The sequence below is a fragment of the Panthera uncia genome, chromosome D4, assembly GCF_023721935.1.
Source record: "Panthera uncia isolate 11264 chromosome D4, Puncia_PCG_1.0, whole genome shotgun sequence".
Taxonomy (NCBI): domain Eukaryota; kingdom Metazoa; phylum Chordata; class Mammalia; order Carnivora; family Felidae; genus Panthera; species Panthera uncia.
The window spans coordinates 30179712-30251800 of record NC_064807.1 but is presented as its reverse complement, the minus strand read 5'-3'; the positions used below and the strand labels follow the sequence as shown (position 1 = coordinate 30251800).

At 39.5% G+C, this 72089-nt stretch overlaps 1 protein-coding gene and 2 pseudogenes across 2 annotated transcripts; 1 reads left to right on the top strand and 2 right to left on the bottom strand.

Annotated features, from left to right (window-relative positions):
• The first annotated feature begins 27300 nt into the window (after positions 1 to 27300).
• LOC125911719 (procathepsin L) lies at positions 27301 to 32262 on the top strand. 2 transcript variants are annotated; one of them, XM_049615915.1, is made up of 8 exons: positions 27301 to 27384; positions 28513 to 28649; positions 28950 to 29072; positions 29177 to 29323; positions 29505 to 29729; positions 30177 to 30342; positions 30997 to 31111; positions 31868 to 32262. In XM_049615915.1, the coding sequence occupies exons 2-8, from the start codon at positions 28524 to 28526 to the stop codon at positions 31965 to 31967; spliced, it is 1002 nt and encodes a 333-aa protein (XP_049471872.1). In that variant the 5' UTR covers positions 27301 to 27384; positions 28513 to 28523; the 3' UTR covers positions 31968 to 32262. The 2 variants fall into 2 exon arrangements, with proteins under 2 accessions (XP_049471872.1, XP_049471797.1); XM_049615840.1 differs by having other exon boundaries at positions 27314 to 27524.
• Positions 32263 to 36161: 3899 nt separating this feature from the next.
• Positions 36162 to 42354, bottom strand: LOC125919367 (uncharacterized; annotated as a pseudogene).
• A 28657-nt stretch (positions 42355 to 71011) lies between these two features.
• Positions 71012 to 71111, bottom strand: LOC125928376 (uncharacterized; annotated as a pseudogene).
• Between the last annotated feature and the right edge of the window lie 978 nt (positions 71112 to 72089).

Here is a 72089-nt window from a genome sequence, read left to right as displayed (position 1 = left end):
TGAAACTGGACCACTTTCCTACCCCATACACAAAAATACATTCAAAATGGGTGAAAGACCTAAATGTGAGACAGGAAATCATCAAAAGACTAGAGGAGAAGACAGGCAGCAACCTCTTCGACACAGGCCACAGCAAATTCTTACTAGACATATCTCTGGAGACAAAAAAAAAAATAAAAGCAAAAACGAACTATTGAGAACTTATCAAGATATAAAGCTTCTGCACAGCAAAGGAGAAATAATCAGCCAAACTAAAACCAACCAACAGAATGAAGGAAGATATTTGCAAATGACATATAGGATAAAGGGTTAGTAACCAAAAGCAATAAAGAACTTATCAAACTCAACACCCAAAAAAACAAGTAATCCAGTGAAGAAATGGGCAGAAGGCATGAATAGACACTTTTCCAAAAAAGACATCCAGATAGCTAACAGACACATGAAAAGATGCTCAACAGGAGCACTTGGGTGGCTCAGTCTGTTAAGTGTCTGACTTTGGTTCAGGTCATGATCTCACGATTTGTGGGTTTGAGCCCCGTCGGGCTCTGTGCTGAGAGCTCAGAGCCTGCAGCCTGCTTCAGATTCTGTCTCTGGCTCTCTCTGCCCCTTCCCCGCTTGTGTTCTCTCTGTCTCTAAAATAAATAAACATTGAAAATTAAAAAAAAAAAAAAAGATGCTCAACATCACTTATCATCAGAGAAATACAAATCAAAGCCACAATTACATGCCACCTCACACCTGTCAGAATGGCTAAAATTAGCAATGCAGGAAGCAACATATGCTGGTGAGGATGTGGAGAAAGGGAACCCTTTTGCAGTGCTGGTGGGAATGGAGACTGGTGTAGCCACTCTGGAAAACAGTAGGGTAGTTCTTCAAAAAATTAGAAATAGAACTACCCTACGGCCCAGCAATTACACTGCTAGGCATTTATCCAAAGGATACAAAAATGCTGATTCGAAGGGGCACATGCACCCCAATGTTTATAGCAGCGCTATCAACAATAGCAAAAGTATGGAAAAAGCCCAAATGTCCATCAACTGATGAATAGATAAGGAAGATGTGGTTTATATATATACAATGGAATACTACTTGGCAATCAAAAGAATGAAATTTTGCCATTTGCAACAGCGTGGATGGAACTAGAGTGTATTATGCTCAGCACAATAAGTCAGAGAAAGACAAATGTCATATGGTTTCACTCATATGTGGAATTTGAGAAACACAACAGATGAATATAGGGGAAGGGAAGGAAAAATAAGGTAAAAACAGAGGGGGAGGCAAACCATAAGAAGATAAGGAAAAAGATAGAAAAGAATAAAAAAAGTCTTATCCAAAAGAAAAAGAGAGAGAGAGAGAGAAGAAGAAGAAATAAAAAAGACAAACAAGAAACTATGAGCCTGATTCCAAGAGAAAAAAAAGAAGAAAGAAGAAGAAGAAGAAGAAACAGAAGAAGAAGAAGAAAAAGGAGGAGGAGGAGGAGGAGGAGGAGGAGGAGGAGGAGGAGGAGGAGGAAAGTAAGCTTGGTCCTATTTCCACCAGAACTGCATGTGGCACTTGAAAGCATTCAATTTTCAATATACATGGTTCATGTGGGGTGGTTGCCATGATGGTTTTCTGGAGTAGAGGTTCGCTGTGCTGGCTCAGAGGAGTCTTGCCCTAGTAAATAAGCAGTTGCCAGGCACAGGGGGGTGGGGCTTGGTGTCAGTGGGTCTTGCCTGTATGGAGGGCCACTATACTGCTCTCTAAAGTCTCACTGTATTGGTGTTTAGGGGAAAACACCCAATCTGTCCTCCCCAGAGTGGGGATCTCGCACCCTCCTCTGTCCACGACTCCTGAACTTAGTGGGGGCAAGTAAGCTCACCCTGCGCCACAACTCTCCTGCATTTTTCTTTGGCGCTCAGCTGGGATTCAAAATCCAAAGTGTTAAAGGAGCCTGCACTGCATGGATCCACCCCCCTCCTCCACAGTAGAGCCTCTCCATGCTGTATGAAGTCCTCTGTCCCCGAGAAACAGTCTCACGCCTGCACAGTGCACGGAATCTATGATGTAGCACTGCTAAAAGCATCAAAGGTTATATGCCTCCTTCCTCTGCTGATGAAAGGCCTTTTGCTGGCACCTGCAGGGTCTTTTGACCTTGGGAGGCAATAAACCCTCTTCCAAAAGTACTCTAGGAAGAGGACTGTTTCCCAGTGCACCCCGGAGATCACTACACCAGGCTATGCACTCAGGGGCCAGCTCCCTCCTTCTCAGGAGATCATACCACAGCCCCCTCCAGAGAAAGTTGCACACTTCCAAAAACTCAGAGTTTGAGCACCAAATACTGCTTGCAAAAAAAAGTCTGTGACACTCAGTACTTTTCACTCCCCAGTCCATGGTCCAGAGAGGTTTTCCTCTGGTGCGAATTCGATGCCACACTCTCTCAACCTCTCTCTCTCCCTTTCATCTCTCCACAGAAAGGGTTCTCTCTCCTCCATGGCACTACAGTTATTCTCTCACACAATTCACTTCCTTGCACCTTACACCTGCCACACTGTCTCCCTCCAACCGTGGAGATCCTTCTGCCACTCCACAGATAGATTTCCTGGGCATTCCAAGTGATATGACCTCAATATAGCTGTGTTTGAGGGACAAGAAAAGCCCAGGGTCCCCTACTTCTCCACCATCTTAACTCCTCCCCCCAAAACTTTTCAATGATCTGTGAACATTACAGAATTTCATATATTTCTCAAAAAAAAAAAAAAAAAAAAAAAAACAGGTTTAGAGCAAGACCTCTGTTTCAGATTTCCAGATCACCCCCAGGCTTGATGATTCACTTGAAGGACTCACAGGACCCAGAAATTGTTATACCACATAATTAATGTTTATTATAGCAAAAGACACAGAGGAAAATCAGCAAAGGGAAAAGGCACATGGAAAAAAGTCCAGAGGAATCTAGTCACAAGCTTCTGAACATTCTCTCCAAGTGGACTTGCATAGAACAGGCTTAATTCCTCCTGCACTGATATATGACAACAGGTGCAGAGTGTTGCCAACCAGCGTAGCTCATTCACGACAGAGCTCAGGTGAGGGGCCGGTCACATATATACCCTCTGCCTACTATATACTAAAATTCCAGATCCCCAGCAAGAAAGGACGTGTTTAGCATATACCACATTGTTTGTACAAAGTTTAGGCAAAATGAGCCACACTTATCAGTTAGAGTTTATGAGAGCTGATGCAAAATCCAAGTTCTAAGATACCAATCAAGGGCCGTCCTTGCGAGCAGGCCTTTCTAAGGATGATATCCCAGGCCTGCTATGGTAATTCTTTTCAGTAAAGTCCATCCCTTGGCCCTTGGCCAAACCGTCTTTATAGCAAAATAATTATCAGTAGGACTCCGTGCAGCAGGGTGAGATCACTTATTATTATTGATCTCAGTTATGCCCCTTGAGGTTTAACACAAATCCCATTAGTTATAAAGCTCTATCTTAGAAAGGCATGTGGCTTCCTCCACAAGTTTCTGTATGAATCTTTTTTATGTGACCTAAGGCACGAGTTCAGGCACAGAATCATCCTGGCTATAGGTTGAAGCTAATCTAAATGGCTGCCAGCTGAGGCAGTGTCATAAATGCCTCTCAGGGCGTACTTTAACTGTTAGTGCAACCCAAGCAGGCCACATGTGGGCCCCCAGGTTAACAGAACACTCAGTGGGTCCCCACTGAGGCCTCCAGCCCCAGGATTTCCAGTTCAGTTGGAAAAATTTAGTCGAGTCCTTGGTTTTAGAGGGACTGCAAGAAGGCACTCAGTTACAGTTTTGTTTAGCTGTGACACCAGCTCACCCACCCCCTGAGTGTGTTTTGCACTAAAAGTCCAAGAGCTGGGGCCACCCAAGCTGTCCCATAGCCAGCACTGTTGGATGTGATCTAGCTTCCTCAGTCTGAATCAGAACTTTCTCAGCAGTTTGGAAAGGCAGCACAACTAGTTTCCTTGTTTCCTTCCGGAGAAGGGGAAAGCTTCCAGAACAGTTTTGAAAAACAAAGGTCATTAATGCTGCCCCCAGCTCCACTGACATCCAGATTTTGGTTTTGGTTTTTCTCACTGTTGCAAAATCAATGTGTCCTTTTCAGCAATCATAAATTTATGTTTTTTAATCATCCCTTACTCTTATCCAGACATTTCATCAAGAAGAGTTGTATGCAAAAGTAATAAATGTATTTTCACAGGAAAAAATATTTTTATACAACTCGAATAGAAAGACAGGTCGTGTCCAGGAATCCATCAGGAGAAAATCTTGAATTTTTAAAAATTTCAAAGTGGGTTTTCATAACCTCCCACCCCTTCCATCCTGATGATATATCCAGTAAACACCTCGAAAAAATTGATCCTTTTTGAGGGATTGCTGCACTTAATGATCTGTTTGCTGTACTAAAGTGTGTGTACTAGGAGAAAAACAAGGAAAATTGGGTCAGCTTAACAGTACTGCTGCTGATCCACAAAGCCAAATATAATCATCAACAGGGAGCTGCCCCTGAGAGGGGGTCAAGAGTCCACTCCACCAGGAGTAGGCAGAAAGTTCACAGTCCCTGCAATGCATCCTCCACAAACTTATACGTAGTTCTTGGAAGAAATCAAAGGTTGGAATGCAATTCATTTTGTGTCAGAAATATAAAGCCGATCAGCAGCCTGATTCCAAATGGTCCAAGTAGGGAACAAGCCCTTTCCTGTAGACACTTGCATGTGACCCAGGCAGTCCAGACAGCGTCCATGGTGTTTTCCGTTTGTGGCCCCACACAGGGTGTTCTGAATCTGCAACGATCCCTCAGCCTGAGAGATGTCTGCTTTTCATCCAGCACACTTTGTGCTGAGGCTGAAATAGCCCACAGCGGATGGTTTCAAGTTTCAGTTTACAGTCAGGCTCAGGCAATTAGAATCTGTGAGTTAGAATTCCAGGAAAAACCCATCAGCTTTTGTTCTGCAGCAGCAAAAAAAAACCCTGCACAGATAGCAGCTGGGTTCTAAATCCAAGTGACAACTAAGGCTTTCCTAAACCCTGTTAATCTTGTTTTCTTAGAATCCAAACTGATCCATTCCAAGATATGCACAAAGGCCAGAAAATTATCAGCCTCTATCAGAGGTCTGATTTTGTAAGAGCTCCTTAGCAAGTAAAAACTGCTTTTTTTTTTTTTAATTCTAAAAATACATCTCCATTTAGAGACTCTCTCTCTCTTTTTTTTTTTTTAATGTTTATTTATTTTTGAGAGACAGAGCATGAGCAGGAGGGACAAAGAAAGAGAGGGCAACACAGAATCCGAAGCAGGCTCCAGGCTCTGAGCTATCAGCACAGAGCCCGAAGTGGGGCTCGAACTCACAAGCCATGAGATCATGACCTGAGCCAAAGTCAGGTGCTTAACGGACTGAGCCACCCAGGTGCCCCAAGACTACCTCTCTTTTCAGGTTACTTTCCCTCTTTTCTTTATAGCACATACCACACATGGTACACAAAAATTAAACCAAAATGGATCATAAAAACATTATCCTAAGTGAAAGAACCCAGAGACAAAGGGCCAAATTTATATTTAATTTGTATAAAATATCCAGAGTAGGCAAATTCTATGTAGACAGAAAGTAGATTAGTGGTTATCACTAGGTGGGATGAGGTGTGGCAGCTAACAGGTACTGCGTTTCTTTGGGGAAGAATAAAAATGTTCTTGATGGTCCCACAACTTTTTTGCATATAATAAAAACTGAATTGCACACTATGGTATGTGAATACTCAATTTTTAAATACTTAGTACTTTAAAAAAGTTCTCAAGGCAGTGTTTTTAAGTAGAGAAAATTAGGAAGTAATCTCCAGATAGGAAACTTGTAATAAATTTTGCCAGGTTAACATGACAGCATATTTTTCAGATGTTAAAATTACGTTTAAAAAGACCTTTTGTACAACACTAAAGGTGCAATTCATTTTTTAAAAAAGGACTTGATAAGCCGGACTTCATTAATTAAATATGTCTTCTCTATATCAAGAGAATGAGAAGACAAGCCACAGACTGGGAGAAAATATTTGTAAAAGACATACCTGATAGAGGACAGTTTTCCAAAATATACAAAGAACTTAACAATAAGGAAACTAACAACTCAATTAAAAAATGGGCCAGGGCGCTTGGGTGGCTCAGTCCATTAAGCACCCGACTTCGGCTCAGGTCACGATCTCGCAGTTCGTGAGTTCAAGCCCCATGTCAGGCCTGGAGCCTGCCTCGGATTCTGTTTCCCTCTTTCTCCGCCCCTCCCCTGCTCACTCGCTCTCTCTCTCTCTCTGTCAAAAATAAATAAACATTAAAAAAAAAAAAAAATGGGCCACTAAGACCTTAACAGAGACCTCAACAAAGAAGATATACAGATGGCAAGTAAGCATATCAAAAGACACTCTACATCATATGTCACGGAAACGCAATTAAAGCAACAATGAGATACCACTGTACATCCATTAGAATGGCCAAAATTCATAATATTGACACCATCAAAAACTAGTGAAGATGCGGAGCAATAGGAACTCTCATTCATTGTGATGTCACCAGCTAGAACCCAAGATCTGACCTTTATTGCCCACCTGCTTATACTCACCCACCCTTGTTCCACATTTTTCCCTAAGCTCTTTCCAGTTTATCTCTCAACTCAGGCAGATGCAAAGTGAAACCACCCCTCCAGCGATAGCCACTGCTCTGACAAGACCTCCAGCCAGACCAGACCACCGAGACCAGTTTGAGCTTAACCCCTGACTCACATCTGCACAGATGGATGATGGAGTGACTTCTAGAATGAGTGACAACTACTTTTACTTCCTTATAATACTAAAATCTCCACCTAAGGAGGAGCACAAGCCTCATATACATAACATACAATGTGTGTATAGGAATGTTTCCTTAAAATGTATGCACAACCTTATGCCCACCTCTACACACAACAAGACTTCTCTATCTAAATATTCATCCCATCCCTGAATAAAAAGAACGTATCCATCCTTGCTTGAGCCGTTATGGCTTTGGAAGCCATTCCTGTGATCTCCTTATTTGCTGCAAATTAAGTTTTCTTTGTGTAACAACTCAGCCTAGTGCAGTTTCTGACTCACCAAGGAGCGAACTCATGTTGGCTCAGTTACACTGGTAGGAATACAAACTGGTACAGACACTTTGAAAGATAATTTGGCAGTTTTTGACAAAACTAAATATATTCTTACCATAGAATCTGGCAATTGAGTTGTTTGGCATTTACACAATAATTTGAAAACTTATGTCCACACAAAAACCTGCACATGGACACTTATGGCAGTTTTATTCATAATGCCAAAACTTGGAAGCAACCAAGATGTTATTTAGTAGGCAAATGAATAAGTTGTGGTACATCTAGACAATGGAATATTATTCAGCACTAAAAATAAATGAGCTATCAAGCCATGGAAAGACATGGAGGAATCTTAAATTCCTATTACTAAGTGAAAAAAAAAAAAAATCTAAAAAGGCTCTGGAAGTATATGATCTCAACTATGTGACATTCTGGAAAAGACAAAACTATGGAGACAGTAAAAAAGATCAGTGGTTGCCAGGGGGTTGGAGGAAGAGAGGGATGAATAAATAGAGCACAGAGGAATTTTAAGTCAGTGAAACTATTCTGTATGATACTACAATGGTAAATACATGTCATTACCTTTTTTTCAAAACCCATAGAATATACAACACCAAGAATGAACCTTAAGGTAAACTATGGACTTTGGCTGATAATGATGTATCAATGTAGGGCCATGGATTGTAACAAAAGTACCACACTGGTGCAGGATGTTGATAGCGGGGAAGGCTTACATGTGTGGGGGTGGGGTTATATGGGAACTCTCTATAACTTCCGCTCAACTTTGTGGTAAACCTAAAACTGCTCTAAAAAATAAAGTGTGATCAGCATATATTGTCCTTTTTATGTATTTCTGGATTCCACTTACTAATATCTCACTGAGGATTCCTGTATATATTCGCAAGGAATTTTGGTGAATTAATGAATTGATGATTTAATGATTTGGTGATTTTAGTTTTATTTTCTTGAAATATCTTTGTCTGGGTTTGTTATTAGGATAATGCTGGCCTCCTAAGTGAATAAAATATACAACCATATAAAGGAGTAGCATGTAGCAATGAAAAGGAGCTACTAATACACATAACGGTATTGATAAATCTTAAAAGATTATGTTGAGTGAAAAAGGCCAGACACAAGTGAGTACAACTCTGTAAGTCTGATTATACAAAAATTCTAGTAAAGATGAATCTAATCTAGAAGGATAGAAAACAGATTAGCAGTTGCCTGGGGGTAGAGGTGGGAATTGACTAGGTAGGGAAACAGGGGACATTTTAGGATGATGGAAAGGTCTAAATATAGATCGTGGTGGTGATTACACAGCTGTATAAATTTTCAAAACTCATCCAAGTATATGGAAAATTATACACATTATGGTATGTAAATTATACATTGACTGATTTAAAAAATGATATAGGCGAGTCATTTTGTGGGGAGATATTCAATTCTGAACTAACCAATGAACTAACCAAATTGCTTGGTTATTATTCCCTGCCCCCTTCCAGATGGCTACTTGATCTTGGGCAAGTCATGTTTCATCCAAAAAACTCAGTTTCTTCCTCTGTGAAATGGTAATGATTACTATTAACCACATTCTTTTAAGGAATATGTTCTGAGGTCATCTACACCAATCACTGAAAACAATGCCTGACATAGAGTAAGTGATCAGAAAGTAAGAATTCTCACTGTTACCTATTTTATTAGTGTTATTAAAAATCAGAGTAATGATCTGTCTTCTTTAAAGGAGTTTGACATAACATCATAGCTCATATAAAAGAAGAGGGTAAAGTTAGGGCTAAAAAAAGATACTCTCGAAGGTGACAACTGTGCAGGAGGTCCTCATGCCATGGGAACATCAGTTTTTTTAGAGTACTCTTTACCTGATGATACTCATTCCTGAAATCTTGAAACATTAGGCTTTATGTATTTCTGTCAACAGGCTGACATGATTCACCTCAAAATACTTTCAACAGATATAGTTCTCTGGAAACTTATTTTCCATAAAGGTAAGAAAAGCTCCCTCTCTATAGGGCACTGTTCCCCTGGAAACTTTTAGACACCACAGGGAGCCGGGTGGGCCATAAGTCAGTCCTGGGTTCTCTGTGATAGTCTGTGGTAACAACTACAAACCAGATTAAAAGATTTTAGAGGGAAAATGCACTTGAGGGTAGTGCTTATATCAATCACACACATACCTCTTAAATGCCCTAACCTGTAATGGAGGTGATTTTGTTTCCTGTGGTTCCATTTAACCCATGAATTTTGTCCAGCATTCTCTTGGGCTAGTGGAATGACAGTACAGTGCCCTCTCTGTTGAAAGAAAATTCAGTGACTGGTCACTGCTTTGGCTCTGACTCACTGTCAAAAGTTGTAAAACTTCATGACTTTAGTAGTTACCTATTGCTACATAACAAATTACCACAAACCTAGCGGCTCAAAACAACACACATTCCTTATCTCACAGTTTTTCCCGGAAGGAGTCTAGACACAGCTAAGCAGTTCCTCTGCTCCAGGGTCCCCCCTAAGGCTGTAATTCTGTTGTCTGACAGGCTTGGCCAGGAAAGAATTCGCTTTCATGCTCACATGGTTGTTGGCAGAATCTCAGTTCCACAAGGGCTGAGGGGACTTGGGGCTTCTGTTCCTGGTGACTGTTGACCTGAGGCTGCCCTTAGCTCCCTGCCAAATGGGGGTGTGAAATTTCTCAGTCCTGTGCAGTGTAGGAGAGGGCATGTGCACAGATAGCACCTGAGAGCTTTATAGAGGTAATCCTGGGGAAGGAAGCACTGGCTGTCTAAGTGTGAAACTATCTATCTAAATGGAACAAAATCGGTACTGAGAGGGCAAACTCATTATCTACTGATAAATACTTCTTTGCCTAAAATAACTATTTTGCCTTAATTTTTTAATTATTGCTTATTTCCCCAACTGTTGGATGTGGACCGCCCATCTATGTGAATGAAAATGTGTAAGGCCTTCCTATAACTGTAATTCTGTCCCAGCTAAGGCCCTGCATTTCTCATTTGTTTTAATTTCAAAGGAATACATTGAAAAAAATATATAATACATCAAAATACCAAATAATATAAAAAGAATCTCCTAATCCTCCTATCATTACTAGAGATAGTTTGCTACCTATTTTCATGGACCAGAGTTTCTCAACCTCACTATTCACTTTTTGAGTCAGTTAATTCTTTGTTGTAGGAACCGCCCTATGCACTGTAAGGTGTTTAGTAGCATCCTGGCCTCTACCTACTAGATGCCAGTAGCACCCTTCCTCAGTCATGAAATTCAAAAACATTTGCAGACATTGTCAAATGTCCCCTGGGAGGGCAGGGCAAATCTCTTCAGGATGAGTACCACTGTTCCAGATTTTATGCATATACCTACATCTACATGTCAAAGTACACACACACACACACACACACACACACACACACAGTTATCTTATTTTGTTTTTTTAATAGAATCATATTGTGAAGTGTTCTAAAGTTTGTTTTTTGCACTTAGAGTTATATCATATCCTTGATACATTTCTATTACACACAGATATAGTTCTTTCTTTTATTTATTTTTTTAAAGTTTATTATTTATTTTTGAGAGAGAGAGAGAGAGAGAGAGAGAGAGAGAGAGAGACAGAGCAGGAGTGGGGAGGGACAGAGAAAGAGGGAGATACAGAATCTGAAGCAGGCTCCAGGCTCTGAGCTGTCAGCACAGAGTCCAATGTGAGGCTCAAACTCACAAACTGTGAGATCGTGATCTGAGCAAAAGTCAGATACTTAACTGAGCCACCCGGGCATCCCCCGTTCCTTCTTTTAAACCATCATTTGTAGGGGCACCTGGGTGGCTCAGTCAGTTAAGCGTCTGACTTCGGCTCAAGTCATAATCTCATGGTACATGAGTTCAAGCCCCACTGCACTGACAACGTGGAGCCTGCTTGGGATTCTCTCTCTCTCTCTCTCTCTCTCTCTCTCTCTCTCTTCTCCCCCACTCTCTCTCTCTCAAGATAAATAAATAAAACCTTTAAAAAATTTTTTAAATAAACCATCATATGTAACCATAATTAAATACTTCCCTACTGATGAACATTTAGTTTATTTGCAGGTTTTTTGTGTTTTGTTGTTTTCGTTTTGGGGGGGGGGGCTTTTTTGCTATTACAAACTGTGCTACAATTAAAGTCTTTGAAAATGTTAAATATGTAATCTCCATATTTATGTGACTATTTTGTAGGATAAAAGTGGATTTGCTAAGGCAAATAGTATGTACATTTTTAAAATTATAAACATTTCCATTTTTTTGGTGAAAAATTGCATCAATTACCAGCAAATTTCCATTTCTCCACACTCTCCCCAACCCTAAATATCATCAATCTTTTTACTTTTGCAAAACCGAAAGGTTAAAAATAGAAAGATAGTTTATTTCAATTTGCCCTTCTTTGATTATGAGAGGGTAATCATCCTCTGCTATTTTTGTCTCCTTTTGCTCATACTCAGAACAAGACAGGCCATGATGTGGAATCCATGGTGGGAACAGGGTTTACCCTCTAATTCCTTGACTCAGAATGTTTTCATCAGAGTAGCAAAAGCAAGGAGACATCAATGTCATCTAAGATAGCTGCAAATTGAAATGTTTTGGAGGACCCTGCAGGAAAATGCAAATAAATGCTGAAGGGGAATCAGTAGAGTTTGGTGAGGGTTTTGATAACTGGAGAGTGGTGACGTTTTCACATTTGTAAAGTGTTAATGATTATTCAAACTGAATAACACCTGTCTATGAGCCAGATTCGGCCAGGAATTTGCAACCCCTGATCTAAAATGATGAGCCTGATTGTCCAAAGAAATACATCTAAGTACTAGATTTTGGCTTCTGTAGGAAAAAAAAAAAAAAAATCCCTTATGTTCAAAATTCTAATATTTAACTACACTTTTTGTTTTACATTTTAAGTTAAGGTTATGACTTAATTTTTGTTCAAAAATTAAGAAAAAACTTAATTTTTTAGAAAACATATGAGTACTTTTTTTTTTGGCCTCACCTACACACATAAAAGATTAACTGAAACTAATTATGAATTTGCCAGGAAGCAAGTATTAGGAATTTGCTTCTTTAGTATTTATCTATGTTTTTATAGATACATTCCAATTAAAAGAATTCTTGGGGCACCTAGGTGGCTCAGTTGGTTAAGCTTTCAACTTAAGCTCAGGTCATGATCTCACGGTCTGTGAGTTTGAGGTCCACATCGGGCTCTGTGCTGACAGCTCAGAGCCTGGAGCCTGCTTCGGGTTCTGTATCTCCCTCTCTCTCTCTGTCCCTCCCTGACTCATGCTCTGTCTGTCTCTCTCTCACACAAATAAATAAACATTAAAAACTTTTTTTAAAATACACTGGATGGAATGAATGGTAGACTAGAGACTGAAGTGCTAATACTCATATGAATTAGTTTATTTATTTTTATTAGCTGATTCAAACTTCTTGCTTCATCTTTTTGTTTGATTGCCAACTCATGCGGGAGCCAGGTTTTGGTCGACCCTGCACCAAAGGAAACAGCAGTATCTCTTTAAGGTTTGCTTACAGAGTCAATGTCATTCAAAAGTTCTTCTCTCTCCCAAGATGCCTTTTTGGCTCTGACTAGAAATAGTAACACTGGCAGGCAAAATGTTTTGTGTTGCTCTGAGGTATGAAACATTACCTGTTCGGTGAAGCAACATTACATAACTGCTGTGCCAGGCCTCTTCCACCAAATGATTCATCAGTTTCATGGAGTCATTTGTCAACATCATTATCCTGATCACTACCAATTAGCATTTGTAGAGCATCCACACAGAGATGACACTATACTTGGTGCTTGACAGATTACAAGGAAGACAAAGAGTACAATTTATAAAGTATACTGTTGGAACTGTGCATCTGAATATGAAACATAACACAAACATACCTATAAGTCCAAGCCTACCTGGGTCACAGATAGTGGAATAAACTCATTGAAACTCACCACTGAGCTTCACAGTAGCTATTTGTGTGACGGAGCATATGGTCCTTTCACAGGAAAGATCTGGAGAAAGGTTCCCAGTCTCCTTGGGGATCCCAGAATCAGACTAAAGATTTGGGAGGGCTTTTGCTGAAAAGTTGAAATCTCCAGAATCCTTTTACAATGCCTCTGGCCAGTGAGTGACCACCAAGTCTCTAAAGATTTGGGGAATTTGAAGATTCCAAAGAAGATTCAGTAGGTAAGCCATGGGAATTTCAAAGAGCTCTACAAAAAACTCTGGAACACAAACACACTTGAAATTATCAGAGGAGAACTGTTGTACAAACGTTTTCAGTTAATAGCTTTAATTAGAGACAAAGTAGGCACTAGAGTTGAACCAAGACTATTTTTCACCATTGTCACCATTCTCATTTTAAATTATCCTTGCTGCTTGTATATCCTCTTGTGCTAGATAGAGACAAAAAAAAAAAAAGCCGAAGAACAAAATCTAGTAGTGCCTATCTGAGAAGCTCACTGAAAGCTTACTAGGGGAGTAAACAGGGTAACCCCAATTGACAAGCAGGTTGTATGCCCTTAGTGGGTGTCCAATGGGATGTTTGGCAAACAAGATGCATTTTCCCCAGGGACTGAGTGCTTGGTGCTTAGGCACCGAGGCTGGTACAGGATAGCCCACTTGCCAGGAAGTGTATCTGAAGTCACCCAACAGAAGTCACCCACACAATGTCACCCAACAGACCCTAACCCCTATGGGCTACATGATCTCTCTGGGAAGCTGGGCACACAACCGTCCCAGTGCAGTTGGTCAAGGCTTGCCCTTCTTCTAGCTGCCCAGAGTGGGACCGTGGGAGATGTGGGTTCTTCCCAGCACCCCAACAAGATGGGGCAACCTGGGAAAGAGGAGAGATAGGGGTGGCATCCAGGTGGCCTCTGGGGCTGGAGTGACCTTGTCTATCCCAGTGGATTTCCCATCACCCTTTGCTCTCCCAGCCCCACAGAACTGCACAGGGTTCCCTTTACACTAAGGATTTCGAAGTGGCCACTTGGGAGAATGCCCTGCCCTGTGAAGGTTTCCTGAGTGTTTGTGGTGGGTAATGAAGCAGAAGGGGATAAGAGGACAGTCCCTCTCCCACTCCTTGGTACATCCTAGTGCACAGGACTAAAAGGAGGCTTGGCTGCAAGTTCAAACAAATCCAGGTTTTGGTCATGCAGGGTCTCTGGTCCTAGGGCTGGGAGCACAGGTTCAGGGACCACAAGCAGGGCTGGGCTGTCCCTCTGCAGCCAGGAACCACCCACTCCAAGATGGATGCCAAGGAGCAGGGGTATAAGCAGGTGCTCTGTGCTCTCCTTTTCCTCCCAAGACCCCGCTTCCCCACTGGGCACTGTGAGAAACAGGCCAGCCTTTGCATGTCCTCAGCAAGCTGGCAGGTGGAAAGGAGACAGCGCCTCCAGGGGGCAGACAGAGAAAGAATGGCAAGCATCAGTGGCCATCAGTTTCAAGTGGGCCATTTGGTAGGAGAAAACACTCAAGCAGTTTTAGAAAAAATAAACTTCCAAATTATTCACTGAGTTTTTAAAAATATACTTCTATACATTTATAAGGAAAAGATCAATGACCCAATAGAAAATGGGCAAAGGACATAAACAGTTTTTTCAGAAAAAATACAAATAACAATATGAAATTATAACAAAATTCACTGATAATCAAAGATATAAATCTCAAAAGCATTGTGCTAAGTGAAAAAAGCCAGACACAAAAGAATACAGACTGTATGAGTCCATTTATATGAAATTCCAATAAAGGCAAAGCTATAGTGGCAGAAAGCAGTGAATGCCAAGCACTGAGCTTGGGGGAGGGGATGGATGGCAAGGGCAGGAAAGGAACTTTGTGGGATGATGTGGTGGTTATACTACTGGGTTCATTTGTTAAAAGTCGTCCATCTGTTCACTTAAAATTGACAAAATCTGGGGTGCCTGGATGGCTCAGTCAGTTGAGTGTCTAACTCTCAGTTTCAGCTCAGGTCATGATCTCACAATTTCAAGGTTCAAGCCCCACATCAGGCTATGTGCTGACAGTGCAGAGCCTGCTTGGGATTCTCTCTCTCTCCCTCTCTCTCTGCCCTTCCCCCACTCACACATTTCTGTCTCTCTCAAAATAAAAAAATAAACTTTAAAAAATGTTTTTAATTAACAAATTTTACTGTTTATAAATGATATCTTAAAGCCGACATTAAAAAAAATATTTTAAAGCCTAATTATGGATATAAAGCAAACTCATAATTCTAGACTTTTTTGCCTTGAAATAGTCTTTAGAGACCATCTGGTATAACTTCTTCCCTTTATGTCAAATAAGTGAGGAAATGAAGGTCCGCAGAGAGATTATGTCGCTTATTCAAAATGATACATCCTGCTGGTTGTGGAACCACATCCCACCACCCAGTCTTTTCAGATTTATCTCTATCCTGCCATCCTCCCCCAGCACATTTAAACTGTAATTGTATCATGACATCACACAATTCATAGGTACCCATAAAATACCTTTCAGCTATATAGTACTTTTCATTTTTAACACACCATCATTGTGTCCAACCAGAGAGGCAGAACCAGTAAGAGGTAAATATAGTAAGTTTTATTGGAAGGAATTAGTTCATGTGATTACGGGGCTGGTTAGGCAAGTCCAAAATCTGTGGGGCAGACCATCAGGGAAAACATGCTAGAACTCTCAGGCACAACTAAGTCCACAGATGGGATATCTTTTTTCTTAAGAAGGACTCAGCTCTGCTCTTAAGATCTTGCATCTGGACCAACCAGACTATCTAGGGTAATCTCCCTCACTTAAAGTCAACTGATATGAACTTTCTTCAGCATAGCAATATCTAGATTAGTGTTCAGTTGAATAGCTGGGGACTAGAGCCTAAACTGGCACATAAAACTGACCATCACATTCATGTAATAGATAAAAACAATATTACCACCTCCATTTTTCAACTATGGGAATGGAAGCACAGAATGTTTGAATCATTTGCCTAAGGGCACACAGCTATCTCACATTTTGTGGTGTTTTTTGTTTTTAAGTGTGTATTTATTTATTTTGGGGGGGGGGCAGAGAGAGAGACACAGAGAGAGGATCCCAAGAAGGTACTGCACCATCAGCATAGAACCCCACATGGGGCTCGAACTCACACACCATGCTACCACAACCTGAGCCGAAATCAACAGTGGGACACTTAACTGGCTGAGCCACCCAGGCACCCCTCATATTTCGTTTTTCAATTGTAAAATGGTTAGCAATTCTTACCTCACATGATTGTTGTGAGGAATAAATTAAATCACTTCCAACTGTGTATGTAAAGTCTCTGCACACTGAGTTCTCAATGTTGTAAAACAGCAATTAGATGACATTTTGCTTATAAATGAGATGGTTTACAAATTCTGAGGAAATGGAAATTTTCATTTGCTACAGGAGGGAATACACATTGGAATCACTTTTTTCAGCAAGTAGTTCCATTTTCAGAAGTTAGTTTTTGGTTTTTGGGGTTTTGGGGTTTTTTTGTTTGTTTTTTTGAGAGAGGAAGAGGGAGGGAGAGCACATGTCCACGCAAGCAGGGGAGGGAGAGAGAGAATCTTAAGCAGGGTCCACGCCCAGCCTGGAGCCCTACTTGGGGTTCGGTTCAATCTCATGATACTGAGATCAAGACCTGAGCCGAAATCAAGAGTCAGACACTTCACTGACTGAGTCACACAGGCGCCCCCAGAAGTTAGTTTAATAATATTTACACACATCTATACAGATACATGTGCGAGGATATTCATTGCAGTAGTGTCTGTAAATGAAAGAAACAAATTCTAAATGCTCATAAATAAGAGAAAAGGAGAGTGTTTAGGTCATTATAGTATGGGTGAACACTGGAATGCTCTATGTGTTATCAAGGTAAGGTATCTATGCTATAGTATTAAATCTAAAATAGAAGAGTTTGTATTATTTGATGCCATAGACATTTTGCCAATTGCTTTGGTGGTGGACAGGAGATGGATTTTGTGCCCATTCTGTTCAGGTGAACATTTTGCCTCCTGAGAAAGAACTCTAAGGTAGTGACAGTGTTTTGGTTAAAACTTCAAAGGCTGCACCAAATGCTACTGACTGACTGTCCTCTCAGATCAGAATATCAGCTCTTGTTTTCTCTGTGTACACAGGAGGACCTACAAAGGTTAATAGTGAGGTCACCAGAGGGAGTCTTTGGGAGGGCAGCCTTAGGGTCAATGGTGCAATGAGGTGACTCCTTCAAAACTGAGACCAGGCAGCAGGTCACAGTCAAATGAGCTAGAGCTGAACCAGGTGACAAACAATGGATCCTATGGTTAGGGCAGAAATACCTGAATCAACCAGACACATCTGATCCATGATAGAGGGCACTGTGTAGCCTTGGTTGCCATGTCTTTTATTTCATGTTGTTCAGAACTCTTTTTCCTGATGAGATCTGGAGAAGAGGAGGCTGCTATATTTTCTTAGTCTCCCTCTATCAAGAGGATGGGATGATTACATGGGAACCTCACTACTTGGGGTCCCACAAAATGAGAAACTGCCAAGACTTTTAGGTCAATGGCAAAGAAAGAAAGCACAAGTCCACATATTATCCAACAGGAATATTTGCTTCATACCTACTACTTCATTGGATGTAAGCTCCTCCATCACAGGGAATATATCAGTGTTTGTGCATCCTTGATTCCTCAGAACAGGACCTGACATAAAGGGACTCCATAAAGATTCATAGAGTGAATGCCAAAACATCATTTCCTGAATCCAGCCATTGTACTGTCATCCCAAGCTACCCTGCCCTTCCCATTCCAACACCTTATACAGTACCCTAGGAGGAAGAGAGTGCAGGTCATTTGCAAAGGAAGAAATAGAGAGGACACCCAATCTCACAGGCCTGGCTAGAGAGTTAGCAGTAAGGGCAAGGGCCAGTCTTTCATGTCACTCTTGGCTCAGGCCTGGCGCTCTCAGCCAATGCTGAGCCTCAATTCCTCAAGACCTTCATCTCACACCTACCACTTTTCTTCAAATAAAATATATTTTACAATTCTATCCTTGTTCTTAGAGGATTTCAAATGCATTCATAAGTCCAAGTGAATCCCTGGAGGGGAGAGCTTCCAAGGACAAGGATCATCCAGAGGATCTCCTCTGACAGAGGATCATCCAGAATAGGAAGGATGCCAGCTCCCATGGTTTTATGATTCCCTGACTCAAGTTACAAACTTCTCTAATGCTTTACAAGAGGATTCTAGATATGTAAGAATGGCCAAAGCTATAAGCACGATCAGTATACAATATCTCAATAAGAATAGTTTTTGCTGCAATTGGATTGAATGTTACTTCTCAAAGATACTGCAATTTGTAAAGCAGAAATTCTATAAATGGCTGCTTATATCAACACTCATATTATCTCATTTAGTTTTTAATACAACCTCATGATGTCATTAGTATTATCCACATTTTATAATAGGTGAAACCAAGGCTTGGAGAGGGTAAATTATTTGTGCAAGGTTTATGCCTATCAAAGGTAAGATTGGAGTTATCTGCAGTACAAAGACAGGGCAATCAGGTAGTAAATTGTGTCCAGAAGTACTGGAAATTGTTGCTTTTATTGGTCTGTCATTTTTCCATTGACTGTTTTAATACAGATATGGTTGTAACATCAAAAGGTTTTAAAATAGAAGCTCTGGGATATTCTTTATTTTTAGTTATTAAAGTTTAGTATTTCCAGCAAACATCCTTATTTATCAGCTCTCTCCTCTACCTCAACCAAAATAATAAAGAAAAAAACATTAATGGTTTTTCATTGCTTCTCCAAATCCAAAAAGATAAAACAGAAATGAAATTCAGTTAATTCCACAACTTTCTCCCCTTTCATAAATTGGGCAAAATGACCAAATCATCCGTTTTTAGATGTCAAGTCCCCATTGTGCTTACAGAAAGGTTTCATTGCCTGTTAAGTGCAATGTCTAGATCTTCTAAGTTCTCAATAGGGGGAAATGCAACAATATTACACCAAATGACTTTATTATTATTCTCATATTCTTGGAAATCAATAAACACTTAATTAATATGATTCTTCCCTTCATGCTTATTTTTACCATTTCTCTCATGCACCCCAAACTACTTATTTTTCTCCTCAGTGTCCCACTAGGTTTCACCAAGGAAAGAAACAGCAGAAAAGGGTCTCCACTCCCCAGGATCAGGCAGGCCATGGTAGCCACTTGGCTACATCACAAGAAGTCACCCACAGGGACCTCTTGCACTACCCTGGTGGACTCCAACAGAGTTCTAGAATCCACCCTAAGGATGGAGTGTTGAGGCCTTAAGAGACTTTTGATGGCCAGTTTCTGTCTTGGGAACTCTCTAAGGATTGAGGTAGTTCTAAGCTCCTTGTGGCATTTCTAAGCATCTCAAGGACAGTGAGGAGGATCTAGGATTCTGTGTCCTGGGAGCAAGAGAAGTTTCCTAAGTACACCTAAGACCCACTAAACTCTGGGTCAAGTGCAATAGTCCCCAGGGAGCTAAGCCAAATTGGCAACAATTCTTCTCTTGGCCCACAAATTGCCATTTTGCAGTGATATTTACATTTGCAGTGATATCTATCACACTCTGGGGACATCAACTATAAAACAAAGTCTCTGTCCCTTGAGACACTTTTGTTGGGGAGACAAGACGTGTAACTTAGTTTTGCTTGTCCTCCTGATATAACTAAAACACTTTCTCATGTCATTCAAATTTTCATTTAGTTCCATTTCCCTCTTTGAACTTGGAGGAAAAACTCTTCTTTTACCACTTCCCAAATTTTTTCAGTCAAATTCCACTTACTTTCCACAGTCATGCAAACCATCACTTGACACATCAAGTGTCACTTCTACACTGAGCCCATGGAAATGTACAAACTAGGCAAATGCAAGGGGTAGGGTACTGTGAAAAGGAGTGAGTGGATTTATAAAACACACATGCCATATCCACAATGTAGATGCTAATTCGCTTTGGAATGGCCACCTTGTGTGATCTTGCTCCCTGGATGAGAAACCTGGGATGATGGGCAAGGTAACATTCAATCAGTCAGGACACCAGACTCCAAGCCTTACAATTCAAAGTGCATGGGAGCTACAACCTGAGGAGACTTGTGCATTCTGCAATGTGCCTGATTTATCCTCCTAGAGTGGAAGAACACCATCTGGGCACAGGATTCTATTAATAATAAAATGCATTTAAAAGGAGTAGTTGTAAAAAATAATAATAAAATAAAATAAAGAAAATAACATAACATAACATAACAACATAACATAACATAACATAACATAACATAACATAACATAACATAAGTAGTTGTTAGGGTGTCTGGGTGGCTCAGTCGTTTAAGCATCCGGCTCTTGATTTTGGCTCAGTACACGATCTCACAGTTCATGGGATCGAAACTCATGTTGGGCTCTGTGCTGACAGCTTGGAGCTGGCTTAGGATTCTCTCTCTCACTCTCTCTCTGCCCCTCCCCTGCTTGTGCTCGCTCGCTCTCTCTCGAAATAAATAAATTAATTTTTAAAAAAGAAGTAGTAGTGCTTTGTTGAATCAGAACCATCTATTCTATACTGAACTCTTACATGCTATTTCATCTGACCATGTTAGCAGCAATCTTGAAGAAAAATCAGATTCCTTATTCAAAGGGTTAGTTCTCAAAAATGAAATCTGGGTTCTTCAGTGGATGCTATGGATTTGAGGATAAAGTTTAGATGTACTTGAGACCATAGTTATAGGTCTGCTTTGAGGACAATGAAATCAAGATAGGGAGGCAGCAATCATTGGGTGGTAGGTGGTTGATAAGCAAGGGCAGAGAGGGAACACAAGACAAAAGAGAAAATAAACATAAACCACCAGAGTGGAGTCAGTGACTCAGCAAAACTACCAAAGCTTCTGGTTTTGGTTTTTGGTTTTTGACAGGATCATATAGGGAATTGGGGATGCTTGATTGTATAGTTTTATTTCCTTTTTATGGTCTCAAATCTTTTTTAAAGAAAGCTTTATGTATGTGTTTTTAGGATTGGTGAATGAATGAACCTCACTTTTTTAATACCTGAGCTTCCCAAAACCATGAGTCATCAGCATTGTCATCAGAAGTAGGCTTAAAATCTGCTAATGAATTGACCATAGCTAAGGTACAGTTTTTGTCTCCAAGAAATGATCAAGCAAGGAAACACCTAGGAGGCACAGGGCAAAACACCTTCCTGGAAGTTGGTGGAGCAGGAAGATGTGGGGGCCCAGCCCAATAAGGGCAGCAATGCCTTCTGCATGGCTCACCTGTCTCCCCTCCTCTCAGCCTGATGCAAGGTAAGCCTACATTGAAGTCCAAGTGGAGAGCCTGGCCCTGGGGAGCTTTAGCACTGTATCTCGCTATGGCCTAGGTGTGCACATTTCATTTCTCTTGCTGCGTCTGGAACCCAGAGTCCAGTTTGCCAAATAGGTAATGGGGACTGGGGCTTAGGGAGGAGGGCAAAGTCCCCAAAGCCCAGCTTCCTTTTCTAAGCCCTGGTGACCTAAAGTACATTTAAGTTCTTTCTTCACTCCAGAGAGGAACCCACGCCACCCTTGATTTTGTATACCCCCTGCCATGACCATCCCCATCTATAAAATGGGGTGTACAATAGCACCTATCTCCTCAGGCAGGGGTTCTCAGAGTGGGTCCCCTAACCAGTAGCATCAGCATTGCTTGGGAACTTGTTAGAAAAGCAAATTCTCAAACCCCACTGCAGACTCACTGCATCAGAAACTCGGGGGTTGGAGGTCACCAATCAGTTCTCACAAGCCCCCAGGTAATTCAGATGGTCTCTCAAGTTTGAGAACTGCTATAACAGGGTTGTTGTGACGAGTAAATGATGGAGAAGCTAGAAGATGCTCAGTATGATGCCTGGCACCTAAGTGTTATCTAGCTGTTAGTATCCTCATCGTGGTTACCATCATCATTATCATCATCACAATCATCATCATCGCAAGATCTTTCTAATAATGCTTTAATTTCCAGGAGTAATGAGTCCTCTCATATGAAGATGCTTTTCCTGTGGAACAAACCCCTGGCACATGCATGTGCAAGCTGACTCTTAACAGTACAGAGGTCTTTTCTGTCTTGACCACTTACCATAATGATGTAGGGTGTCAGGGGGAAAAATGCAAGAATGTACATTTGTAAGGAAAGACTTTATTAATGGGGACAATTGCCATAGGAATATGCTCAAAGTCTAAAACCAGAAATGTCTTCAGGAAGGGATGGATAAGCAATGCTTTTATATGCAGAGACCCTGAAATGATGGGTGGCTGTGGAACGAGTAAGGAGGGATGGGGCAAGGAAGAGGTAATAAAAACTGTGTGGGAGTCTTGAAATTTAAAAAGCTATGTCAAACATTGATTGCACTAACAGTCAAGGCAGGAAATGTCTGTAGTCAGGGACATCAGCAAAGTTACAGAGTGGGAAGTTCGCATAGAGTTTAGGGCCTGATTGTCCTAGTCAAGTAAGCCTAAAGATGTTAAACACAAGTTGTGATCAGCCTTGTCAAGAAAATTAGTATGTATGTATGTATGTACTTATTTATTTATTTTTAGAGAGACAGCACAAGCTGGGGAGAGGGGCAAAGGGAGAGAGAGAGAATCTTAAGCAGTCTTCATGCTCAGCACAGAGCCTAAAGTGGGGCTTGATCCCACAACTCTGGTATCATGACTTGAGCCAAAATCAAAAGCTGAATGCCCAACTGATGTGGCAACTGAGCCACCAAGCACCCCAAGAAATTAGTTTTTATTTATGCCATGTTGCAGTTGACTAAATAATGGTCCCCCAAAGACATCAGATCTTAATTCTTGGAACCCATCAATGCTACCTCACATGGCAAAGAGTTTGCAAATGTGATTAAGGATTTGGGGAGGGATATCCTGGATTATCTGGATGAGCTCTAAATGTAATCACAAGGGTTCTTATAAGAGGGAAGGGGAGGGAAATTTGACACAGACAAAAGAGGAGAAAGCAATGGGACCACAGAGGCAGAGATTGGGGTGATGTGCCACAAACCAAGGAGTGACTAAAGCCACCAAAAGCTGGAAGAGAAGAACACGTTTTCCCTAAAGCCTCAAGAGGAAGCACAGCTCTATGATACCTGGTTTTCAGCCCAAGTGATACTGATTTTGGACTTCTGTCCTCCACTAACTGTGAGAGAACAAATTCCTATTGTTTTAAGCCACGAAGTTTGTGGGAATTTGTTACAGAAGCTGTAAGAAACTAATACATCTTGTTTCATGAAAAGACTCTTCAGATTTGAGGAAGAGATCCTCTGGGAGCCAAAGGAGAGTTTGTGGATTATAGTTTTGGCAATAGGGAAAATCCCACAAGTCAGCTCTTTTGGTACCTACTGGACCAAGAAGTTTCGCCATGTTATTTAAATGATAGTAGGCTATGCTCATATGTTGTAAAATCAAGATTACTGTAGTTAGGGGAACCTGGGTGGCTCAATCAGTTAAGCGTCTGATTCTTGGCTTCTGCTCATGTCATGATCTCAAGGTTCGTGAGATCAAGCCCCGTGACAGGCTGCATGCCGAGAGTGGAGCCTGCTTAGGATTCTCTCTCTCTCTCTCTCTCTCTCCCTCTCTCTCTCTCTCTCTCTCTCTCTCCCCCTCCCCCACTCACGTGTGTGTTCTCTCTCAAAATAAATAAATAAACTTAAAGAAAAGATTACTGTAGTTAATCTCAGATTTTAAAATGGAAAGGCTGAGTTTCAGTAAAGCTGTTAGTGAAGTTACATGTAGAACGTATCTAAGTAAATGCATAAACTACACCAGAAGACAATGAGCACCAACTAAGAGTTTAATTAATTCTTGTTAATTGATTTATTTAACAAATTGGCTGACTGTTTAACCTTATAGGAAAAGCAAGGTTATAGTAGCTCAAAAAAATAATTTCATAAGTCGCTTCATATAAACATCCAATCATAAACAGGCTTTTTTCCATAAAATTATTAATTATAATAAACCACTTTACAAATTAACAGTTGCCTGTTACGTAATGTGTTTAAAAGTAAGTCTTGGCTCATTGAAATTTAAACAAATTGGAGAGGTTGTTATTTTGGGGAGAGGTGTTAAGTGGCCTCAGGGTCTTGAATACCATCACATTGGATTTATTTATTCCTCTATGGTTTAAAACTTCCAGAGATGAGGTATAGAATTATACCTTGTTTTACCAGTGAGCAAAAGAAATCTGGACATGCACATGAGAATATACTTTCACAGAGAATGAATTTTAAATAGGAATTGGAAAATTCTGCCAACTGAATTTTATTAAAGGCAGAGCTAAGTCTTGGTTGCTTGACTAAAATGTAACTATTTTAATACTAGTACTCATCTAAGTTATTTGGCAAAGGAATAGTAATAGAATATGAAGAAAAAGAACACAATAGTTAGTAATACACATTCCTGCGATACTTTATTTTACAGATTATGTATATGTAGATGTCATGAGTTGGAGCAATAATATCTTCTACTCTCTTGCTTAAAAGATTTTCTCCTATATTTCTCCTAAATATATACATTTTTTATTTAAGTTTAGGTTTTGAGCATATTTGCTAGAGAGACGATTTCCCCTACAATGTGAGGTTGTATCACATTCCAAGAAACAAAGGTGATGTCATTCTTTGGAGCAGCACCTGCCAGGCAGCCTCCCATTCAGGCTATTGCCTAAGGTGCAGGAGGAAGTCAAGCAGTAGCAGGTTTTTCCACCTGTGCAATCCTTTGGAGCTGTGACCCCCAAGGCAACTGTAAAACCCACGTGTTAGAATAATTTAGATCTCTTGTGATAGACTGAGTAAACAAGCAAACAAAGGCCAAACTTTACATGACAAAGAACTCTAACCCACAAAAGAAACTTCTCCAGCAACCATTTTGGAATAGTCAGGCCTTACTTGCTCAATGGCTATCAATCTATTTTTGCCTCCACTTCCAACCCAGGACAAACCAAAAAAATCCAAATATTCTCCCCAAACCAACCACATAAGATGTTCCATTTCTAGTTATTCCTTTTCCGGCTTCCTCTTACAGAAGTCTCCCTGTTTTGTCCTTGTAAAGCTTTTCCTCACCCTGGCTTCTTTTGAATGGTCTCCTTTTTGTAGCAAGTTATCATGTGGGTGGTCTTCCTTTACTTCCACATGTGGATGCTTGTGTTGACCACCATGATTAATTTTTTTTTTTTTAAGCATAAAACAAAATGAAAGTTCAGCCATATGCAATACACTTTTGTAACCATGTGAGAACTTTGGACTCCCAGCTGTGTGCAAGAGGAAAACGATTCTACTTCAAAGGATATAAAATGAAATCTTCAATAAGTTGACTTTTAGAAATACTTGTCTGATTGTGTTTCTATGAAAGTTATCAATTTAATTTTAACTAAGTACAAATCGACATGCACTATGACTCCATAAAACATATAGATAGATCTATAGATCTATAGATAGATCTATACCTATATATAGATAGATCTATCTATATATATCTATATACATATCTATCTATCTATATAGATATAGAAAGAGAGAGAGAGAGAGAGAGAGAGAGAGAGAGAGGAAGGAGTTATGGGGAAAAGGACAAGGGTGTTCATTTTCTAAAATATGTTTTCTTGGGGCACCAGGGGGGGTCAGTCAGCTAAGTGTCTGACTTCTGCTCAGGTCATGATCTCACTGTGAGATAAAAGGCCCGCAACCAGCTCTGTGCTGACAGCTCAGAGTGTAGAGCCTGCTTCAGATTCTGTGACTCCCTCTCTCTCTGCCCCTCCCCCACTCGTGCTCTAAAAATAAATAAAAATTTTAAAAAAAATTTAATATATTTTCTACAATAAATATGCTCCTTCTGCAATTAAAAAAGAAACTCTTAGAAACATTTCTGATTTCCTTAAATCTCTATATACAGTTAACCCTTGACAGGGTTTGAAATGTGTTCACTTACACCCAAATTTCTTTTGATTAATACATTACAGTACTATAAATGTATTTTCTCTTCCTTGTGATTTTCTTAGTAACATTTTCTTTTTTCTAGCTTACTATAAGAATACATAATATATAACACATACAACATACAATATATGTGTTAGTCAACTTTCATAATATTGGTAAGGCTTCTGGTAACCGGCAGCTAATTAGTAGCTAAGGTTTTGGCTGTTGAAAAGTTATAATGCAGATTTTCACCTGCAAGGGGAGTTGCTGCCCCTAACAACCATGGTGTTCAAGAGTCTGTATATATACACACACATATACACACACACACACAAATATATTTATATCTATTTGTTCTCCAACGGAAACACTTCTTCAAAGTGCATAACCACGTTAAGTGTTATTAAAGTATGTATATTCCTTATATCTCAAGAGAAGCACTTTGGATACTGAGTAAGACCTAACAATCAATCCCTAATGCAGAGTTTAAGTAAATAAGTTTCCACCCTTCTCAACCACTTTTCCCCTTTTTATGAAACCATTTTTTTTTTCCTGTAAGTAATTCCTTTCTATTGGTTTTGTGAATGGCTCGAGAGGTAAGGGAGCGGGGGGGGGGGGGGGGGGAACAGAAGAGAAGCATTACGAAATGGCCATACCTCTGTACACCCATCCAGTCCATCCCCTTTCCTTCCAAGGACTAGGTCTTGCCCATTGCGTCCCATATTTTGGGGATTTCCAGTCCGCTCCAGATTCTTCCAAAACCCAGAGGCATCCCATCCTGAAACACTGATAACAAATCTGTCTGTGGGCTCTGCATCCTCCACCCGCCCCATTTTTGCCTGGAATAAACAGGAACCACTGGACTAGAATATCCCGTTCTCAGTCCTCCGAGAGATTTTAACCAAAAACTTCAGCACCTAAGGACCCGCAAAGCGACGCGCTAGGGTCTCCAGTACGACCACCCGCCGATCTCATGAATTCAGGGTAGTAAGTTGATCCGGGTCCCCAGTGAGGTGCCTCACCCCCTCCTCAGCGATGTCCGGAGCGCACAGACGCAGGGCCCAGCAGTCCTGGGACAAGTTGAGACTGAGCCGCGTCACGCTCTGGGAGTCCCAAGCCTGGAGGCCCCGCCCACAGGCCGGCGCAGCCAATCGCGGCGCGAGCAGACCGTAAGTAAGGGCGGGTCGGGCGTGCAGAATTCCCGAGGCCTTAAAGGCTGAGTCAGGAGCAGCTGGGCCACAATCCCCGGCCTCGGCGATCTGGGAAGGGTTGTGTGTGTCTGTGGAGTGCGCCTGCGCAGCTGTGGACGCCGTAGGTCAGCTTCTTGGTCTGGGGACCGGTACTGGAGGAGGGGATTCACCCCAGGGCACGGGCAAGTGTCGGGCGCGACCCGCGGGAATAAAAACATCTGCTTGCCTGGAGTTGGTGAGGCTGAGCCGACGCTGCCTGGATCCTGTAAGCCTTGAAGATGGGAAGTGGGGGCAGGGCGGTTCGGGGAACCCAGGGCGACACTGAGACCACGGGGAGGTCCTAGGCTGTGCAGGAGTCGGTCCGTCTCAGGGCCGTTGCGGGCACAGGTCTGGCAGCCGGGTCCCCACGGGACTGGGCCTGGCCAGGAGGTACAGGGCAGGCTGACCTCCGCAAGGGCTGCGGGGCCCGGCGCTCCCTCTACCTCGGTCTGTGAACATCGTCTGGAAGCTGAGGGAGGCGAGCGGGGCGGAGAGCCTTCGGCCTGGCCCCGCCTGCAGTGTCCCTTTGGGCCAGGCCCGAGAAGGTGCTCTGAACTCCGGGAGATCGTGGCCCTGTCCCGGTCGGGAACTGGGGCTCTGGACGCCCTCGTGCCTCGTAATTTCTTCCTCAGTTTGGGGGTAGTTAATGGCGGTGCTGGCGGCAGAGACCAAATGTGGGGACAGCAGAGCACTGGTGCAATCCTGCCCACCTTCTGGGAAGGTCTTTCAGAAAGCTTTCAATTCAAGAAGCATGTCTCACCCCTTGCTGTATATTTGTCAAAAGAAAGATGTGAGGTGGCTACCTAACCCCTGGGGATCCCTGTCCCTACTTGGGATCAGGTGTTCTGATAAATAAGATTTCCTGGGTCGCCTCGGTATTTTCAGTAAAGAACTTGGACCAACAGCTTCTTAGTTGCCTTAAGATTCTGAAACTCTGATCAAAACCTAAATTATTATCGTTGCACAATTACAATGAAGTCTGTTTCAATTCCTATAGCACTTGTCAGCCTGTTTTTAATTTTGATGGTTGAATCATATACCTCCAAGTCCTTGGCCTGTTTTTCTCCACCCACATCCTTAGCCTTCTTCCAGGAACCTGTAAATATTTGCGAAGGCACTTTAAATGTTTTTACTCTACAACATCTCAGGAGAAAATAGGATGGCTTTTTTAAAGGATTGGTCTCATCAAATACTGATCTCATTTTCCTTTCTAGGTTTTTGAAACATGAATCCTTCACTCTTCCTGACTGCCCTTTGCTTGGGAATAGCCTCAGCTGCTTCAAAATTCGATCAAAGTTTAAATGCACAATGGTACGAGTGGAAGGCAACACACAAGAGATTATATGGCATGGTAGGTAACATATGAAACTGTCCAAAGGGACCCCCAAAGAGAAAGAGTCCCTTGCCGTTGGGAGTTTATAGCCAGAGAGTAGCATGTAGAAGTCAGCTTTCACCAAGGCAATAACTTCATGGCACCCATTATTGAGCACAATATGGGGCATAATTCCTGTTGTGTGGTTGCTAGAGAACAGCTCCCAGAAATATAAGCCATCCTGGGCCATGGCTTTTTTCCCTGTCTGCAAATCCACTAGGTGAAGATGGGCTGGTTTTAAGTAGGAATAAAGATGGTAAGTTATATATTTGCCTCTAGAATGAAGAAGGATGGAGGAGAGCAGTGTGGGAGAAGAATATAAAAATGATTGAACTGCATAACCGAGAATATAGCCAAGGGAAACATGGCTTCACAATGGCAATGAATGCTTTTGGTGACATGGTGAGTGTCAGCGTGGATTGCTGTGCTTTTTGTGCTTCCTGTCCTCTGTACTTTATCAAAATAACCTCTTGCCTTTTCAACATTTTACTTACTTTTCCTTAAAGACCAATGAAGAATTCAGGCAGGTGATGAATGGCTTTCAAAACCAGAAGCACAAGAAAGGGAAAGTGTTCCAAGAACCTGTATTTGCTGAGATCCCCAAATCTGTGGATTGGAGAGAGAAAGGCTATGTAACTCCTGTGAAGAATCAGGTATGATAATATTTAGCAGATCTCCTTCCAAGAATAAAGCCAAAAAGGAATTAGTGTCCTTGCTTTGGTAGACAGTGGAGTTTGTTTGTTTTGTTTTGTTTTGTTTTAAGAATATTCGGGTATATGGGTTATTGTGAATCTTTGTATTTATCTTATAAACTGATAACTTTTTTATTTTCAGGGTCAGTGTGGTTCTTGTTGGGCTTTTAGTGCAACTGGTGCTCTTGAAGGACAGATGTTCCAGAAAACTGGCAAACTTGTTTCATTGAGTGAGCAGAACCTGGTGGACTGCTCTCAGCCTCAAGGCAATGAGGGCTGCAATGGTGGCCTAATGGATAATGCCTTCCAGTATGTTAAGGACAACGGAGGCCTGGACACAGAGGAGTCTTATCCGTATCTTGGAAGGGTAAATGGAGCTCCTTATCTTGTTATTCCAGCTCAGCTTTTGAAAGCTGAACATTTTCAAAGATAACAGACACTTTACTCAGCATTCACATTTTAGATGCAAACTGACAGAACTGTCACTATAAATTATCAGCCTTAGCACAGGTTCTCTGATTAGATGGTTAGCACATAGCTGTCCTTAATTCTGTGTAACTTGGAGGCTTTTTATACACCATTCTGCACATAATTTCTGCATAGTGAAAAATTTCTTATGGACAAGTAGGCCTAAGGGGTTTCACTGAAGATAACATCTGCTAAGTTTTCAATTTCAAATCAGAAACATTTGGCTATTAACTCACAACAAAGCTGACTTGGAAATCATTAAGCTGCAAACTGCTGAGTCTTGAGGTCCTAGAACTGGAGGTGTGGATGGTAGTGATCAAGTTTCTTTCCCATTTACCTTTAAAAGGACTCAGAGCCCTGTAACTACAAGCCTGAGTGTTCTGCTGCCAATGACACCGGCTTTGTGGACATCCCTCAGTGGGAGAAGGCCCTGATGAAGGCAGTGGCAACTGTGGGGCCCATCTCTGTTGCTATTGATGCAGGCCATCAGTCGTTCCAGTTCTATAAATCAGGTAGGTGTTTGTATTTTTATTATAGAAGTTCAGGCAGGCAAAATTGGAAAACACAACCATAATTGTTTGGTATTAGGTTTGGAGTCCTGCTTTCCAAGACTAGAATTTTGAGTGTGTGCATTTAATATAGTGATGTTTCCATTTGACATATTTTAGACATTTTCTCATGACAAGCTCTCCTTAAGTGTTTTTAAATGGCTGTGTAATTCTGCAAATACAAATAATTGATGTAAGTATTCTCCAGTTGTTGGACCTTTTTTCCAAATAATGTTTACTATTGAACTGTAAAGAACCCTGTGGCTCAAGTGTTATTTTATAATGTGCTGTTTCCTTAGTTGGCATTTTAGAAGTAGAAAGGATTATGCTAAGTAATATTAGTAGAAGTAGCTAAATCGTCTTAGCCTTGATAACTAGATCTTATTATTGGAAATCCTTTTCGAATAGAAAATATTTTGGGTTTAGTGGAATTTTGTTGATTTCTAGTGAGTTGAGTTTATTAGTTACCATAACTATTTTTGGTAAATATTTAAGCTTTATATGTAATTTACTAATGGCATTTCATTGAATTTTGAGATGTCTCTTAACCGTGGTAGATAGGGTGAGTTACTGTCATGTGTCAATTGAAGCTTCTCACCCCAAATTTTACTCCTCTAGGCATTTATTATGATCCAGACTGCAGCAGCGAAAACCTGGATCATGGTGTTCTTGTAGTTGGCTATGGCTTTGAAGAAACGGATTCAAGTAAAAAATTTTGGATTGTCAAGAACAGGTATAAAACTCCAAATGTTATATATTAAATTGAAAAGGGAGTGCTTGTTTGGAATCAGTATTTGATTTCAAATCCAAAACTCATTTTGAAATCCCAGAACTTAGAGTGAACACTCTTGACATTTTTTATAAGGGTAAAATGTACTGATGTTTGATTACAGGATTCTGTAGCAAGCTTGTTGGACTTATTATTACATATTTATAACATTGCATTTCCAAATTTTGAAAACTTTATTCAGAAACACATCTGGCCCCAAGAGTTTAGATAAAGGATTTTGCACCTGTAAGGTTAAGGGCTGGTTTCCTTTTTTGTGTCCAGTTTTTCAACAAGGTATACTGAGCAGAAACAACTGCTGACTCTTTTAACTCTGAAGGATTTTCTAAGAGTCCAGTGGGCTCTGTATGTCCTTCCTGTTACCATTTGTTGCCCTGCCATTTTATTCTACTTCCCAATTCCCAGAGGCTTTGAGGTCATCTGGATCCATTTTCACTGCTAAAGTTCTTTGAGAGGGGGTATAAGATAGCCTGCAGAAACAAACTGCTACATTGGAATCCTAGCCCTGCCTCAGTTTCCTATCTTAAAAAGTTAAGGACCTGTGGGAATTGATATACTTACCAATATATGTAATAGCACTTAGAATAGTGCTTGATAGCACCTGATATGTGGAAAGCCCTATTTTAAGTATTAGCTATTACTAATGAAGCTAATATGTACTTGATACTTTGTATAAAACAAAAAAACTTCTTCTTTTTTCAGTTGGGGTCCAGAATGGGGCTGGAGTGGCTATGTAAAAATGGCCAAAGACCAGAACAACCACTGTGGAATTGCTACGGCAGCCAGCTATCCCACTGTGTAAGCTGGTGGATGGGGTATCAGAGGACTTAAGGACAGCATATCTGGAGGAATTTTTATCTTAAAACTGACCAAACCCTTATGTAACATAAGACACTTGAATCATTGAAGATCCAAGTTGTGATTTGAATTCTGTGACATTTTTATAAGGGTAAAACTTTACCACTACCTTAATTGCTGTTATAAATAGCTTTATAATGTTGAAGACTCATTACTTAATTCTAAGACTTTTGAATTTTCATTTTTTCAAACGATATATATAACTTTACCTTTTAAAATAAATTTTAACTCAACATGTAGAGGTGGAACTTCTCTGTTTTCAATGCATTAACTTTTTGTGTAGTTATAAAATCTAATTGGGCTATAAAGATATAACTGGATATGCCAGTGGTGCATTAGAAGGATGCTGGGTGGTTCTCAAGATTTTCTAATTAACAAATATGCAGATTTTATGTCAGCTGCCTATTGGCTGTGTTGACCCAACCCTGAATCTAGCAAAACATAACAATCTGGAAGGGCAAAGGTAAATTGTTTTAATAATTTAACAATTCACTCTTTAGGAAAGTGAGAAGACATTAAGATCTTAGGTTTTAGACACTAGAAAAGGAGATCCTCTTCCTTTGACTCAAGATGGTTAAAACCTAGTAAGGTTATGGGAAAAAAGTCTCAGAGCCAGTTACTGAAGCATCTCCTTGAATTGCTGGTAAAGACCATGTGACTACTTTGCAGTTGAATAAGGACCAGATTCTGGATTACCAAGTCTTTTATCTTTGTTCTGCCAAGTCTCTGATGGCTTTCACATAACTCTTCTAGGAAAAGCCTCATTTGTTGCCTAGTGTTAGCAAAAGTATATTTAATGTCTATGATGAACAAGTCTCTCATGTTTGATAGTAACTGGAAGAATGTGTTAAAGATCCACAAGAGATGAGTGTAGACTACAAAAATAGGCTTCTGGCCTAGGAAGATCACTGGGTCAAAATTGGGGGCTTAGCTAGCTACGTAATCTCTGAATTAAAACTAAACTTGGAAGGGAAAAAAACAGCCTAAGCATATGGTTGCACAGGTAGTAAATACAAATAAGACAATATATTTGTATATTTAAAAGATGGAAAGAAAATATGCCAAACTTTTGGGTGGGTTATGGATGATTATTTTCTTTAACCTGTTCCACAGAAGACATGTATTTTTATTAGTAGGGGGAAAATTGTGAAAATATACCTACATTCTGCAGGCCAAAGAAGCAGGTGTACGTGTGTTTAAAAATCTCATGCTCCCAATCAATAAGAAAACACAAGGACTAAGCTGGTGAAATATTTAATATAGCCATACTCAATTATGAAGGGAATGAGAGATCAAGGACAACTAGAACCTTATAGCCCACAAAACCTTCAATAATTTTTGTCCATACATCAATATAATGTACCATTTTCAATCTGAGTTTTCTCTAAGAAAGGATTCCTTCATCTTGCTTTGCAACAGCAGGCTAACTCAGTGGTGTCCACAGAATCCTGGAACAACTCAAGACTCTAAGGAAACATCTGGGTGCTAAACTGAAGGGAAGCATGATGGCTTTGTATTTTAAAAAGTTTCAAGTCTGTCAAAGCAGAGGACACCTCAGATGTCTAAAGTATTTGTTTTTGTAACTTCCAAAGACCTTTATATTTTAAGTTGTGAAAAGTTCCAAACCACATCTATCATCTAAAAGAATTTCAAAGGAGCCAATAGACTTGAAATAAAGAGAGCTGGAAACAAATGTTATCACTACAAAATCTAATCTGAAGAACAGGCTACCAGTATTTAGTATTTCCTATAGTCCAGACATCCAAATAGTTACTTATCCTAGTTAATATTTCAGAGGAAGTAAGGAAAAGTGAGACAATTTGGCAAGTTATGAGGGAGGAATTGGCTTACGTGGATTTGTAGCTATAACACATGGACATCTTGTTAGGGGAGAGAATGGTCTCAGTATAGTAGTCCCTCCTTAATTGCAGTTTTGCTTTCCATGGTTTTAGTCAACCACAGTCCAGAAGCAAATGATCCTCCTTTTGACAGGTGAGTAGGAGGTCAATAGTAGACTGATGCTATATCACAGCGCCTGTCATTCACGTCACTTCATCTCATCACATATTTTATATATATATGTATATATATATATATATATATATATATGATCACCTCTCACATCACAAGAAGGATGAGTATGTACAATAAGATATTTTGACAGAGACCACATTCACATAACTTATTACAATATACTATAATTCCATTTTCATGTTGATTTTATCCTATGCCTAATTTACAAATTAAATTTTATCATATATGTATAGGAAAAAACAGTGCAGTTGATCCTTGAATAACGTGGGGCCTAGGGGTGCCAACCCTATCCCCATCTCATGCAGTTGAAAATCTGTATAACTTTTGAATTCCCGAAGTCTCTTTTTGACTCCCCAAACCTTAACTAATAGCTTACTGTTGGCCAGAAACTTTACCAATAATACAATTAACATGTATTTTAGATGTTATACGTATTATCTACAGTATTTTTACAGTAGAGAAAAATAAGAAAATCATTAGGAAAATAGATTTACATTACTGTAAAAGAATCCACATGTAAGTGGGCCTACATGCACAGGATAAGCCGTATGCTTAAACCATTGATACCACATTGCATATATATAACTTCAGATAACATTTTTGAGATATAAGTCTGTAAACTTATATGTAGAAGCATATTGGAATATTCCTGTGCTTAACTCACTGAAAGTACACTTCGTACAATATATCTTTCAAGTGACATTTTCATTAAAATACAAGGGTTTGTAAACTCTTGTGTAGAAGCATGAGAGTAGCATCATGTTTAACTCATTAAAACGATACCGTATAAAAAAAGTGGGCCTACACAATTCAAACCTGTGTTGTTCAAAGGTCAAACGAGTGTGAGTTTGGTACTATCTGCAGTTTCAGGCATCCACTGGGAGGCTGGGAATGTATTACCCACAAATAAGGGGAAACTACTGTAATTAGAAAACTCATTTTTTGCACTTAATTTTCATCACCATCTCCAAGGTATACTTACAAAATCTTAAGCAAGTATAGACTTCCCTATTTCTGTTAGTGATTTATGATTGATGAAAGTTACAGTTAAGTTACAGTTAAGACCACATTTATATGTTTTGCCTATAAAATTTGAAATTGGCTGTTTCCTAAACTCAGTTACCTTTTGGCTGATATAAAAATCTAAACAAAAAACTTGTGGGAGTTTAAAGAAGCAAGTATTAGTGTATATATACATGTTTACATACATATATATGTATGTATGTGTGTATGTGTGTTTATCTCCCATCACTTTACAGAATTTCAGAAATGTTCATGGTCATCACTATTTTTAAATAACTTAATAAGAAACTATTACCAAGAGCTACTCCATGGTCTCTTTTCTCAGTACTACATATTAAAACTTTTGTAGTTAATATATTTCCTCATTCAACTGTGCTGTCGGTTCTGGGGTATAGAACAAAGGTAGTCACAGTCTGTCTCTTGTGGAGCTCACATTCTCATGTTGCTGAGCCCATGCATAACCTCCATCTTTTACCGTAGCCACCATTCATGAGCCCATTTGCAATGACAGGAGTGGCTGAGGAAAGAATGACTGGTAGTCACAGAACAGGTCATTTTATTCACTTGATTTACTGAGGTTACCTTTGGTGAGCATTTGCATGGGACAAAAATATAGTCATGCTTTTTGCCCATTCAGAGAGCTCTATTCACACACCTCTTCTCTAGGTCTCTTTGTCAGCAATTTTCCAACCAGGTTTCTTCCAAGACCCTGATAATCCAGCCAAACCATGGTTACAGCTCATGAATTAGTATATAATAGCACTTCTGGCCATTTTTCCTTCCAAGCAAAATGAACAACCAGATGTTCAACATTCTGCTCACGGGGAGGATTTCCCTTCACCACTGCCCTTTAGGGATGTCCCCAAAAGGGGTCATAGTGTGCTACAGTTGTCCACTTCAGTTAGTGTCTGCATATCACATAGAACCATCTATAAACCAGCCCAAGCTTTCTCTTCCTCAATCAACTGATTTTAGAGAATGCCCTGTGAGACCATAGGTTGAGGCTGGGAGCGAGAAGGCAGGAGTGGGGGCCATGAGCATTTGGCCCCTTCCTAATGTAACTTCTGCTTTGAGGGCCTGCTTAGACCCAATCCCATATATACCACTTCTACTTAATGATGGAGTGCTGCAATGCACATTTGGCTTTGTGGCTTGGTGGGTCAGATAATACACAGTTCATGATGAGCAGCTCATGAAATTGGTGGCCCATTTTTAAGCATTTATTCTCTAATACCCAGTAGCCAAGCTAAAAGCTGTTTTTCGAAAGGAGAATAGTTATCTGCAGAGGATAGCGTGACTTCACTCCCCAAATCCTTAAGGGTCTGCATTACTATTTGTCTATTGGAGCCTATCAGTGGCTCCAAACAGCATTTCTACTACTGACACTTCAAGCATCATTGAATCTACTGAATCATATGGTCCAAGGGGCCCAGCAGCTTGCATAGATAGCAGCCTGGACCTGTTGCAGCCTTATCTTGTTCTCAGCCCCACTCAAAATTTAACAGTGTTTTTGGGTTATTCAGTAAATGGACCAGAGTAGCATACTCAAATGAGGAATGTGTTGCCTTCAAAATCCAAAGAGGCTCACTAAGCATTCTCTTTTTTGGTTATAGTGGAGCCAGATGCAACAATTTATGCTTCATCTTAGAAGGGATATCTTGACATGCTCAACATCACTGAACACCTAGAAATTTTACTGAGATGGGAAGCCCTTAAGTTTTTGTAGGATTTATTTCCCACCCTCTGACATGCAGATGTCTTACCAATAAGACCAGTAAGTCTAAAATAGTTCCTACTTCCTGCTCACTAGTTCTATTTAGCATAATGTCATCAATGTAATGGACCACTATGATGTGGGGAAAAAAGATAATCAAGATCCCTGAGAACTAAATTATGATGTACAGCTGGAGAGCTGATATGCCCCTAAGGTGAAGGTGTATTGTTGGCCTTGCCAACTGAAAACAAACTGCTTCTGGTGGTCTTTACTCATAGGTGTGGAGGGGAAAAAAGCATTTACCAGATCAATACCTGCATACCAGGTAGTAAGGGATACGTTAATTTGCTGAAGCTATGTAACCAGATCTGGAATAGCAATTGGAGTTAAGTTTATGGTTAGTTTATGATAATTCACGGGTTAAGTTTATGATAATTCACTGTCATTCTTCAAGATCCGTGTGTTTTTTTCACAGGCCAAATAGATGAGTTGAATGAGGATGTGGTGGTGAAAATCATGATCCCTGAATCTTTCAAGTCCTTGATGGTGGCCCTAATTTCTGAAATCCCTCCAGAAATGTGTCACTGCTTTTGGCTTACTATTTTGCAAGGTAGAAGCAGTTCTGGTGAATTCCACTTGGTCTTTCCTACTATAATACCCCTAACTCCACAGATCTGGGAACCAGTGTGGGAATTCTGCCCGTTGCTGAGAATGTCAATTCCATTTATCCATTCTGGAACTGGGGGGAAAAAACTATACTGAACCCACTGAGATGGACCTGAGCAAAAACTCCATTGATCACCCTTTCTCCATAAACCCCTACTCTGATGTGTGAGGTTTGGGTCTCCTAGAATTAGTGTCAGTTCAGAGGCAGTATTGAGTAGTTCCCAAAATGTCTGATTGTCTTATTTTTTTCCAAAACATATCACCTTTATAAAAGGCTATCAGCCTCTTTGGAACAGCCTGGGAGAAAAAATGAACAGTAAAAAGAGTATAAACAGAATAAAAATCAACAGTATAGTGGGGACACAGTTTCCCTTTCAGTTAAGGGTTTGGAGTCTGTAAACTGTCTCAAGTTCTGGAATTAATTGAGGGGCTGTAACTCTTTTTTTTTTCAAGTTAGACTTCTGCTGTTCAAGTTAGACCTAGAACTCATCTGCTTTTACAGATGATATAAGAATTTAGTAGACTGCCCACCTGCTTCTCTTCTAGGGACACTATTATCAGCTAGCCAGTGCCATAGGTCCTTGCAAGTCAGACTGTTCTAACTACTGCAGCAACTCTGCTGTCCACTTTGGTAACCATGTCCACTGTGGTGTGTTCCAGTTGGGTGGGGGCCAGTGGCACTGGCAGTGAAAGAATTCACCCGAGCCAGAACAAAGGAGATAGAAATTTATTGAACACACTGCAATGGAGCACTGGGCAGGACAGCAAAGGAGAAACTATCTGCCACAGTGGTGAGGGACTATAGTTATAGAGTGGAGAGAGGAAACATGGGAACTTATGGAATTTTCCCTTTTTTGGTACCTGTGCCTGGTTGTAAGTAGCTCATTGGTCAGATAGGGCCTATGACTAGGTCGAGGTGGGTCACTCAGTGAGTCTGTTTACGTCCACTCGGTAGTCACTGTGGGCCCTTTTGTCTTGCTCAAGTTTCTATTGCTCAAGCACGTCACCTAAAAGTGGCCTCTACATCCACCTTATCTTCGGTGATTAAGTGCCACCATTTGGCTCCCGCCACCCAGGATCCACTTACCCCATTGCATTTAAGAATCTCAATTCAGTGGCAGCATTTTCCACTGTAATTTCTAATCTGTTGAGAAGAGTGACCACAAAGCTTTTCAAAGATACTAGGATTTCCCTCACAAATTTATTTCTTACAGTCATAGTGGAAGAAGTTGTGTCCTCTATACCCTTCTGTGGTGAGTGAGCATTGTTACATGACAAATCCACTCTAACATTTGAAACTCCCAAACCTTTGGATACCTTTTCTTCTACAATATACCAAAAGCATCTAGACTACATTTAGTGTAGGTGTAGGAGAGCAGACTGATTCTTTGGCCTTCCATCTTGTTCCTGTCCCTGCAATGATCTCCTTCAGGGATACTTGTTCCAGGTCCTTGGAGGTTTATGTATCCCCTAACCAGAATGCAAGAAGGCTTAATCTGATCATCCCTGAGGTTGTTTAGATAACTAGTAGAGATAATATCGTTTCTTCCCTTCCCCCACTCTGGTGCACAGATGATCTGTTAAATGTTAAACAGTTTGACCCTAAAATGGCCTCTGCATACCCCCTTGCTCTATAAAATCTGTGGATTAAGCTCCAGACCTTGCAGACAACAGCTGCAAAGCACCTGGATCGTCATCCACCCAATCCCCATATCAGTAAAACTGTGTGTAAATGGTATGGAGTGGCTTACTTCATTTTTTGGTTTCAAAGTATCTCAAAGGATACCTTACTGTTCCTCTTCAATCTTCTAACAATTGGTGAGCTAAGCTAGAGACCTAAAACAAAACAAGCAGAGATAAAGGGGCTCTGTCAGGGGAAAGCCCATAGTCTGTGGGGGAAATCCCATTGTCGGTGGGGGAAATCCCAAGCTGGCCAGCCACTGTCATGTGGGAAGACTCAGCTAGGTTTTTTGAGCATTTTGGAGCAGTGCATGAATAGGGGGATACCCTGAAATGGCCCAAAGGATTGTTAGATATCCTATCTAGAATGGTAGGGAAAAGGGAAGGGAAAGTGAACAAGCTATTGTGGCAGTAGCTTGGCCAGAGATATGTGCATTATGAGACACTGCAGAATTATAAGTAAGGAGAGAATTAGAACAGACTAGAGAAGCATTGACTTTGGAAAAGGATGTACAAGCCACATCTAATATGGATATCTTGTCCACAAGAATACAACAGCAGGAGAAATGCTTAGGAAGTATGACATGTACAATGGCAAAGATGCATGGGTGCAGGCTACCATACACTAAAGTGAGAATTATTATATTTCAAGAGAATTGGGACCCTAAAGCTTAGGATCCCTGGAATAATGACTCCGCTTATGGGGAGGATATTATAATAGACAAGGAAAATGACTTACAGTCATACCCTTTGATTCAAACAAAGACCCAGGCCCCTCATGAGCCTTGAGATAACCAAGAATAAATTCCAACAAGTCAGAAAATGACTATGAGGTGAATTAGTGGAGCTAATGAGGCATTTTAAGCAAAAAGGCCAAGAAGGGATGCATCTTGTATGTTACAACTGTGGAATATTGGGACAGATGGTATTGTGTTAGAGGGTCTGAGATGTCAAAAATGGCCTCAGTCACTGCTCAACCTGCCTTGGAACAAAGGTTATATACCATGCCGCAGGCATGGGTAAGTGCTTAGCTAATTTGATTGATTTGATAAACTCTAGCATTAAAATGACCTGGCCTACAAAGTATGGACAAAGCCCAAATGTCCAATGTCCATTGATGAATGAATGGATAAAGAAGATGTGAGATATATATATATATATATATATATATATACACACACACATATATATACATATATATATATATATACAGTGGAGTATTACTCGGCAGTCAAAAAGAATGAAATCTTGCCATTCACAACTACGTGGATGGAACTAGAGCGAAATTATGCTAAGCGAAATTAGTCAGAGAAAGACAAATATATGACTTCACTCATATGAGGACTTTAAGATACAAAACAGATGAACATCAGGGAAGGGAAGCAAAAATAATATAAAAACAGGGAGCAGGACAAAACATAACAGACTCTTTAAATATGGAGAACAAACAGGGTTACTGGAGGGGTTGTGAGAGGGGGATGGGCTAAATGGGTAAGGGGCATTAAGGAATCTACTCCTGAAATCATTGTTTGCACTATATGCTAACTTGGATGTAAATGAAAAAAAAAAAAGATGACTTGGCCTAATGAAGGGGATTTTTCCCTACCCTCCATTACACTGGACCTCTATGGAAGAACTACAAGAAATTATATGAGAACTGGGAATGAAACATGCCATTTACATTCAGCATTTTAGAGGACCAAATAATTATTTTCCTCTTATATGAAAGACCATGCCTCGGGGGCATGTTATGAGACTTTAGCATCTGTCCTTGCACCTATGGTTAATCAGTCCATTGCTACAGTAGTGGCTATGGTGGCTGACTTACATGAAACCAAAAGAATCTGGCATAGGGGAAATAGATGGGTTGAAAAATGGAAAAACAAAGGATCCTGCCAATAATAAAATGGCAGAAAGGGGGTCCATCAGGGTCTCTAGTAAACAACTAGATTTACTAGTTGTAAACTCTAATATTATCTAGGACCCTAAGAGGAAATATAGACAAGCAATCCAATGGTTCCTGCTAAGCCTATGGAAGGCATTGACTAAAGGAAAGCAGTTTATTCCCTTGAAAGAAGGCTCAAAAAAGCCAGATGTGTTCCTGAGTGCCCCTCTGCTAACAAGCGAATTTAGAGTATGGGTACTCCTTACTCCTAGAGATTAGAAGTTAGATCAACATTGCCCTCTGGTGAGTACAATAGGGGTGACCAGAGGCCCCATGTTGAATTAATCATTTATTAGTTTCACACTAACAGACAGACTGTACTAGCTCTAATGTACACTGGAGCTGAATGCACACTAATCTATGGAAACTCCTTGATATCTCAGGGAGAAATAGAAGCAATTGATACTATGGGAGACAAATTATCAAGGTCAGACAAACTAGTCTCTACCTACAGATTGGCAGGCTCCCACCCTGCTGTTTTCTAGTGCATGTATCACCCATTCTTCAGTATGTTTTGGGTGTAGATGTTTTACAGGATCTAGATCTAACTACCATGACAGGCAAATTCAAGTTGCACATTGGAGTCGTAAAACCCATCACTGTGGGTTCTGCAAAATGGGAATCTATACAGCTGCCAGTTCCTCTGAAGAGTAATAAGCATAAAACAATATAAAGTACGGGGGGTGGGGAGCATAACAAGTTTACTGCCACCATTAAAGAATTAGGAAAGGCAGAGGTAATCAGGCCTGCTCAAAGCCCATCCAATAGTCTAGTTTGGCCTGTAAAGAAATCTAGGGGCGCCTGGGTGGCTCAGTCGGTTAAGTGTCCAACTTTGGCTCAGGTCATGATCTCATGGTTCATGGGTTCGAGCCCCACATTGGGCTCTGTGCTGACAGCTCACAGCCTGCAGCCTACGTCAGATTCTGTCTCTGGCTCTTTCTGCCCCTCCCCAGCTTGTGCTCTCTCTGTCTCTAAAATAAACATTAAAAAAAAAAAAAAAAAGAAATCTAATTGGACCTGGTGAATGACAATAGATTATAGGGAACTCAGTAAAGTTACTCCATGCAGCCATGCCATGTTGCCTAATATAGCCTCATTGTTAGAAAAAAAAAAAAAATCACAGCATCCATTAAGACATATCATTACGTACTAGACCTATCTAACCCCCTCGTCAGCATTCTATTAGAATTTGAATCCCAAGGCCAGTTCACCTTTACATGCAACAGGAGACAATGGCTCTTCCAGGCATTGCCCCAAGAGTGCCTCCATAGTCCCGCAATTTGTCATAGGATGGTAGCCAGAGATCTGGAAAACTGGGTATTGCCAGAGGAGATGGTGCTTTATCACTACATAGATGATGTAATGTTAACTTGTGATGATTTATCCTCCCTGTCTCAAGCAGCTGCGTCATTACAGGTGCACTTGAAGTCACAAGGATGGGAAGTAAATACTGACCAGATCCTTCCTGGGTGTCATCTGGGCAGTGTCCTGGGTGTCATCTGGGCAGGTAAGACAAAAGTGGTGCCAGAGGCAGTCACTGATAAAATACAAGCCTTCCCAATCCCTGAACCAGTAAAGGAATTACAGGCTTTTGTTGGCTTATTGGATTACTGGAGAACTTCTTGTCCCCATCTAACCCAGATATTAAGACCTTTCCATGCCTTGCTTAAGAAGGGAAACTGATGGGATCGGGAGGCTTTCTTACAGGCAAAAATTGTAGTAAATATGTTGCTTAGGGTCTTAGGGTATCCCATTTTGTAACTATGAGTTGGAATTCCCTTCTGGTGTGATAAGGAAGCTCAAAATTTTTCTTCCTTACTTTATTTTTTCTGCTCATCCCTTAGTAAAGAAATGGCTAAGTACAATTCCTCAAGCAGATTTATTACTTAAGCACTCTTTAAAACCAGCCTTGGGGGGCGCCTGGGTGGCTTAGTCGGTTGAGCGTCCGACTTCAGCTCAGGTCACGATCTTGCGGTCCGTGAGTTCGAGCCCCGCGTCAGGCTGTGGGCTGGAGCCTGCTTCCGATTCTGTGTCTCCCTCTCTCTCTGCCCCTCCCCCGTTCATGCTCTGTCTCTCTCTGTCTCAAAAATAAATAAATGTTAAAAAAAATTAAAAAAAAAAAAAACAGCCTTGGGAGAAGGGGTTCTCCTTAAAAATGTTCAAAAATCAGTGGATGGAAAATTGTGAGTTCCTAAATTGTTTTCTTGGCCAACCATGTCATTTTGTAACCAAAGTTTTACTTGAGACACTTAAATTAATCCACATGACTTTGAAAAGAATAAACCCAATAAAACAAAAATAAAATAAAATAAAGTAAAATAAATAAAATATAACTCTCAGGTTGTTTTGTGAGTCATTTTCTCGAAGTCAGTAGATCTTACAGCAGAAGAAGCACATAGTAATGCCTGTGAAATATACATCTCAGGTAAAAAAGCAAGTTGTAGATCAGTATGAATAATTTGTTACAATTTTTTTAAAATACAGAGACTAGGGCATGTGGGTGGCTCAGTCAGTTAAGCATCGGACTTTCGCTCAGGTCATGATCTCACAGTTCGTGAGATCCAGCTCTGCTTCCAGTGAGCTCAAGCCCCGCTTCAGGTGAGCCCCGCTTCTGTCCCTCTCTCCCTCTCTCTCTGCCCCTCATTCACATGAGCCCTCTCAAAAAAAAAAAAAAAAAAAAAAAAAAAAAAAAAAAAAAAAACCACAGACATACACATTTTTGTATGTATTTTTAAAAGTCTTCAAAAGTTATAAACCAGGTATGCTTCCTGGAGCATAAAAAGAGATACTTTCTCTTTCTGCTGTATTATTCCAATTAAAAAAAAATAATATACATTCTTCTCATGAGGTAACAGATTCAGAAGTATACAGTTCAATTTAAAAAACGTAAGAATTGGTAAAGGAAAAGGAGGAGGAGAAAGAGGGGAAAACAGACTGTCTTTAGATAGGTTAAATCAAGGCAAGTCTCCTATTTGGAGGATTTATCTTTCCGAGATTTGCACTGTCATTGCTCAGCCAGTCCATTCACACAACATTCACATGAGGAACTGCCACTGGCCAGTCATTAGCCATGCAGTCTCAATAACACAGAACTTCTCTGAGAGGCGTGGGCTGTTGGCTCAAAGTCATTGGGCTCAGCCCCAGGGGCTAGAGAGGGATTTTGCTAAGAGCCAAAGAGAAGTGGACAATAAGGGAATATACCAAGAGACAATTCTGATTAGACTGCTTTAGTGAATTTCAGAATACATATTCTCTTTACTTCCACCTGCATCCCATATCCCAACATTGGGACAGAAGTGTCCTTTCCTCAGCTTTCTGTACCCTCTCCTCTTCCTCCACATCCAGGAACAGCACTAGATTGCTAATCACACAACACTCAGAGGGAGGGCCAATATAGGTAGAAGCAAAAAAACAAATCCTCACTTGTGGATTCTCTATTCTGCTTTTAAAAATTATATCAGGGGCGCCTGGGTGGCTCAGTCTGTTAAACATCCAACTTCAGCTCAGGTCATGATCTCACAGTCTGTGAGTTCAAGCCCCGCATCCGGCTCTGTGCTGACAGCTCAGAGCCTGGAGCCTGCTTCAGATTATGTGTCTGCCTCTCTCTCTGGCCCTCCCCTGCTCATGCTCTGTCTCTCTCTGTCTTAAAAATAAATAAAAACATTTTAAAAAATTATATCAGAGCAGGACACCTGGGTGGCTCAGTCAATTAAGTGTCTACTCTTGCTTTTGGATCAGGTCATGATCTCAGAGTTCTTGGATTCAAACCCTGCCTCAGGCTCTACACTGACATTGTGGAACCTGCTTGGGATTCTCTTCCTCTCCCCCCCACTCCCTTTTTCTCTGCCCTTCCCCCACTCGTTCATGCGCGTGCGCTTGCGCATGCGCGCGCGCGCGCGCGCGCTCTCTCTCTCTCTCTCTCAAATAAATAAACTTTAAAAAATTATATCAGAGCATTTCACAGGGAAGGTCATGAAGGAACTTCCAAAGTGATGATGATATTCTGTATCTTAATAAGAATTTGGGTTATATAGGTGTATGCATTTGTTAAAACTCAAAGATTTGTGCAGTTCAGGGGCGCCTGGGTGGTTCAGTTGGTTGAACATCCAACTCTTAATTTCAGCTCAGGTCATGATCTCAAAGTCATGGGATTGAGCCTATGTCAGGTTCTGTACTGGGCGTGGTGCCTGCTTGAGATTCTCTATCTCCCTCTCTTTCTGCCCCTCCCCCACTTGTGCTCCCCCTACTTTTTCTCTCTCTAAAAAAAAAAAAAAAGATTCGTGCAGTTCCTTACATGTAAATTTTACATAAAAAGAAAAATATTGTAAACAAATATTGACTGCTCATCCATGATATGCATACTAAATCAGAGGAAGCACTAATGTCTGCAGGTTGTATTTTTTCATTTTGGTGATAAAATATGCATAATATAAAATTCATCATTTTAACCACGTACAATTCAGTGGCATTAAGTATATCCACAATGTTGTACACACATCACCACTTTTCGCTTCCAGTACTTTCTTATCATCCCAATCAAGAGCTCTGTACCCATTAAACAATAACTCCCCATCCTCCCCTCCTCCCAGCCCCTGGTAATCTCTACTCTACTTTCTGTCTCCCTAAGTGTGCCTATTCTAAGTACCTCATATAAGTTAAATCATACAATATTTATCCTTTTGTGTCTGGTTTATTTCACTTAGCATGGTGTTTTCAAGGTTCATCCATATTTCACATGTATCACAATTTTATTACTCTTAAAGACTGAACAAAATTCTGTTGGATGTATATACCATATTTTATCCATTCAGGTGTTGATAGACATTGGGATTGTGTCCACCTGTTGGCTACTGAAGAATGCTGCTATGAACATCGTTATACAAGTATCTGAGTGGAATTGTGGGATCAAATGGTAATCCTGTATTTAACTTTTTAAGGAACTGCCTGCCAAGCTGTTTTCCACAGCAGCTATCATTTTACATTCACACCAGCAATATGACCTGGATTTAAAAAAAACTAAACCATGGTACCCAAATAGTGTTAGTTACTGTCAATTTTCACTTGGTTTCTGGTGGCAAAAAGCCAGGCTTTATCCTCGACCTGATCTCCCTCATTGACCTTTATCAGATATTTAAACAAACACAGTGGCAGCCCTGATAAGACACTTGACAGAATTTCTTACACACACACACACACACACACACACACACACCCATCCTACCCCACTAAACCACCCTAAACACACGTAAAATACAAATAAAAACTATGTTTCCTATGGAAATGCAGCTCCAAAACAAATCTGAGCCACCAGCACCTCCTATGAGAATATGATTGTCCAAGTGACACAATTTTCAGGATGGTCTATTAAACAAGATTCTTGGCTGAAGTGACAGAAATCATTTTTTTTTATTTTTTAATGTTTATTTATTTTTGAGAGACAGAGAGAGAGACAGAGCATGAGTGGGGAAGGGACAGAGAGCAAGGGAGACACAGAATCCAAAGCAGGCTCAAGACTGAGCTGTCAGCACAGAGCACAATGGGGGCTAGAACTCATGAACCATGAGATCATGACCTGAGCCAAAGCCTGACAACTAACCAAGTGAGCCACCCAGGCACCACAAACAGAAATCAGTTTTAAACTTGCTTACACAAGAAGAGGACTTCTTGGCTGCAGACATGCCTGGATCCAGGGCTCAACAAATGTCACAAGCACCCCACTGTTTCCCACCATGTGCGGGATCTTCTACCTCCACATTGGACACACCCCAGTCAGGCTATCACTCTGATTCTCTTTGGAGGAAAGTGTTTTTCCCAGTTGTGGGCAGGGCTGGTGTCACTAGGCCCTGCCTGGGTCACATGCCTTCAACAGGATTTGGAAGGTGGTCCACCCAACTAAACCAAATGGATTGCTTTTGGAAAAGCAGTGCTTCTACAAGGAAAACCAGGGCATCATCACTCAGTAGGCAAAAAAGATATATGCCCATGATAGAGACTGTATACTCTAAATAAAAGAATCAAGATTGAAAAGAATAAAGAGAAAAAAAAAGGATTTCTAAACCCTAGAAAGACTGAATCCAGTAGAATGAAATTCATTGTGCAAAAAGTTCTACATTGAGATTAAATGTTGGTATATGTTAAAATTTAAGAATGTGTGTATATATAACAATTATAGGATGAGGGAAAAGTGGTTTAATAGTACCCCTAAAATTAATTTTTGGTACCAATAATTTTGAAATGACTAAGAACATGATTTGGGTACCCCAGAAGATTGCATAATGGAATTTAAGGGTAGAACAAAGAAGACAGTGATGTTAATTTCATGATGTCACGTCTAGAATATTGTGTTCAGGCCTGGCAGCCACCTTTTAAGAAGGATGCCAGTAATCATCCAGAGAAGGATGAGTATCTACCTAGGAATGGCATGTTTCTGGTGAAGTGACGTGAAGTGCTTATTGCTGTGGAAGTGTAATCCAGAAAGAAGACTGTACGATGGATAACATAGAGAGAATTCCTGCTTTAAATAAAGGTTGGTGTCTTCAAATTGGCAGACCATGTATGTCTTGTGGGCCTCCTATAAAACCCATGGCTGCATAAGTCAGGCTGCAAACCTTGAGTGATTTTCTGGAACAGTCCTAGAAAAGGATCTTGAGGATCAGAAGCTTCTGGGATTTCTAGTACCACATGTGTTTGTTTGTTTGTTTGTTTGGACAGCAACAATCCTGGGCAAGCTATGAAGTATCTATGGCCCCCAAGGATTTCAGGGGATCTGGGAGTCATGGCAGTTGGTTTTGCTGGTCGGCTCCATGCACCACTGAGGCTGTCAAGCAGTGCTTCCCACACACAGGTATCTTCTGCATGGTCTCGGAGAGCAAGAATGGCCCCAGCACCTGTAGGAATGCAAGGCAGCTGTACTGCAGACACAGGGTATGACTTTAAACTCTTGACCACACTCAAGCATGTATTCAGTAAGCTTAGGCACTTCACACTGGCTCAATAAAGATTTACCAAAGGAAGGAGTGCTCTAACAACATTTCTAACAAACACACTGGTTATTTGTTTTCATATTATACAATATATTTTGCATGGGGGAAAAAATGAATACAATTTTTAAAAATTTATTACTATTAGTTCTATCAATTGCTGACAATGACTATTGGAAGACACCAACTATTGTGAATTTCTGTTTCTCCTTTCAGCTCTGTGGGATTTGTTTTGTGTATTTTGAGGCTATGTTGTTGGTGTGTACACATTTGGGTTTATTATGTCTTCCTGGTGAATTGATCCTCTTATCATTATGTAATGTCCCTCTTTGTCTCCAGTAATATTCTTTACCCTGAAGTCTACTTTATCTGATATTGCTAGAACCCTTCTTGTTTAAATTAACAATTTTTTCCTTTTACTTCTACCCATGAACTTGTATTTGAAGTGAGTTTCTTGTAAAACAGTTTACTGTTAGATCATGTTTGTTGTTAATCCACTTTGCCAATCTTTCTTTTTTTTAAATCCAGTAGAGTTAACATACAGTGTTATAATGATTTCAGGTGTACAATATGGTGATTCAGCAGTTCTGTACATTACTCAGTGCTCATCAAGATAAGTGTACTCTTAATCCCCTTCTTCTATTTCAGCTATCCTCCACTCACCTCTCCTCTGGTAATCATCAGTTTGTTCTCAATAGTTATGAGTTTGTTTTCTTGTTTGTCTCTTTTTTTTTCTTTATTTATTTGTTCTGTTTCTTAAGTTCCACATATGAATGAAATCATATGGTATTTGTCTTTTTCTGACTAACTTATTTCACTTAGCATTATACTATCTATATCCACCCATGTCATTGCAAATGGCAATATTTTATTTTTTATGGCTGAATAATATTCCAATACTCAGTAATGTACAGAACTGTTGAAGTGTCTGTTGGCCATTTGTATATTTTTGGAAAAGTATCTTTTCATGTCTTCTGCCCATTTCTTCACTGCATTATTTGTTTTTTGGGTGTTGAGTTTGATAAGTTCTTTATAGATTTTGGATACTAACCACTTATCAGATATGTCATTTGCAAATATCTTCTCCCATTCAGTAGGTTTTCTTTTAGTTTTGTTTATTTCCTTTGCTGTGCAGAGGTTTTTATTTTGATGTAGTCCCAATAGTTTATTTTTGCTTTTATTTCCCTTGTGTCAGGAGACATATCTAGAAATATATTGCTATTGCCAATGTCAAAGAAATTACTACCTCTACACTCTTCTAGGATTTTATGGTTTCAGGTCTCACATTTAGGCCCTTATCCATTTTCAGTTTATTTTTTTGTATGGTGTAAGAAAGTGGTTCTGTTTCATTCTTTTGCATGTAGCTGTCCAGTTATCCCAACACTATTTGTTAGACTATTTTCCCATTGCATATTCTTGCTTCCTCTATCAAAGATTAATTAACCATATAATCATGGGTTTATTTCTGGGCTCTTTATTCTGTTCTATTGATCTATGTGTCTAGTTTTGTACCAGTACCATACTGTTGTGATTACTACAGCTTTGCAGTACTGTTACCGGCTACTGGAATTCCTCAGTTCTTTCTACTTGAAGGAAAGGATTCAGTCAAGAGACCTGATAAAGAGCTAAAGTGGCAAAGTTTTTATTTAGCAAAAAGCAACAGTACACTGCAGCAACAGAGGAGTGGGCTGACCTGAGGATGGGTGGCCACATGCTGTTTTTCATTGTGTTCTTTTATGGGGATTTATTTGGTCTCCTCCCTCCCATCTTGTTATTGTCACTCCACACTTGGACCCACTTTGGTTCCCTCCCTTCAAACCTCTTACACAAATTTGTGTTAGTCATCTCCCCATGATGGCCTAAGCACAACTCACTGGGGGCACCCAAACCGCAATGCAAATATTATAAAGCTTTGGAGTTACTAGCGAACAAGGTCTTTCTTAAGTGTTCATGCTCCAAAGTTGGGGAAGTCCCTGTAACCCATATCTTCTGTTTATCAGTTGGTGCCAAATCAGAAAAGGTGTTTGTCTAAGGGAGATGGGGCAGTCTCTGGTTGGAGACTGGGTGGTCCTTTTTCCCCACCTGCTCATGTCTATCTAACTGCCTACTCTAACAATATAATTTGAAATCTGGGATTGCAATCCCTCCAGTTTTGTTCTTTTCCAACATTGCTTTGGCTATTTGGGGTCTTTTGTGGTTCCATACCAATTTTAGGATTATTTATTCTAGTTCTGCAAAATAAGACTGCTGGTATTTTGATAGGGATTGCATTAAATCTGTAGATTGCATTGAGTAGTATGGACATTTTAACAATATTTGTTCTTCCAATCCATGAGCATATAATATCTTTCCATTTGTTTTGGTTATCTTCAATTTTCTTCATCAATGTTGTATACTTTTCAAAGTACAGGCCTTTCACTGTGGTTAAGTTTATTCCTATGTATTTTATTCTTTTTGGTGCAATTATAAATGGAATTGTTTTCTTATTTTCCTCTCTGCTATTTCATTATTACTGTATAGAAATGTAATGGATTTCTGTACAGTGATTTTGTGTCCTGAGACTTTATTGAATTCATCTATTAGTTCTAGTAATGTTTTGGTGGAATTTTTAGGATTTTCGATGTATAGTATCATGTCATTTGCAAATAGTGAAAGTTTTATTCTTCTTTACCAATTAGGATGCCTTTTATTTCTTTTTCTTGTCTGAAGTACAACTTGCTGTGGCTAGGGATCTCAGTACCACGTTGAATAAAAGTAGTGAGATTGGACATTCTTGTCTTGTTCCTGACCTTAGGGGAAAAGCTCTCAGTTTTTCACTATTGAGTATGATGTTCACTGTGAGTTTTTTATATATGGCTTTTGTTATGTTGAGGTATGTTAGCCCTAAACCTACTTTGTTGAGGGTTTTTTGTGATAATGAATATTATACTTTGTCAAATACATTTTCTGAATCTTGAAATGATTATGTGGTTTTTATCCTTTCTCTTCCTGATGTGATGTATCATATTGATTAATTTGCAAATATTGAACCACGCTTGCATTTTGGAACTAAATCCCACTTGATCATGATGAATGATTTCTTAAACGTGTTGTTGGATTCAGTTTGCTAATATTTTGTTGAAGATTTTTGCATCTATGTCCATCGGAGATTTTGGCCAGTAGTACTCTTTTTTTGTAGAGTCTTTATCTGGTTTTGGTATTCTGGTAATGTTGGCCTCATCGAATGAATTTGGAAGCTTTCCTTCCTCTTATATTTTTTTGGAATAGTTTAAGGAAACTAGGTATTAGTTCTTCTTTAAAGGTCTGGTAGAATTCACCAGAATTCTCTAGCTGTAAAGCCATATGGCCCTGGACTTTGGTTTAATAGGAGTTTTTTAATTGCTGATACAATTCCATTGCTGGTAATGGGTGACTTAAAATTTTCTACTTCTTCCTTATTCAGTTTTGGCAAGTTATATATTTCCAGGAATTTATCCATGTCTTCTAGGTTATCCAATTTTTTAGCATATAATTTTTCTTAAAACTCTCTCATAAGCCTTTGTATTTCTGTAGTGTTAGTTGTTATTTCTTCTCTTTTATTTCTGTTTTGTTTATTGGAGTCCTCTATTTTTTTTTTTATGAATCTGGCTAAAGATTTATCAATGTTGTTGAACTTTTCAAAGAACCAACTCCTGCTTTCATTGATCTGTTCCATTGTTTTATTAGTTTCTATTTAATTTATTTCTTCTGTAATCTTTATTATTTCTTTCCTTCTACTAGTTTGGGGATTTGTTCATTTTTCTCTATCTCCTTTAGATGTAAGATTTGGATGTTTATTTGAGATTTTTCTTTCTTCTGGAAGTAGACCTATATTACTAGAAACTTGCCTCTTAGAACCTTTTGTTGCATCTCAAACATTTTGGATCATTGTGTTTTCATTTTTGTCTCTATGTGTTTTTTGATTTCCTCTTTGACTTCTAGGTTGAGCTATTCATTGTTTAGTAGCATGTTATTTAAGGTCCATGTATTTATGCTCTTTCCAGATCTTTCCTTGTGGTTCATTTGTAGTTTCATAGCATTGTGGTCAGAAAAGATGCATGGTATAACTTCAATATTTTTTAATATTGAGACTTATTTTGGGGCCTAATATGTGATCTATCCTGGAGATTTTTCCATGTGCACTTGAAAAGAATGTGTACTCTTCTTTTTAAGGATAGAATGTTCCAAACATATCTGTCAGATCCATCTGGTCCGATGTGTCATTCAAAGCCAAATGTTTCCTTGTTGGTTTTCTGTTTGGACGATCTATCCATTGATGTAAGAGGTGTGTTACATCCCCTACTATTATTGTATCACTATCAATTACTTCCTCTATGTTATTAGCTTTATGTATTTGGGTGCTTCCATGATGGTTGCATGAGTATTTACAATGATTATATCTCCTTGTTAGATCATTCTCTTTATGATTGTATGGTATCTTCATCTTTTGTTACAGTTTTTGTTTAAAAGTCTATTTTGTCTAGGGGGCCCTGGGAGGCTCGTCAGTTAAGCATCCGACTTTGGCTCAGGTCATGATCTCGCAGTCCGCAAGTTCAAGCCCTGTGTTGGGCTCTGTGCTGACAGCTCAGAGCCTGGAACCTGTTTCAGATTCTGTGTCTCCCTCTCTCTCTGCTCCTCCCCCACTCGCTCTCTCTCTCAAAAAGAAATAAACATTAAAAAAAATTTTTTTAAGTCTATTTTGTTTCATATAAGTATCGCTACCTAGGCTTTCTTTTGACATCCACTTGCATGATAAATGTTTCTCCATTACTTCACTTTCAATCTGCATGTGTCTTTAGGTCTGAAATGAGTCTCTTGTAGGCAGCATATAGATGGGTCTTGCTTTTTTATCCATTCTGTCACCCTATGTCTTTTGATAGGGACATTTAGCCCATTTACATTCAAAGTAATTAGTTATAGGTATGTATTTATTGCCATTTTGCTACTTACTTTATGATTGTTTTTGTAGTTATTCTCTGTTCCTTTCTTCACTCATTCTCTTCTCTCACAGTTTGCTGGCTTTTTTTAGTGTATACTGGGATTTATTACTCTTTATTTTAGAAATGTCTATGACTGGGCTTTGAGTTGTGCTTAAAATTAGGTTTATATATAACATCTTCTGCATAGAGCAGTCTATATTAAGTTGATGGTCACTTAAAGTTCAAACCCATTCTTTACTCCTCTTCTGCCCACATTTTAAGTATATGGTATCATACTTTACATCCTTTTATTTTGTGAGTCCTTTGACTGATTTTTACAGATATATTCATTTTTAGGATGGCTAAATGGATGCTTTTTAGGATGCTTGGGTGGCTCAGTCGGTTAAGCCTCTGACTTCAGGTCAGGTCATGATCTCATGGTTCATGGGTTCAAGCACCGTGTCAGGCTATGTACTGGGACAACTCAGAGGCTGGAGCCTACTTTGGATTCCGTGTCTCCCTCTCTCTCGGACCCTTCCCTGCTCACTCTCTTTCTCTCTCTCAAAAATAAACATTAAAAAAGTAGATACACTTATTTTTACTGCTTTTGTCCTTTCTACATTTCTTTTTTCTTAACATTTCCCATTTATTTGCTGCTTTCTCTCTTCCCTCCCTCCATTCTTGATCCACCAATTTTTTTTCTTTAAATTTTTACTTAAATCTAGTAAGTTAATGTATAGCATAATTTGTTTTCAGGAATAGAATTTACTGATTCACCACTTACATAAAACACCTAGTGCTCAGCACGACAGGTGCCCTCCTTAGTACCCATTACCCATTTTCCTCCATCAATCCTCAGTTTGTTCTCTGTTGTTAAAAGTCTCTTATGGTTTGTTTCCTTCTACTCTTTTTCTCCCTCTTCCCATATGTTTATCTGTTTTGTTTCTTAAATTCCAAAAGAGTGAAATCTATGGTATTTGTGTTTCTCTGACTGACTTATTTTGCTTAGCGTAATACACTCTAGCTCCATCCACGTCATTACAAATGGTAATATTTCATTCTTTTTGATGGCTTAATAATAGTCCTTCATATATATAGATAGATATACATGTTAATATAGATAGATATAGATATCACATTTTCTTTATCCATTCATCAACTGATGGCCATTTGGGCTCTTCCCATAGTTTGGCTACTGTTGATAATGCTGCTATAAACATCGGGGTGAATGTATCTCTTTGAATATCTTTTTTTGTATCCTTTGGGTAAATACCTAGTAGTACAATTGCTAGATTGTAGGGTACTGCTATTTTTAACTTTTTGAGGAAAATTCATACTGTTTTCCAGAGTGGCTGCACCAGTTTGCATTCTCACCAACAGTGCAAAAGTGTTCCCCTTTCTCCACATCCTCACCAACACCTATTGTTTCTTGTGTAGGGTTAAAATTAGCCCTTCTGACAGGTGTGAAGTGGTATCTCATAGTTTTGATTTGTATTTTCCTGATGAAGAGTGATGTTTAGCATTTTTCCATGTGTCTGTAGTCATCTGGATATCTTCTTTGGAAAAGTGTCTCTTCCTTCTTCACTGGATTATTTGTTTTGGGGGGTGAGTTTGACAAATTCTTTATAGATTTTGAATACTAACCCTTTATCAGATAAATCATTTGCAGATATCTTCTCCCATTCCAGAGGCAGCCTTTTACTTTTATTGATTGTTTTCTTTGCTGTGCAGAAACTTTTTATCTTGATGAAGTCCCAACAGTTCATGTTTGCTTTTGTTTCCCTTGCCTCCAGTGACATGCCTAATAAGAAGTTGCTGTGAAAAAAAAAAAAAAAAAAAAAAGAAGTTGCTGTGGCTGAGATCAAAGAGTTTGCTGCCTATGTTCTCCTCTAGGATTTTGATGGTTTCCTGTCTCACATTTAGGTCTTTCATCCATTTTGAGTTTATTTTTGTGTATGATGTAAGAAACTGGTCCAGTTTCATTCTTCTGCATGTTGCTGCCTATGTTTTCCCCATTGAGGATGGTGTTAACTGTGGGTCTTTTGTACATGACCTTTATGATGTTAAGGTATGTTCCATCTATCCCTACTTTCTTGAGGTTTTTTATTAAGAAAGGATGCTATATTTTGTCAAATGCTTTTTCGGCATCCATTGAGAGAATCATATCGTTCTTGCCCTTTCTTTTATTAATGTGGTGCATCAAGTTGATTGATTTATGAGTATTGAACAAGCCCTACAGCCCAGGAATCAATCCCACTTGATCATCATGAATAATTCTTTTAATGTACTGTTGAATTTTATTTGCTAGTATCTTGTTGAGAATTTTTGCATCCATGTTCATTAGGGATATTGGCCTATAATTCTCCTTTTTAGTGGTATTTTTGTCTGGTTTTGGAATCAAGGTGATGTTGGCCTCATGGAATGAGTTTGGAAATTTTCGTTCTATTTCTATTTTTTAGAACAGTTTGAGAAGAATAGATATTAACTCTTCTTTAAATGTCTGGTAGAATTCCCCTGGGAAGCCATCTGGCCCTGGACTTTTGTTTGTTAGATTTTTTATTACTATTTCAATTTCTTTGCTGGCTATGGGTCTGTTCAAATTTTCTATTTCTTCCTGTTTCAGTTTTGTCAGTTTATAGGTTTCTAGAAATTTGTCCATTTCTTCCTGATTACCCAGATTGTTGGCATACAATTTTTCATAATATTCTCTTATAATTGTTTGTACTTCCTTGGAGTTGGTTGTGATGTCTCTCATTCATGTCTGAGTTTATTTATTTGGGCCCTTTCTTTTTTCTTCTTGTTTAGTCCAGCTAGGGGGTTATCAATTTTATTAACTCTTTCAAAGAACGAGCTCTTAGTCTCATTGATCTGTTCTACTGGTTTTGTTGCTGTTGTTGTTGCTGCTGCTTCTATATCACTTATTTCTGCTCTAGTCTTTATTATTTCTCTTTTCTTGCTAGCTTTAGGCTTTATTTGCTATTCCTCTTCTAGTTCCTTTAGGTGTAAGGTTATGTTGTGTATTTAAGACTTTTCTTGATTTTGTTTGTTGTTTTCTTTGTTTTGTTTTGTTTTGTTTTTTGAGAGAGAGAGCACAAGAGCAGTGAGGGTCAAAAGGAGAAGGAGAGAGAGAATCTCAAGCAGCCTCCACGCTCAGCATGGAGCCTGATACAGGGCTTGAGTTCACAACCATGAGATCATGACCTGAGCCTAAATCAAGAGTTGAACACTCAACCAACTGAGCCAACCAAGTGTCCCTGTTTTTCTTTTCTTTTCTTTCTTTCTTTCTTTCTTTCTTTCTTTCTTTCTTTCTTTTCTTTTCTTTCTTTTTTTTTTTTTTTTAGAGAGAGAGGAGGAGACCACTCTTGTTTCTTGAGGTAGGCCTGTATTGCAATATACTTCCCTCTTAGGACTGCCTTTCCTGCATCTCAAAGGTTTTGGACAGTCAAGTTTCCATTTTCCTTTGATTCCATGTACTTTTTTATTTCCTCTTTAATTTCCTCATTATTTATTAGGATGTTCTTCAACCTCCAATTATTTGTGGTTTTTCCAAATTATTTCTTGTAGTTGACTGTAAGTTTCATAGTTTTGTGGTCTGAAAATATGCAGGATATGATCTTGATATTTTTTTTACTTGTTGAGGGCTGCTTTGTGACCCAGTATGCGATCTATTCTGGAGAATGTTCCATGTGCACTCAAGAAGAATGTGTATTCTGCTGCTTTAGGATGAAATGTTCTCAGTATATCGGTTAAATCCAGTCCAGTGTATCACTCGAAACCATTGTTTCCTTGTTGATTTTCTGCTTAGATGATCTGTCCATTGTTGTAAGTGGGATATTAAAGTCTTCTACTTATTGTATTATTCTCAATGAGTTTCTTCATTTTTGTGATTAATTTATTTATATTTTTGGGCGGTTCCAAGTTCGGGGAATAAAATTTACAATTGTTAGATCTTCTTGATGGATATGATATGGTGCCCTTAATTATGATATAATCCCCTTCTTCATCTCTTGTTACAGTCTTTGGTTTAAAATCTAGTTTGTCCGGGTCACCTGGGTGGTTCAGTTTGTTAAGGAACAGACTCTTGGTTTTGGCTCAGGTCATCATCTCACAGTTCATGGGTTCGAGCCCCACATCTGGCTCTTTGGTGACAGTGCAGAGCACCTGCTTAGGATTCTCTCTGTCTTTCCCTCTCTGTCTGCCCCTCCCCTGCTCTCTCTCTCTCTTCTCAAAATAAATAAATAAACGTAAAAAATAAAATCTAGTTTGTCTAATATAAGTATGGCTGCTCTGCATTTCTTTTGGTGTCCATTACCATGATAGATGTTTTTTCGTTCCCTCACTTTTAATATGTTGATGTCTTGATGTCTAAAATGAGTCTCCTGTACTCTTAAAAACTGAAAACAAACTGAGGGTTGATGGGGGGTGGGAGGGAGGGGAGGGGAGGTGATGGGCATCGAAGAGGGCATCTTTTGGGATGAGCACTGGGTGTTGTATGGAAACTAATTTGACAATAAATTTCATATAATAAAAAAAATCAATTATATGTTATCTGTATATTATACATAGATAATTCCAGTACAGTTAACATACAGTTTTATATTAGTTTCAGGTGTACAATATAGTGATTCAACAATTCTATATTCAGTGCTCATCATGATAAGTGTACTCTTAATCCCCTTCACCTATTTCACCCATACCCCACCCACATCCCCTCTGGTTACCATCAGTTTGTTCTCAATGGTTAAGAGTCTGTTTTTTGGTTTGGACCTTTCTCTTTGTTTGCTTATTTTGTTACTTAAATTCCACATGTGAGTGAAATCAGATGATATTTGTCTTTCTCTGACTGATTTATTTCACTTGGCTTATACCTTCTAGATCCATCCATGTTTTTGCAAATGGTAAAATTCCATTCTCTTTTATGGGTGAGAAATACTCTATTGGAGATATATATATATATATATATATATATGCCATCTTCTCTATCCATTCATGTATCAATGGACACTTGAGCTACTTCCATATTTTGGCTATTGTAAATAATGCTGCATTAAACAAACATAAGGGTACTTATATCTTTTAAGTTAGTGTTTTTGTATTCTTGGGGTGAATACCCATAGTGGAACTGCTGGAATCACATGGTGGTTCTGTTTTTGATTTTTTGAGGATTCTTTACGCTGTTTTCCATGGTGGCTGCGCCAGTCTGTGTTCCCACCAACAGTGGCCGAGGGTTCCTTTTCCTCCACATCTTCACCAGCATGTATTGTTTCCTGTGTTTTTGATTTTAGCATGGCCCATACTCTTAGCTAATCTGCCTTCTACTTTTCCCAGTATCCAGATATTGACCAGCACTTAACAGATGCTCAGTAAAGTCTTGTTGACTGAAATGTTAAAAAAATAAAAAATAAAATAAAAAAATAAAATGAGTCTCCTGTAGGCAGCATATAGATGGGTCTTGTTTTCTTTTTTATCCATTCTGATACCCTATGTGTTTTGATTGGATCATTTAGTACATTTACATTCAGGGTGATTATTGAAAGATATGAGTTTAGTTCCATTGTGTTACCTATAAAGTTGGTGTTTCTGGTGATGTTCTCTGTTCCTTCCTAGACTTTGTTGCTTTTGTTTCGTCCACACACACTCAAATGTCCTCCTCAATATTTCTTGCAGGGCTGGTTTAGTGGTCATGAATTCCTTTAGTTTTTGTTTGTCTGGGAAAGTCTTTATCTCTCCTTCTATTCTAATGACAGTCTTGCTGGATAGAGTATCCTTGGCTGCATATTTTTCCCATTCAGCATACTAAATATATCCTGCCAGTCCATTCTGGCCTGCTGAGTTTCTTTGGACAGACTTGCTGTGAACTGACCTGTCTTCCCTTATGGGTTAAGGACTTTTTTCCCTTGCCCTTTTCAGGATTTTTTCCTTGTTTGTGTATTTTGTGAATGTCACTATGATGTGCCTTAGTGATGGCTGGCTTTTGTTAAATTTAATGGGAATTCCCTGTGCTTCTTGTATTTTGATGTTTGTGTCCTTCTCCAGATTAGGGAAGTTTTGAGCTATAATTTGCTCACATAAACCTTCTACTCCTTTTTCTCTCTCTTCATCTTCCTACAATATGAATGTCATTCCATTTTAATAAGTCACTGAGTTTCCTAAGTCTACCTTCGTGATCCAATATCTTTGTTTTCCTCTTCTTTTTAGCATCACTATTTTCCATAATTTTATCTTCTATATCTCTAATTCATTTCTTTGTTTCCTTCCTCCTTACTGTCAATATGTCCATTAGGCTTTGCATCTCAGTTATAGCATCTTGATTTCAGCCTGACTAGAGTTTAGCTCTTTTATCACTGCAGTAAGAGATTCTCTAGTGTCTTACATGCTTTTTTGAAGCCCATCTAGAATTCTTATAATTGTTGTTTTAAATTCTAATTCAGACATCTTACTTATATCTGTATTGATTAGATCCCTGGCTGTCATCTCTTCATGTTCTTTCTTTTGGGGTAAATTCCTCTACCTTGTCATTTTAGAGGAAATAATAATAATAAAATTAAATTAAAAAAATTAAAACATCAAATAAAAGAAATAGGTCCTAGGTGTGTTTTGGTCTGCTTGTTAAGAGAAGCTTGATAGAAAGAAGAAAAAAAGAGAAAAGAAAGAGAAAAAATTAAAAATAAATAAATAAAATAAAGTAAATAGAATAAAAATTTGCTCTTTCTGTATCCGAGAAAAAAAAAAAGAGGCAAAAACAAACAAAAACCCCAAAGGAAGCTAGATCCAGTTTACCCTAGAGCTGAAACTTTGCCGTACCCTATGAGCAGCAGACATAGTATGTGGAAGGGATTTTGCTGATCTTCTGGGGGAGGAGCCTGCTGCTCTAATTCTCAGGCTGACTTGCCCTAGTGGAAATGTGCCTTGAGAGTGCAGATGGTGTGACTTGATGTAACACCTCCATTCTCCACTTGGTGGCAGTTTATTTAGCTCACTGAGGTCCATCAGTGCTGGTGGGCTAATGGTGAAAATGGCTTCACCCCACTCTCTAGTCTGGAGTGGGATGTTCACACCTTCACAGACTCATGATCAATCACCCCTCCTGTGTCCCCAACTTCAGTCAGCTCCCCACATTCACCCTATCTGTTCCAAGCTGTCCACCTGTCAGGCAGTGCCACCCTCTTGAGTTTTATCTCAGGCATGGCTATGCTTCAAAACTCCACACTTCAGAGAACTCCACAGCTCAGATTTGCTCAAATTCTCTGGGGGAGGGTCTCACCATGCTGTGGCCAGTACCAGCTTCTCCCAGAAGATGGTTGTATGACCACTTGCCTCAGTTTATGGTAAATTGCAACACAGAGCCAGTGCCAGGTTTTGCTGCCCTTAGCTGGCATCTCTGTTCCTATACCAGTAAATGACACAGATCCATGGTGCCCACAGGGTCTTTTGCCCACAGAGAGGCCTTATTGCCTCTACCAAATACCTTCCAAGCAGGGGAACCACTCCTTCCTACATGACCCAATGGATTTGATTTTCAGGCCCCACCACCTGCTACCAGGGTCCCACCCTGACTCCTTGTTGGAGCACCACCAGGCACTGAGCTCCAAAACTTCAGACCCTGTGCTCCATTGTTTATAAAAACCTGACAGTATTGAACCCTCTCCTTTTTCCCCCATCAATGGTTTTGGGAAACAGATTTTTTCACTCTTTCTCTCTTTCTCTGTAGCTACTGTCAGAGGGAGTGCTTTTCTTGTGGGAAACTGACTTGCTGCTCTCTGTCCCCTTCTCTCTTCTCTCTATGAAAAGGGTTCCCTCCCCCTCTGTAGCACCTCTGCTCTTCTCTCCCCCAACTCACCTGTTCACACCACATACCTTTCCCTTTCTCTGCCTCAAATTTTGCAGATTGTTGTCTTAATCCTCACATCGATTTTCTAGGTATTCAAAATTGGTTTTGTGTTGATATAGCTGTGTTGAGGGACACAACAAGCCCAGGGTCCCCTTACTTTCCCTCAATCTTAACTCCTCCTCCTCTCACCTGTTCACTTTGATTGCTTTCCATTATTAGGTCCTCCAGGTCACTTATCTGGTCTTCTGCTTTCTCCATTCTATTATGTATTGCATGTAGAGTAGTGTATTTTTAATTTGTTACTGCGTTCTTTATCTCTGATTGGTTCTTTTTTATGTTTTCTATCTCTTTGTTAAGGGTCTCACTGAGGTCTTCCACTGTTTTCTCAAGTCCAGTGAGTATCTTTATGACCATTACTTGGAATTCTCTATCAGGCATATTACTTATCTCCATTTTGTTTAGGTCTTTTGCTATGATTTTGTCTTGTTCTCTCATTTGGGACACATTCCTCTGTCTCTTCATCTTGCCTGTTTCTATTTGCATGTGCTAGGAAAGTCCGCTATGTCTCCTACTCTTGAAAATAATGGCTTTATGAAGAAGATGTCCTGGAGTGCCCTGAAGTGCAGCGTCCCCTAGTTGCCAGAACCTGGCATTTCACGTGTGTCTCCTATGTGTGTTGTAGCACTCTGCTCTTGTGGCTGAGTTGCTTTTGCCTTCACTACAGTCATCTGCTATGACTCTTCACTTGTTGTGGGCAGGTTTTGGTCCCTGTGTCATTAGTGGACCAGTCTGGGGCCACCTTTGGCTTGAGTTGAGTCAGACCAGGTGTTTGCCAGGGATGAAGGAGCCTCGCACTGTGCTTGTCTCCTGAGAAGTTTTTATTGGTGGGCAGGGCCTGAAGTCAGACTAAATGTCTGCCCCCAGACTACTGCTTAAGCTGAAGTCTTATTGTTGTGTGTGGTTATCTTTCTCTCTTCTCAAAGCAAACGTCACTTTGGAGGCTGGCCCCTCTAGAGTCTACTACACATTGCTTGTGGTACCACTGTGGATTGACTCCAGCCAAGACCATATTAGAGGGGACAGATTCACTTAAATGGGGGATGGGAGGGGAGATGGACATGGAGGAAGGGCTGCACACTCAGTGGTAGTAAGGTTTATGCAGGTCTGCTGTGGAAGGAGACCTGGAGCTGAAGTCTGGCTGAAGGGGTGTGTCTGCAAGGGAACATGGGGCAGGGTGCACTGTTAGCAAATGAAGTAATGTCAGTACTGCACTGGTTCTTGCAGATGGCTGTGTATTTATGTTGGGGAGCAGGGAAGGAAAATGGTGCCTGCCAGCTACTTTGTCCTGGAAGTCTCCCAATTATCCCTACCCCTCCAGCACACTCTGAGATGAGTAAAGAAATCTCCTTACCATATGTTCCAGGCATTTTTCCAGCTGCTGCTTCTAGGCTCTCTCTCCATGGGGTCTTTGTTGTGCTGTCTCTTTAAGGGCAGAGACTCAGTTTCCTCACCCTCCCACCTCTCCCAGGGCCAAGCCCACTGATTTTTAAAGTTCCAAGTTTTAAATCCCACTGATTGTAAGAAATCAGGAAATTCATCTTTCTCATATGGGCTCCGTGGTGTGGGCAACTGTTTCTCTCACTTCTCCGTGTCTTCAGTGTTCCTCCCTCCTGGGGACAGTCTCATCACTCATTTAGCTCCAGGCTGTGTCTCCGCCCTTCCTTCCCTCTTCCATGCAAACTCTTCTCTATATTTAGCTGTGGAGAGTATGCTCTGCCAGTCTTCAGGTTATTTTCTGGGTTATTTACACAGATGTGAATGTTATCTAGTTGTATTCATGGGACAAGGTGAGCTTAGGATCCTCCTACTCTGAGATCTTTCCCAGATGTTGTCTCTGTCTTTTAATTAGTGTATTTAGACTATTTACATTTAACACAATTCTGATATGTTAGGGTTGATGTCTGCCATTTTATTATTTGCTTCTGTTTGTTTCATATGTTTATTGTTCCCATTTCACTTTTCTTACCTTCTGATGGGTTATTTGAACATTTATTAGGATTCTACCTTGAGTTACTTAAGGTATTCTGAATATATAGCTTCATGTAACTTTCTTAGCCATTGCTTTAGGTGTTTCAATATATATGTAACGTATTACACTGTACTAATATTGATGTTTACCCTTTCTAGTGAAGTATAGAAACCTTACTTCCAACTAGGTCCCTTTACCCTCCCTACTTTTTTTAATTAATTTTATTTTTTTTAATTTACATACAAATTAGTTAGTATATAGTGCAACAATGATTTCAGGGGTAGACTCCTTAATGCTCCTTACCCATTTAGCCCATCCCCCCTCCCACAACCCCTCCAGCAACCCTCTGTTTGTTCTCCATATTTAAGAGTCTCTTATGTTTTTGTCCCCCTCCCTGTTTTTATAATATTCTTGCTTCCCTTCCCTTATATTCATCTGTTTTGTATCTTAAAGGCCTCATATGAGTAAAATCATATGATATTTGCCTTTCTCTGACTAATTTCACTTAGCATAATACCCTCTAGTTCCATCCACATAGTTATGAATGGCAAGATTTCATTCTTTTTGATTGCTGAGTAATACTCCATTGTATATATATACCACCTCTTCTTTATCCATTCATCCATCGATGGACATTTGGTCTATTTCCATACTTTGGCTACTGTTGATAGTGCTGCTATAAACATGGGGGTGCATGTGCCCTTTTGAAACAGCATCCCTGTATTCCTTGGATAAATACCTAGGAGTGCAATTGCTGGGTCGTACAGTAGTTCTATTTTTAATTTTTTGAGAAACCTCCATACTGTTCCCCAGGGTGGCTGCACAGTTTGCATTCCCACCAGCAATGCAAGAGATCCTCTTTCTCCGCATCCTTGCCAACATCTGATGTTGCCTGAGTTGTTAATGTTAGCCATTCTGACAGGTGTGAGGTGGTATCTCATTGTGGTTTTGATTTCTATTTCCCTAATGATGAGTGATGTTGAGCATTTTTTCATGTGTCAGTTGGCCATCTGGATGTCTTCCTTGGAGGAGTGTCTATTCATGTCTTTTGCCCATTTCTTCACTGGATTATTTGTTTTTTGGGTGTTGAGTTTGCTAAGTTCTTTATAGATTTTGGATACTAACCCTTTCTCTGATATGTCATTGCAAATATCTTCTCCCATTCTGTCGGTTGCCTTTTAGTTTTGCTGATGGTTTCCTTCGCTGTGCAGAAGATTTTTATTTTGATGAGGTCCCAGTAATTCATTTTTGCTTTTGTTTCCTTTGCCTCCGGAGACGTGTTGAGTAAGAAGTTGCTGTGGCCAAGATCAAAGAGGTTTTTGCCTGCTTTCTTCTCTAGGATTTTGATGGCTTCCTGTCTTACATTGAGGTCTTTCATCCACTTTGAGTTTATTTTTGTGTATGATGTAAGAAAGTGGTCCAGGTTCATTCGTCTGCATGTCGCTGTCCAGTTTTCCCAGCACTACTTGCTGAAGAGACTGTCTTTATTCCATTGGATATTCTTTCCTGCTTTGTCAAAGATTAGGTGCCCATACGTTTGTGGGTCCATTTCTGGGTTCTCTATTCTGTTCCATTGATCTGAGTGCCTGTGCTTGTGCCAGTACCATACTGTCTTGATGATTACAGCTTTGTAGTATAGCTTGAAGTCCTGGATTGTGATGCCTCCTGCTTTGGTTTTCTTTTTCAAGATTGCTTTCAAGATTCAGGGTCTTTTCTGGTTCCATACAAATTTTAGGATTATTTTTTCTAGCTCTGGGAAGAATGCTGGTGTTATTTTGATAGGGATTGCATTGAATATGTAGATTGCTTTTACCCTCCCCACTTTTTAAACATAATTGTCATCTTTCCTACTTACATTTCAAACACCCCATGAAATGGTATTATAACTTGCTCTTGCTTCAACAATCAAATATGATATAAAAAACTCATAAAATTTTTAATAGTCTTGTGTATTTACCCCTATTTTTACCTATTTTGATGTTCTTTCCTTTCTAAATGTCTAAGCCTTTCTTTTGGAGAACTTTCTTCAGCCATTTTTTAAAGAGTAGGTTTGCCACCCTTAAAATTCTCTTTGGTTTACTTCATCTGATAGTGTTGTGATTTTTACCTTCATTCTTGGAGGATGTTTTCACAAGACATAGAGTTCTGGTTTGAAGTTTTTTCCTTCAGTACTTTCTTTGTACACAGGATTACAGATGAGAAATATGCTGTTATTCAAATTGTTGTTCCCCTATGAGTAATGTGCTGTTTCTCTCTGGATGTTTTCAAGATTTTTTCTCTTAGTATTCAGACATTTAATGATGATGTATCTTGGCATGGATTTCTTTGAATTTATCCTGTTTTATCCTGAATTATCCTGATTATTTACCTTCTTGAATCAGTAGATTTGTCTTTTTCCAAATTTGAGAAGTTTCAGACATTATTTTTTTAAATACTTTTTCAGTCCCTCTCCCTCTTCTCTCTTTCTGGGTTTCTGTTAACACCAATGTTAGCCCTTTTTTTGCCCTAAGGGTCCTTGTCCCTGAGAAGCCGTCTTTTTTTTTCCCCCTGTCACTCACATTGGGTAAATGCTATTGATCTGTCTTCAAATTTTCTGAATCTATCCTCTGTTATGTCTACTCTACTATTTAACTTATACAGCAAATTTTTCATTTTGGTTATTATATTTTTTGGTTCTCTGATTTGCATTTGCTGTCTTTTTATAATTTGTATTTCTTTCATTAGATTTTCTATATTTCATTTGTTTCAAAAAAGTTTATAGTTGCTTGCTGAAACATTATGATGCCTTCTTAAAAACCCTGTCAGATAATTCTAGTATCTAATTTATCTTGATGCTGGTGTCTGTTCATTGTCTTTTTCTCACTCCTGTTGTAATTGCTATGATAAGTGGTTTTTTTTTTTTTACTAAATCCTAGATATTTTTTCTCTTATATTAGACTGTGGATCCTATTTAATCTTTTTAGCAGGTATAATGCAAGGACTAGGTGAGTCAAGGCTAGCAAGGGCTAGCTTCCTATCAGGCTCCTCCAAACTTTCCTGACCAAAATTGGGCACTATCACACTGCTTTATTACAGATGGGTAGGGTGAAATTTCAAGTCCCTCTTTACCTCACTGTCACCTTCCTGGCAAAAGTGCACTGACTCATACTACCTGCAGTCTCTGAGTGGGGTTGTATGAGCATCTCACTATTTGTCTCCACTGCCTCCAAGGCGGGAAAGTGGGGTGAGTTGACCACTTTGTTGCTGTGGGTAGGGGTGGAGGGTCAGCTCTTCACTGGACCCCCTGGCATGAGGGGAAGGGAGAAGCAGCTTGTCAACTACCCCTCCTTGCACCACTCTATTCTGCCTTGTAAATACCAGGAAAGGCGGAAGGTCAGCTCCCCAATGGGCCTTGATGACAGGGCAGGAGAGTGGAAGCCTAGTTGTAACTAGTTCTGCCTTGTACTGTCTTGTGAAGTTTCATTGCCACTGTGTGGAACCTCAACTCAATACTTGATCCCATTAATACCATCATGAGGTAGGGGGAGATCAGACCTATCTACTTCCAGATAAGTATGGAATCCTAGCCCCTTCAATACTACATTCTCTCTTGTGTGTAGAGTTGAAAAATATTGTGGCTTTGCCTTCTGAGATGTCCTGTCTTTATTCTCCTCCCTCACATTAGTCTAGACCTTCTCTTTCCATCATCTCTGTTGTCCCTGTCCTGCTTGATTTTAATGCCACTATAAGCAATTTCTTCTCAGTGTGGCGCCTTGTCCTAAAAGGAAACCCTGGCAAGTCAATTTAGAGTTCATAGAGGTTATACTGCTCTATCCCTTTTGGTCCATCTCAACACAGGCATGTGGTACTGGAGACAACAAACCTCCTTTTATAGCTCTTGTTCTCCAACTCTCTCCCATCTCATTGCTTTCCTTGTTTCTTCCTACATAGATTACTAGTAGGCAGGGGCGTTGTCTCCACAACCTATATTTTGGGATTTGTGGGGATATCTTTTCATCTTTTTATTTTATAAATTTGTTTCTGATGTCTAATGTTTATTTATTTTTGAGAGAGAGAGACAGAGCACAAGACTGGGGGTTCAGAGAGAGGAGACACAGAATCTGAGCTGTCAGCACAGAGCCCGATGTGGGGCTTGAACTCATGAACCACAAGATCATGACCTGAGCTGAAGTCAGATGCTTAACCAACTGAGCTACCCAGGCACCCTTCTGATGTTTAATATTTAGTCTTGTTTTGACATCTAGTTGCTTTACCTTTTTTTACGTGGCAATTCAGAGTAACTAAACAACTTTGCTGCTCTGTTGTCATATTACCAGAATCCTGTCCCTCCTTCCATTCTTCATCTGCTATAGTCCATTCTTTCCTGAACAACCAGTTTGGTGTTCTCTCTGAATTGTTCATTCATGGGTGAAATGGCATTACATTACATGGGTGAAATGGTGTTCATAGGTTACCCAAACAGAAAAGAGAATTCTCATATTGAGTCAATGACTGATTTATGCCCTCCATCTAAGTTCAGTCATAACAATTGCAGTAAAGGAAAAACTTCAGCTAGTCTTTTGGGACATCAAGCACATAAACTGAGATGTGATTTTTGAATTTAAAATTTCTATAATGGCATTGACATTTCACAATTACACATAATAAAAATAAATATGTATGCAATTAAAACAATCATATAAAACTCTAGCCACAGGACCAAAAGATTGATTCTTTCTTACTGATGTTTTTGTGAATTTTTTTAGAGCCTTGGTGAGTCCATAGTTTACAAGGAATAGAGATTAAAATAAGTGATGAAAATCATCTTTTAAAATGAAACGGGAATATGTTCATCGAGGAAGTAATATAATCTCTGTAATTGAGAATTAAAGGATAATTCAAAATCCTTGATTAAAAGAAGCCTATCCTTCTTTAAGAAATGCCCAATTTTCTATTGGTGCTCAAGCTTAAACAGAATTTATTATGTGAAATTTGCATAAGAGAATAATGAAAAAAGTACTGGGCAAAGGCTACTAATATGGCTTTATTATAAATAATAATGGATGAATATGCCCAAATTCCACATAAGCAAGGCTGCTTCCCTGTGATAACTCCATAGTAGTGTGTGTGTGTGTGTGTGTGTGTGTGTGTGTTTTTAATGTTTATTTATTTTTGAGAGAGAGAGAGGGGGGAAAGGCCAGAGAGAAAGGGAGACACAGAATCCAAAGCAGGCTCCAGGCTCCGAGCTGTCAGCATAGAGCCTGACACGGGACTCGAACTCATGAGCCACAAGATCATGACCTGAGCCAAAGTCAGACGCTTAACTGACTGAACCACCCAGGTGCCCCAGTAGTTTTTATTTTTAAAAACTAAAATCTAATCACCTTTCTCGTAGCCTTTAAAATCACTTTCTTCACATAAATATAGAATCTTAAAACACAAACTGACTTAACTCTTTAGGTCCTTTTTTGTTGAACCTATTTTTCAGTCACCTCAATCTATGTAAATTTCAAACCACTGGCTAATGAAATTCTGAACACTCTTAACATGAATACGATTTTTCTTATTATTTTTAGATCTCTGATAATTATTGTCAGAATAAGTAAATGTTTATATTAGAAAAGAAAAGTCTCAAATCAAAAATCTAAGCTTCCACCACAAGGAAATAGAAAAAGAAGGAAGTAGAAAAAGTTTTGGTTTTTTGAAAAGATAAAATTTTTGGGGCGCCTGGGTGGCGCAGTCGGTTGAGCGTCCGACTTCAGCCAGGTCACGATCTCGCGGTCCGTGAGTTCGAGCCCCGCGTCAGGCTCTGGGCTGATGGCTCGGAGCCTGGAGCCTGTTTTCGATTCTGTGTCTCCCTCTCTCTCTGCCCCTCCCCCGTTCATGCTCTGTCTCTCTCTGTCCCAAAAATAAATAAAAAATGTTGAAAAAAAAAATTTAAAAAAAAAAGAAAAGATAAAATTGTTAAACTTCTAGCAAGACTGACAAATATAAAAGGGAGATGAAGTTTTCAAACATCAAGAATAAAAGAGGAATTCTAACTACAGAACCTACAAACATTAAAGGGAAATTAGGTGAACAATACAAACAAGCCTATATGTAGGAAGTCAACAACTTACACAAAATTGCCAAATTCCTTGAAAACCACAAACACAAAACTCACCCAAGATGAAATAGATCATTTAAATAGTCTTACATTAAATAGACTGAATATGTAGTTAAAAATGGAAATCTCTAGACACAATTGTCTTCACTGGTAAATATACCAAACATTTAAAGATGAAATAATGTGTAGAATCTAGTCAAGTTCACAGAAGCAGAGAATAAGAATTATGGTTGCCAGGGGCCGGGAGGAGAGGGAGATGGAAAGGTGTTGGTCAAGGGGTACAAACTTTCAGTTATGCAAGAGGAATACGTTCAGGAGATCTAATGTACAGCAATATGACTACAGCTAATAAAACTGTACTGTGTACTTAAAATTTGCTATGAGAGTAAATTTTAAGTGTTCTCACCACAAGTAGGAAGAAAGAAAGAAAGAAAGAAGAAAGGAAGAAAGAAAAAGAGAAAATGGTAATTATGTGAGATGATAGATATGTTAGTTCACTTGATTGTGATGATTATTTTACAATGCATATGTATACTCAGAGCTGGGATGGGGGAGATGAAATAACACCAATTCAATACAAACTCTCCCAGAAAACAAAAGTGGAGGGAATGCTTCCCAGCTCATATAAGGCCAATATCAAAGTCAAACAAAGACAGTAAAAAAGAAAACTACAGTCCAATTTTCCTTATGAACATAACACAAGTTTTCAACAAAACATATCCATTAATATATAAAAAGAAAGATATACTACAACCAGGTATACTTTATACTGTAAGCGCAAAACTGGCTCAATATATGAAAATCAATCAGTGTAATCTATCATTTTGACAGGCTAAAGAAAAACCATATGCTCAAATCAGTTGATGAGAAAATCATTTGACCAAATCCAACATCCATTCATAATAAAACTCCCAGCAAACTAGAATTAAAAGGAAATTTCCTCAATCTGATAAAAAACCACAAAATTACTAATGCTAACAGCATACTTAATGGCTGGAGTCTTGATGCTTTTCCCCCTAAAATTAAGACCCAGGTAAAAGTCTCTACTTTCCCTAAAACAATTTATATAGTACTAGAAGTCCTGACCATTTCAATAATGCAAGAAAACAAAACAAAACAAAACTGGAAGATTAGAAAGGAAGAACAAAACCTATCCTTATTTGTAGATTGCAGGATTCTCTACATAGAAAATCCCAAGGAAGTCTACCAAAAATTCCAGAAGTATCAAGTGAGTTTAGTAAGATCACTGAATACAAAGTAAACACATAAATATCAATCATACTTCTACATATTAGAAAAAAAAAATTGGAAATGAAAATTAGAAATGTGGTACTATTTAAAATTGCTCTAAAAATTTAAAACAAATTTAACAAAACATGTGCAGGATGTATATGGCAAATAATTCAAAATGCTGATTAAAATATCAAAGGCCTAAATAAATGGAGAGTCTTGCCATGTTCATAGATTGGAAGACTCAATATAGCTCAGGCTCCCAGGATTTTGGAGTAAAGTATGCCTTTACTTCAATGATAACTATCCTCCAATTGAAAACCAGCTTCTGATTTGCTACTGGGTTCCCCATAGAGACTAAACTCCCTAAACATGGGATAGCAAGTGACTATGTGACTCAAAATATCTATCATGAGCATGATAATCTATTTCACTGAATCAAAGTATTGGATGTATGAAAGACTATTCCTTTGTTAAATGGAATGGTAATTACAAGACCAGAAGATACAAGCAAACTGTATAAGCAAGTGGTGCACACTCACATGGTACTAACTCCTACTACCTTAACGCCTGATCCTTCATGCTCCTTAGAGCCCCATGGGAAGTCCACTATAAACATTTGACATTTCCAGAGGAGGAAAAACACCCTCCTTGGGTTATAGATGTGTCTGCAAGGTGTGGTGACATCATCTGGAAGTGAATGGCTGCTGCATTACAGCCCCACTCAGAGTTAACCCTGAAAGACTCTGGTAAAGAAAAATTCTCCCTATGGACAGAGTTTTGAGAGGTATATTTGATTTTTCATTTTGTATGGAAGGAGACATTTGTTATTTTTTTTATTTGAAACACTTCACGAATTTGCTTGTCATCCTTGCTCAGAGGCCATGCTAATTTTCTCTGTATCGTTCCAATTTTAGTATATCTGCTGCTGCAGCTAGCACAGAAGGAGACATGTTAAGAGTCATATTGATTCGTGACCAATGGCTCAGTGAGTTGATTGGTATTCCAGGGCTAAGAAGAAATATAACTGGAAAATTAACAAGGAGCTCTGGAGGAGAGACTATGTGGATGCGCTTCTAAGAATTGCACAGCGTAGGGGAATGTTAATTCTCATTAGGGGATAAGACATGAGAGGGTGGAAAGCAAATGAAGTTTGGATGTTTATACCTTTGGCTCCTTATGCTGAGACTTGAGTTGGCCACAATGTTTCTATTAGTAAGGTCACAGCTCCCTTAGGTGCACTCTTTTCTGCCAGGTTGTAGTTAATACTTCCTGCCTCCATAGCAGTTCTTGCGGTGATAATGGCTCCCTACTGTCACTAGTCACAGGTAATTCATCAACCCTGCCCGTGTTTTTTATTAGATCTCCTTAAGTATGCCATTGTTTCTTAATTGACCACAGCAACCCTGATCATAAACTACACAGGAGTGGAAATTTTTATTGCCTATTATCCCAGTATCTAGAATGATGTCTGTCACACTGCAGGTTTTCAATAAATGTTTGTTGAGTGAATATGTGTTTTGTCCACTTTCCTTCCATTAAAACATGAATAGCAATTTCTTAAACATCATTAATAATAAGTTTTCAAAAATGCATGGTATCTGGTATTAAAATAGATGTGAGGAAACAGTGTAAACTGTTATAACCTTTCTGAAGACTATTTGCATTTATCAAATATTTAACAAGTACACATTTTAACTGGGTAAGTCTATCATTTGGACATTTGTGCCAAAGAAATAATCACATATATATACAAAAGATGTAGGGACAATGATGTTTGCTATGTATTATTTATAATAGTGAAACTTGGAGACAAGCTGAACATCAATCACAAAGATTGATTGAATAAACCTGATACGCCCTTACAATACAGAAAAGAATGATAGTTCTACAAAGCCTGACCAAATAACCA

What these genes read in the sequence shown, in the direction of transcription:
- LOC125911719 (XM_049615915.1), top strand. Translation starts at nt 28,524, where the DNA reads ATGAATCCTTCACTCTTCCTGACTGCCCTTTGCTTGGGAATAGCCTCA. An exon ending in ACAAGAGATTATATGGCATG is followed by an intron (nt 28,650 to 28,949) that starts GTAGGTAACATA and finishes ATTTGCCTCTAG; the next exon opens with AATGAAGAAGGATGGAGGAG. An exon ending in TTTTGGATTGTCAAGAACAG is followed by an intron (nt 31,112 to 31,867) that starts GTATAAAACTCC and finishes TTCTTTTTTCAG; the next exon opens with TTGGGGTCCAGAATGGGGCT.